We start from the raw sequence: 72,089 nt of genomic DNA on the forward strand, positions 1-72,089 counted from the left end.
AGTGTACAGAATTTTGCTAATCTTGCTTATCTGAAGTCATAGTCAATACTCACACAGTTTTCATAGTGATAATAATGGCTGTCATTTATTGGTTACTTAAATGGTTGCCAATCTTTTTACAGACATTATCTCGTCTGACCTTTAATACATTCAATAAGATAGATGTTATTAGTTCTGATGAACAAATGAGGAAACTGAGAATTTTAAGGCTAAATTTGTGTATCCAGTAAGTGGTGGTGGTTCTGTTAGAAGTCACCTAGGAGTATCTAACTCTAAAGCAAGACTTCTTAACCACCACACTGAACAGACCCATGGTGATAGTGTTCTTTCAGCATTTAGATAGCTTCTGTAGTACATCTACAGACAGACTACACTTAGAGCCATATTTTAATGCAATAAAAAGGTTAAAAATGGGCATGAGTGTATGTCTATATATGGAATATCAATATACACTAATAATACAAAGAGCTTCACAAAAACTCCTTTATTTTGGCAAATGCAAGGTATATTAATTTCTCCTCCTTGTTCTCATTCTCCTCCTTCTTCCTATTCCAATTACCACAACTACAATTCTCCTCTTCCTCCTTCTCCTTTTATATTTTATTTTTATTTTTGACATATATTCTTGCTCTGTCACCCAGGCTGGAGTGCAGTGGCACAATCACAGCTCACTGCAGTCTTAGCCTCCTGGGCTCAAGCTGTTCTCCCATCTCAGCCTCCCAAGTGGCTGAGACTACAGGTGTGCACCACCATATTTGGCTAATTTTTTTTTAAGAGATAGGGTCTTGCTATGTTGCCCAGGCTCATCTCAAACTTCTGGGCTCAAGCGATCCTCCTGCCTTGGTCTCCCAAAATGTTGGGATTACAGGTGTAAGCCACCATGCCTAGCTCCTTCTTCTTCTTCTTCTTCTTCTTTTTAACCACTCCACAAAAAGATTAGAGGGACATGAAGAGAGAATATCACTCTGGTTTCAGAGGTTGACCAGATGATATGGAAAGAAATAACTTGCGAAAGCAGAAACGCTTTCAACTGCCCTGACGTTCACATGCTTTGCCTTGCCAGCATTCGTAGTTACCTGCATCTTTCTTCTAAAAAATCTCATAGGCTTGTCATAAAGCTGTGACTCAAATATACCCAGATATATTGAAGGGAGAGTGATTAATTTAGGCCTTGCTTATTTGGTGCTTACTTGCTTCTTTTTCCTGTGATGAGCATGAGTTTTCTGAGTCAGTGACCATGTCCCTCTGTAGTAGGTGGGTGACCTGGCACTTCTCTTTGCTGAATCAGAGGATGCTGCATGCTCACGTTTCCTGTGGGCTGAGTGAATACATGAAGCTCTGTCATGCATACTTCTTATTCATGCAACACATCAGGTAACAAGCAGCAGCAAACGTTAATTCCCAGGGAATGCCAGCAGGGCGATTCACGCAGAGGAAATAGTTTGTGATAAAGATTCATCTACTGCTAAAGCCTCTTATTCCCCTTCCAAGCTTGTTTCATGTTTAAATATTGCTTATGTGGAAAAATGCCAGTGATATTTTGAGTTTTTTTTTTTTAAGTAGAGGTGATTCTAATAGGATCAGCAGAAATGGTGATTCTAATATGATCAGCAGAAATTGTGAAAGACTAATTTGGGTTCTGCTTGTTACAAAAACATCTGTGTGATTTCTTTTTCTGATAAGCACATTTGATTGTGGGTATTCCAGAAAATTCTGATTTTTACATTTTAATGCTCTTGGTAGATATTTATTTAGTGCTTATTGCAGGCAAAACTTTGTACTAGACGCCGGGGAGGAAGATTATTGGAAGAAAAGAGGAAAGAGATGCAAAGATGACTCAAACAGAGACTCAGACCTCAGAAAGGAGGCATCTCATACACACGTTATCAGAAGGGGAAGGTGTTTAGTCTCCGATATGGGCTAAATGTGGTAGGAACTGCTCTACCGTTTCCCAACAGGAATCCTATGGTTAGAACTGTGCCTGCTAGTACATCTGGTGTTAGCAACATCCTTTTAGATCTTTTGATTCCAAATGCCCATGCAAACCTTACATTTCACTCATCAGCCCATACTTGGTTAACATTACCTAAGTTAACTGGAACTAATAGAACATCTTATGAAGAAGAGGAGGAAATTATTGCCAAGCAACTTGAAGTTTTTTTTTTGTTCTTTAATACTACTGCTACGCTAGTGTGCTTTCCATTCTGAACAGTCTCTCCTTAGCTCTCTTCCCTGTTCACCCATAACCCAAGGATAAATCTACTAAGTAGCTCAATAAAAATATTCCTTAATTGGAGAACATATAATGAAAGAGTGATGTTAAAGTCCTTTCATCACAAAGAAGAAGGGAGGAGGAAATAACTTGTCTAGGAGAATGTTAAGTACATTTTCATAGACTCAGAATCGAGACGAAGCTTAAAGGTTGAGTTGAATATTCCCCCAGTGGAATTCCCTCTTTCAAGTCCCTGCCAGTTGCTCTATTTGTTCCAAAAGCTGCAAGGGCTTCAAGTGACTTCTGGCTGACTACTTTTGGGATTCCCAGCCCATCAAGGCTTAGTAGTTTTTTTTTTTTTTTTGGTTTAGTTTTTTTTGTTGTTTGTTTGTTTGTTTTGTTTTGTTTTGTTTTCAGTTGCAAGTGACAGAATGTTGATTCAGTGTAGCTTAAACAAAAATAGGAATCTATTGCTTTATGTAAGTGGGTAGACATAGCTGAACCCAGGAATTTAGATTATCATTAAGCATCTTGTCTTTATTTTTCTCTGAGTGGGTTCAATCTTAGGCATCCTCTTCTCATGTTGTGGTAATGTTAGCTACCAGGAGATATAGGTTTGTATCATCTCTTCAAATGGGATTGTAGTGAAAAGTCTAAGCCTCTTTCTTAAAAGAACTTGGGGAAAAAAATCCCAGGGAAAGCTCTGATTGACTCAGCTTGGGGCACATGTTCACTCCTTTACCAGGAGGATGGGTAACTCTGGCTGGCCTGATGGGTTTGGTCAGTGCCACTTGAACTGCATGAACTTATAACGGGGCAGAGCAGCTTTCCAAGGGTTTTTTTTTGGTATCTAAACATGTATACATTTACTGTGTATTTCTTATTTATTAATTTATTTTTTTGAGACCGTGTCTCATTCTGTTGCTCAAGCTGGAGTGCAATGATGTGATCTCAGCTCACTGCAGCCTCTGTGTCCTGGGTTCAAGCAATTCTCCTGCCTCAGCCTCCCAAGTAGTGGGGACTACAGGTGCCTGCCACCATGCCTGGCTAATTTTTTTGTATTTTTAGTAGAGACAGGGTTTCATCATGTTGACTAGGCTGCTCTCAAACTCCTGGAGTCAAGTGATCCGCCTGCCTTGGCCTCCCAAAGTGCTGGGATTTATAGGCATGAGCCACTGTGCCTGGCTGTTTACCATCTATTTCTAACTATCATCCCCAAAATGGAACTCTTCATCTCTCCTTCTTAAATCAGTTTTATTCCCTTCTCAGGGAATGGTTATGCCATCTATCTACCTGACTTACCAAACCAGCACACTTGAAAACGTGCTGGATTCTCATTTTCTTAACTTCCATAATCAATCACCAAATTTTTTCAATTTGATTTTAATATTTCTCAAATCCATCTACTTCCAACCAATCTGGTTGTACAATCTTCTTTTTATTTTTAATTAAAAAAATAGAGACCGGGTCTTGCTATGTTGCCCAAAGCTCATCTCAAACTCCTGGGCTCAAGTGATCTTCCTGCCTCAGACCCCCCAAAGTGCTGGGATTACAGGTGTGTGCCACCATGCCCAGCCTGGCTGTACAATCTTTATTCAGGTTCATCATCATCTCTGGATTTGGTAAGCCTCCTAACTGGTCTCCCTGACTTTGGTCTAAAGGGGTGCTCTGCAAACCAAACACCTTCCTTACTGGCAATCAGATTGATCTTTTCAAAGTAAAATTCTGACTGTTTACAATCCATTTTAAATTACTTCAATAGCTATTTATTACCCTCAAGATCAAGTGCAAAACTGTTTGCATATCTAAAAAGGTCCTTCATGATTTTACCACTGTATGTACCTAGTGACATAGAGTAAAAATTTATTTTAGTTGTCAGTTTTGCTTGGTGATAATTTAAAACTTTATTTTTATAATAATGGATTTATATGAAGTAGAGTGAAAAATCTGAATAATTTTAAAATAAAATAATTAGAGTAGATATGTGGCACCTACGGAAATGTAGCACTCTTCTCTTTCTGGGCACATGGATAGATTACACTTCTTGGCCCCTAAACTTGCATGCCTATTTCTGGCTAATGATTTGTGAGCAGATTATTTAATTGCTGGTGTGACGCTTTCCAGAGCTCACTTCTTTTTGCCAAAGTGACTTGCAATATTTCAGATAGTGCATTCTCCATCAGTTTGGACATTAGAGTGTGGGTGACATAAAGCATATTCCCCAGTCATCTTGTAATGAACATGAAGTGGGAGTGAGCAGAGTTTTTCTGTTTTGTGCAAATATTGGGGATGTTTCTTATTGCAGCATAACCTACCCTATCCTGACTATGGAAAGGAGATCTATCCCCTCCAATTCCATGGAGATAATCTCCTCCAATTCAATGGAGGTAATTCCCTCTATTCTGTTGTTAGGAGTTGAAGTGCAGTTTGGGAAGCACTGCTTTATAGCATCTAGCTTTGTGCAATATGTATATTAGTTGCTCAAGTACTGTTTCTGAAAGAAAATTCATTCTATGTTGAATGATTTAAATGTGGTTGTTTTTGAAGCTAGGAAGATTTTTTTGTCTTTTCTGTAAAATGATCATAGAGAATTAATTATTAAAGTGTTCTATAACCCATTTCATCTCTATTTTTTCCTTCACAAAACTAAAAAACTATTTTTTGGAAACATATCATAATGCTAACATATTCTAATACTATTTAGAAGTAATATACCACATCCTTTTTCCAAATTTATATTATAAATACCTGAGGAATTTTTATCACATTTAAATGTGTTTCCTTTCCTATGATAGAAATGGGATGTTGCCAACTCTATGAGAAGCACAAAGATGGCTGCCAGCAGATGTGTGTATTACACATATATTACAGTGTCTGTGTTTAAGGTTAATCTTTTCCTGAACAGGTTTAAGAGATCTAAGTGAATGCTTGTAAATTTGAGTCAGTGTTGGAGAGCAGTAAAAAAATAAGCAAGGAATGAGCAGATTTCAACAAGTAGTTTTATTGCTATAAAACTACTCTATGCCCACCCTACCCTAAATGTTATTGCAATAGGCAACTGTGGGACTCATAAAGAACTGAAAACACTTAGATCGTACTACAGCAAACTTTGTGACAGACAATGCTGCAACAGGCTATAAAATTCCCCAGTGCTGGTCAAATTCTCTTTCTATTTTAGTAAAGTTTCTCTGCTTAGGTTTGCATATATTTATCCTGAGAGTTGAAGCTCCTTTACTGATTTTGGTTGCTACTTATTGTTTCATCCATTCGTGGAACACAAGTTCAATTTTTTTCAAGGCAAATCTTTCTGTATCTCAAAGTATGACAAGAATTCTACTCTGGGAAGCATAAATTCTGTTAAGATATTAGTATATTTATTTTCTATATTGTTTAAATAGTCACATTTTTATAAATGCTTCTTGAAAGAGTGGTGCAGTGATAAAGATAAGTTCGTACTGAGAAATGTCATGTTTAACTTTCAAATTTGACCTTTATGTACAACTTCAATTACAGGTATCTTTATTTTTGAATACTAATATTTGATTCATTTTATGACTAGACATTTGATTCAGGAGCAAAACACTCTTTTTTATTTATTTGTAGTATAATTCAGTGGATTCAACTGCTTCTTTCTCCAAAAAGTTTTCTCTACTTCATTATATCCATATACTGATTAATCAGGTCGATTTTTATGCATGTGGTCTCCATTTCTAGTTCTCTCTGTTACCCACCACATATATACACACCTAGTCCAAGTAATGGAAATGGAAATGATTTAAACCTAATTGTATTGGTGGTAAATTATGTATGTATTATTAAGAGATTTTTATACTGGTGTTTCTTGAGGAAGCTTCCAGATTTTCTCAAATGCTTAAAGGCTCTATCTTTTTGTGGTATAGTAAGGCCTCTTTCATAATAAGCATAATCTCTTTCATCAAAATGGCCTCATACAATTCCCTCAAGACCAGCACTGTATGGTTTTCATCTCCTCCATTTCATAGACCCTAATACAGAAATTTCAAACATTTAAATAATTAAAAAAATTAAATCGATCAGAATATTTTACCTCTTTCTCATGAAGCTTGTTTAGGTGACAATAGTTTTAATATTTTAATGAATTAAACTTTAATTTGCTGGTTTTAAAACTGAATTTCTATGATCATAAGTTCCATAAGAGCCATATTTTCACTGGTACTTGTTATCATTATTAAGAAATCAAGATGCTGCTCATAGTGCCTAGAATTTAGTCAAAGTATAGTTCTTCTTTTGCAGCAGAATGTGAGGGGATGGTTCACCCTGGGTGCAGGCAATAAAGGGTTGCAATGTCTGTAGAGAACTTAAACCAACTGAAAGCCAGTCTACTTTTCATTATGGACATGTACCAGCACTTCTAAACAATATCAGTAATAAATGACTCCTCTCCACTGGGGTACACTACTCCAAAGCCTTCCCCTCATCCAGTGTGCTACACTGATGCTTCAGACCATAACTTTTCAAACAAAATTGCTTATTAGTTTGCAGAGGTTATGTCTTTCAAAGCACATTTTTTTAAAAAAGCATTTTACAGATTCTTGAGTGGGCCTGAATTTCAGAATTAAGTCATCTCAACAAAGGGAGCAGTTTTGACTTCATTTAGTGATAATAAAGAACAGCCATGTACTGTGATCCTGGGCTCTGAACACTGAAGTCTTTGTAGGTGGCCTTTCTAGAGGTAACTTAGCCCTCAGAATGTCAAAAGACTTTTCAGTGTCTTCTCTGACACCTTCCCCGACCTCCTCTTCTCTATCCGCTTTACTGTGAATGTAGGCAACTACACTTGTTACTTAAAGATAAGTGAAGCTACTGGCTAAAATTGGGAATCTGTTCACAAAGAACACATGCTTGAGTAATTAAGATATGAATACATCATTATTGTAGTTCCCATAATGTGTTTGCCTAGGACACTGCCACAAGCTATTCACAGTATGTGATTTGACTTCATTGAAAACATTAAGTGAACAATCATAATAACGCTCTTTTTCTCTCACAATCACTCTATCATTTATTATGCCTTTTAATATTCCAAAAACAATGTATAAAAACTTAAAGCAACTGACAACAAGATGAGTGGAATACATTTACTCTGCATCTATTTAGAAAGGCAGTATTTTGGGCCGGGCATAGTGGCTCATGCCTATAATCCCAGCACTTTGGGAGGCTGAGGCAAGCGGATCACCTGAGGTCAGGAGTTCGAGACCAGCCTAGTCAATATGGCAAAACCCCATTTTTACTAAAAATAACAAAAATTAACCGGGCATAGTGGCAGGCACCTATAATCCCAGCTTCTCAGGAGGCTGAGACAGGAGAATTGCTTGAACCTGGGAGGCGGAGGTTGCAGTGAGCCAAGATCATACCATTGCACTCCAGCCTGGGCAAGAAGAGCGAAACTCCGTCTCAAAAAAAAAAAAAAAAAAAAAAAAAAAGGCAGTATTTTATAGTAAAAAGATACTGACTCTACACCTGCCATTTACTAGTTGTATGGTAACTTTCAGCAAACCAATTAACCCCTTAGAGCCCACATTTTCTGATCTGAACAGGGAGAGTGATAGTAGGTAATATAGCCCTGTGTTGGGGCTGTTGTGAAGAGCAAAGGAAATCACAAATATAAAACGACTTTGAGAATTCTAAAGCAGAGTTGGCAAACTCAAAAGTCTACAAGGAACGACAGACAACACAAATGTCTGAATCAGGCTCAGTGTAACAGTAAGAGCAGGGGAGCTTATGTTTGGGCTAGAGAGTGTGGACCATGACCAAAGCCATTCAAATGTGCTTATTTATTTTGTAAAATGTTCCAGTTCAATAAGGCAGTCTGAGTATCACTGGTTGTGACACCAATTCAAAAGGTTATACAGATATAAAAGTTATATTTATGGGATGTATACTATGCCCATTTCCTGAAATAAAAGAAAAAAAATTAGCATCAAATGTGCTTATGCAGCAACAGGATGGATTTAGATTAATATTATGGAAAACCTCACAAATGATTCAAAATTATATTATCCATATTATCCAATATAGTCATAGAGTCCCCACATGTCTGTGTTGGCAAAAAGCCATCTATTTTGCTCCTGAGCCCTCCCCTCCCACACAATCAACAATCTAAAAAGAGTAATTAATACCAATTCTACTCAAACTATTCCAAAAAATAAAGAGGAGAGAATACTTCCAAACTCATTCTATGGTGCAAGCATTACTGTGATACCAAAGCCAAACAAGGACACACACACACAAAAGAAAACTACAGATCGATATCCCTGATGAATATAGACACAAAAATCTTCAACAAGATACTAGCAAACTGAATTTAAAATCATGACCCATTGGAATTAATCCTAGGAATGCACGGATGGTTCAACGTATGCAAATTAATACATTTGTTACATTAAATTAATAGAATTAAGGATGAAAGCCATGGTCATTTCAACAGATATAGAAAAAACATTTGATAAAATTCAACATCTATCGTGATAAAAACCCTCAACAAACTAAATATAGAAGGAATATACCTCAAAACAACAAAAGTCATCATGACAAACCTATAGCTGGCATCATACTGAATGGGGATAAACTGAAAGCCTCTCCTCTAAGATCTGGAGCAATACAAGGATGCCCACTTTCTCCACTTGTATTCAGCATAGTACTAGAAGTCCTCACCAGAGCAATTACGCAAGAGAAAGACATAAAGAACATCCAAATTGGAAAGGAAGAAGGCAAATTGTCCTTGTTTGCAGATGATATGATCTTACATTTAATAAAGCCTAAAGCTTCCACGAAAAAACTTTTAGAACTGATACATGAATTCAGTAAAGTTGGTACTGAAGCAGGACACAAAAGTAGAATACAAATCCAGTAATATTTCTATATGCCAACAGCGAACAATCTGAAAAGAAACCAAGAAAGCAATCCCATTTACAATAGCTACAAAAAATAAATCCTAGGAATAAACTTAATCAAATGAGCGAAACATCTTTACAATGAAAACTATAATGCACTGATGAAAGAATTGACAAGGACACAAAAAATGGAAAGATGTCCCATGTTCATGGATTGGAAGAATTAATATCGTTAAAATGTCCATAGTACCCAAAATAATTTATAGCTTTAGTGCAATCCCTATCAAAATACCAATCACATTCTTCACAGAAATAGAAAAAATGCTGTCCACAAAAAGAGCCCAGATAGCCAAAGCAATCTTGAGCAAAAGGACCAAAGCTGGAGGTATCACATTACCTGGTTTCAAAATACACTACAAAACACAAAACTGTACTAATTAAAACAACACAGTACTGGCATAAAAATAGATACAAAGACCAGTGGAATGGAGTAGAGAACCTAGAAATAAATCAATACAGTTATAGCCAAATCCTTTTTGACAAAAGCTACAAGAACATTTATTGAGGAAAGGAGAGTCTCTTCAATAAATAGTGCTGAGAAAACTGGATATCCACATGCTGAAGAATAAAACTAGACTCCTGTCTCTCACCACATGAAAAAGTTAACTCAAAATGAATTGAAGACTTAAATCTAAGACCTAAGACTATGAAAGTACTACCAAAAAAATTGGGGAAGCACTTTAGGGCATTGGTCTGGGCAAAATTTCTTGAGCAAGGCTACAAAAACACAGACAACCAAAGCAAAAATTGACAAATGGGATCACGTCAAGCTACAAAGCTTCTGCACAACAAAGGAAACAATCAACAAGTGGAGAGTTAGTCCACAAAATGGGAGAAAGTATGTGCAAACTACCCATCTGACAAAGGATTAATATCCAGAATATGTAAGGAACTGAAACAACTCAATAGCAAAAAACAAATAATCTGACTAAAAAATGGGCAAAAGATCTGAATAGACATTTCTTTTTTTTTTTTTTCTTTTTTTTTTGAGACGGAGTCTCGCTCTGTCGCCCAGGCTGGAGTGCAGTGGCGCGATCTCGGCTCACTGCAAGCTTCGCCTTCTGGGTTCACGCCATTCTCCTGCCTCAGCCTCCGGAGTAGCTGGGACTACAGGCACCTGCCACCACGCCCGACTAATTTTTTGTATTTTTTAGTAGAGACGGGGTTTCACCGTGTTAGCCAGGAAGGTCTCGATCTCATGACCTCGTGATTCGCCCACCTTGGCCTCCAAAAGTGCTGGGATTACAGGCGTGAGCCACAGCGCCCAGCCTGAATAGACATTTCTTAGAAGAAGTCATATAAATAGCCAACAGGTATGAAAAAATGTTCAACAGCACCAATTATCAGGGAAATGCAAATCAAAATTACAATGAGATATTGTCTCACCCCAGCTAAAATAGCTATTATCAAAAAGACAGAAAATAACAAATGCTGATGAAAATGTGAAGAAAGGAAAATGCTCTTACGCTGTTGGTGGGAATGTAAATTAGTACAACCATTATGAAAACCAGTATGGAGGTTCTTCAAAATCTAAAAATAGAACTACCATGTGATCCAGCAATCCCACTGCGGGGTATATATTCCCCAAAAAGGAAGCTGGTATACCAAAGAGATATGCGCACTCCTATGTTTATTGCAGCGCTATTCACTGTAACCAAGATATGAAATCAACCTAAGTGTCCACTAATATATGAATTTAAAAAAGTTACGTGTATACACACACACAAGAGAATATTTTTCAACTATGAAAAAAGAATGAAATTCTGTCATTTGCAGCAAGGTGGATGGAATTGGAGGGCATTTCTGTTAAGTGAAATAAGCCAGGCATAGATAAACAAATAGCACGTGTTCTCACTCATATGTGGGAACTAAAAGAATTGATCTCATGAAGATAGTGAATAGAATGATGGTTACCACAGGGAAAGGTATGGGATAGAGGGGATGAAAAGGGATTAGTAATGGACACAAAAGTACAGCTAGAGAGAAGAAATATATTCTAGTGTTCAATAGCACAATAGGGCAACTGTAATTAATAATTTATTGCCTATTTCAAAATAGCTAGACTATTTGGAATGTTCTCAGTACAAAAAATGATAAATATTTGAAGTGATGAATATACAAATTACACATTGTATGCTTGTAAATGTACTCCATAAACATGTACAGCTACTATGTATCCATTAAAATTTAAAATTTAAAAAAGAATGCCTACAAGTGGATGAAAATGTATCCATAACAAGGTAAGCATTGCAGTATTTCAGAACACTTGGGAAAAAAGAGAAGGTCCTATAAGCTTCAAGGGAGAAAAGAATAATATAAAGGGTCAGAAGTGAGAATGGCTTCAGATTTCTTAATAGCCATACATGAAGCTTAAAGATAACAGAGAATTGCTCTCAAAATTATGAAGGAAAAATAATTTCCATATTTGAATTATTTTATTCACCAAACTATCAATCAAAGTTGAAGGCTGAATAAGAATTTCAAACATTGTATTTTATACATCCGTTCTCAAGAAGCTTCCGGAAAATGTACTCTATCAAAAACAAGGGAGTAAATGAAGACCATGAAGACATGGGCTCAGGTATGAGGAGACCCAGCACAGGACAGAGGTTGAAAAGTGATGGGAGAGTCCCAGGATGACAGTTATGCAGGAGGCCTGACTAGCAAACAGTCTAACCTAACCAGAAGGACAATATAAGTCTCCAAGAGGGATGTTTACAAGGTGATTAACCTCCTGGAAAACTGCACTAATATGCTTGGCACATTAAACGTACTTAGCTAAGGTAAAAAGGAAACTTAAGAAAAAGGAAAAACTATAAACAAAGCAGTTACTAACTCCATGGAAGAAAAAAGAAAGCACAATAGTATATTAGAATGTTCAACTGTGAATAATGTTTGCATGGTTTTAATTATATAATGTATAATTATACAAACACTAAATATGGATTTACCACAAAATTAACTTGGAGAGATGCAGAGAGGATTGTAGAGGCCTAAACATACTTCAAAGATGCAACACCCACAATATGAAGACAGCATATATTTGAATAATTATCCTCTGTAATGATGAAATTTCCAGAGAGAAATGAGAAGGTCCAAGATTGTATTCCTTGGTAGTTTAAGCCCATAAATAAAACAAAACAAAAAGCTCCCAACGAATTTGCCTTATCTTTCTCACCCCATGAATTAAAAATCTAAGGATATTAAAGTCTTTCTTAGTTTATACATTGCTCAGTCCTAGCCAGAGGGGGCCCTGTTCACTTGATTAGAGGTACAGTTCCATCCACAGCCACAGCTGGGGCTCTGTGGGACTTTTTCAGGACACTAGAAATTAAATCCGTTTCAGTTCAAGTCTCTAATATGTGCCTCACTTTTAAGAGCCTAAATAGTTAACAATCCATGAGGTTATCACAGTTCTAGCCTCACACTTACAAAGGTGCAAAAATAAGTGGGATACAGATCCAAAATCAGCAATGCCAGGCAAAGCAATGTTTCTAGTACTCCTCTTTTTAGGATTGGCAAACACCGGAGCAGAAGCTCAAGGAATCAGAATGAAGAAGAAAATCTTGGTTTTATCTTCACCTTTTCAGGGTGTCAATCGATGTATGTTAGTTTTCTGGAATAATAACCTAAAACTTCAAATCGGTTTGAGAAGAATTTCCCAGAAGGATGTTAACATTGGCCTATGTATTTAGTGGCTGTTTGGTAAAGGCCACACTGCATCCTGGCTCCTCTAGCAGAAGGGACATCTGAGACACTCTTTCAGCAAAACATAGATGTGTCTCCTTAGCCTCTGTGTTTATTTCAGGTTGACAGTCTCCTTAGTAGACTCCTGAACTGTGGCTTCTGCTGATGCTTCTGAAGCTTCTGTCCCTGAGACCTATTGAGGAGAAACACTCTTTCCATGTGCTTCACGGTGCTATCTTTCGTTTGCTTTGGGATATGGCAGGCCACGTGTGTAGCATTTCTCTGGCTGTATTGTTTTCTGCAGTCGTAGGATCAACTTCTAGTGTTTTCTTTCTTTCTGCTCTTCTTTTGCTCTGTCTAGGAAGACTCAGCTGAATTTGGGGACCAGCCTGCTAAGCACCTTTCCTATTCTTTTTTCAAAATTCCCAGCCATTGTGCCAACATGTTGAGATTTTTTAGGGGCTCTGGCTAAGTTCGCAACCAATGGAGAAATAAGACAATGGAGAGCAGAGGCAGCACCCAAATCATCTTTATTACTGACAAAGACTAAGCTGGAGACATAACTGCATGCATTCACTAAGGCTGCCATAACAAAGTACCACCAGCTAGGTGGCATAAAACAATGGAAATTTGTCTCATATTTCTGGAGACCAGAAGTCCAAAATCAAGTTGTTATCAGAGCCATGCTTTCTCTGAGACATGTATGGGAGATCATTCCTTGCCCCTTCTAGCTTCTGGTGTTTGCTGGCAATCTTTGGCATTCCTTGGGTTGTAGATGCATCACTCCAATCTCTGCCCCTGGTGTCACATGGCTGTTTTCTCTCTTTATGTCTCTTCTTCTTATGAAGACACCGGGAATAATGGCTTAGAGACCATCCACTAAAAGACCCTTTCAAATGAGGTCATATTCATAGGTACTGGGGTTAGGACACCAAAATGAATTTTTGGGATACACAATTCAACCCTTAATAATAACTCAGGGTGAGAGACTAATGGACTTGCTACTGAACCTCAAAATTAGGCAAATTTACCTGCCCACTCATAGCGTTCTATTTTGGGGAAGTCTCCCTATGACAAGTAAAACTTACAGCACAGACAGCAGAGAGGAGCCCTTACTCCCTGGGGTAAGTCAACTCCCAGCCAGGAAAAATATGGAGCATAGCTGAGCATGCCTGTTCTTTCAAAACAGACTAGTTTAAGCCACTTTTGTACTCCTCAGAGATGTGAGTAAAAAGTGGAAGAAGACAAGGAGAGACGTACATCTACATGAGAGGAAACATCGGGGGTAAAGAGGAAGCCTTCTCTCAACACAAATGTCAAAAAGAAATTTTGAAAGAAAAGCCACAAAATGTAAAATAGTAATTCCATAACAATAACTTGACTTTAAAACTCCTAATTATATTAACAAGATTAGGAAATCATGAGTGAATTTCTTATCTTGTATAGGTAAGACTCAAAACTTAACATGTTATTCTTGACTTTGATAATAAGATTGTAAAATATATGTATTATATCTATATATATGGTAAAACATGTTATTTTTTAAACTGAAATATTATCACTATAAGAATTAAAACATTGGGTATATACCTCTTAACAGGGTCCTAGAGAAGGTAAAAATAAACGAAACACAGTTCTTATTTTATATGAATAAAAACAAAGATGTAACAAGGAATAAAGAATAAAGACAAAAAGTCCAAGATGTAACAAGGACGCATAAAAAGCATACATTACAAACAAGATGATTAAACACATTTGTCATATTATTAAATTTAAAATATTTTAAAATGTCATTAGGTATCCAAGATTCTCAGTTAATTAAAGATCAAAATAATGATGACCAAAGGTTTATCAACCAATACAACAAAAAAGAAAACGGGGTAACAATATTTTGTAAGACAAAATCGTTAATGGAAAGAGTAAATATATAGATTAATAAAAGGTAGATTCAACAAAAATATATTCATTTCAACTTTCACTGGATAACAATGGGGAAAAATATATAGAGAGAAACTTTACAAATAAGAGAGAAATTAACAAAAATAATAATCTTTCAATTTCCCCAGAACTTTCTTATTATCTCTTACTCTAAAATAAAAGCATGCAGAATCTGAACAATACAATTAATGAAGTTGAACTTATCATTATATATGAAATAAAATAAACTACACATCCTTTTCATATGTTCGTGAAATACTTCCAAAAGTTGATCATATGTTCATTTACATGCGTGCACACACAGTCCTCAAAAACGAACCACATTTTCTGAATGCAAGGAATCTGTTTCATTGCTGAAAGTATGCTTTAAATATTGAAATATAATACATTGGAATTCTAAAATTAAAAGGATTGAGAACATTTGAAGTCTAGTTACTATTAACTGGAAATGAATAATAAAACGGAAAACAAAACTAAACTTTTCCCAAATATTTAAAAAGAAATACTTTTCACAACACTACGTGCTCGAATTATTACAGTCTGGGTTAAAAATAATGAATATGAACCTGTTTGGAAAAAAACTGAATGGCATCAAACTCATATCAGAAGCAAATCCATAGTTCTACAAGAATAGAAGGAAACCGAATATTGAACTCAAGGTGGGAGAAAAAGAACAATGAGCTAAAACTAAACAAACAAAATCAAAATACTCCAGAGAAGATTATTATTCTAAGGCTGAAAATAATGGAGCCATGACAGTAATTCCAGGTAATCACGTCTAGTTACTAAAAGCGATTATGGATCTAAAATGGGGACAGTGGGACTGACAAGTGATTTTATTTACTGTTCCTCTTTATTACCATTTTATAAGATTCTGATGTGTGAACTCTGAGGGTATATTCGTTTAGTCAGAAAATGGCTTCTGGAGCAATTGAAAGAATGACTCATTTGGGTAAGGGCAAATATGAAACATGTAAATTAGTAAATGTAAGAAGGCCAGTGCAAATTCTGCATAGGAGAATAGTTTAGGTCTCACTGATGTTGAAAAGAAAAAGCACCTGCAAATGAAAAGCCTTGCATGTTAAAAAAATAAAAAATAAAAAAGGTAGTACATTTCCAAGGTAGATGTAGTGGTTTCTGGGATAGATACAAACATTTCTGGTGGTTCATCTAGCCATCATCTACAGCAGGATACCTGATCCAGGAATCTGTTGCATTGCTGAAGGTATACTTTATTTTTAAAAATTACTTATTTATTTTTATTTTTTGAGATGGAGCTTCACTCTGTTGCCCAGGCTAGAGTGTAATGGTGCAATCTTGGCTCACTGCAACCTCCACCTCCTGAGTTCAAGCGATTCTCCTGCCTTAGCCTCCCAAGTAGCTGGGATTACAGGCATGTGCTACCACGCCTAGCTAATTTTTTGTATTTAGTAGAGATGGGTTTCACCATGTTGGTCAGGCTGGTCTCAGACTCCTGACCGCAAGTGATCCACCTGCCTCGGCCTCCCAAAGTGCTGGTATTACAGGCATGAGCCACCGTGCCGGCCTGAAGGTATACTTGAAAATATAATACATTAGAATTCTAAAATTAAAAAGACTGGGAACAGTTTGAAGGCAAGAGGAATTACCATTGTTTTATGTTTAGATTCCTAGTGATCAGCACTCTAAATGTGTGCCACTTCAGCATGTGTTTACTTATTTCTCAAGCAAAGGAATCAGTGAAAATATAGAGAAAAGCCAGTTACATTACAGAACTTCCTTGATGAGGAAGGGGCCCTAGTGATCTTTCTGAGGTAATGAAAATAGTCTATTTCTTGGTTACTGGGTATGTTCCTAGCTAAAAATTATTCTAGCTGCATACTAAAAATTTGTACATTTTACTGTTGTAAATTATACATCAAAAACTAAGACCAAAACCACACAAGAAAAGCTGAGTGTTCCAGAAGCACCTTATTCTTTGGAATATTTGATCAACTTTTACTTTTTGTTTCTTTTCTCCTATTAAGCAAACCAACTTAAATTTGATTCAGTTTGGGTGTAGAATATAGTACCTATAGTGAAATTTCTTAGTATAGTTGTCTATTTCCAAATAGTATATAATTGTTACCACTGGCAATTTTGATAGAAAGTGAAGGGTAAATATCCAAAGTTATACTTACTTTGTCAACTTTCAAATTATTCCCTGCACAAGAACCAAACTATATGATGAAAAAAAGATTAAAAATTAATCTAATCAATTTTCTAATTTTAGTTATACTTCTATAATTCCCACAATACTAGCTGTATTCTTGGGTCATATTTGTGAGCAGGGTCTAAAGAGCACAATTAAGGCTGTTCAATGACTTGAACAGGGTGACAATTTTCTTCTTTGGAGATAGCTACTTAATCTCTCTCTCAAGTGTTAGTACACCTCAACTCAAATTCATTTTCTGAAAAAGATGAAAACAGTGCCACTGTTTATTTGCAGACAGCTCAGATTTTTCACCCATTTCTAGTATTTTAGGTCCAGTTATCATTTCGTGGCATTAATGTCATCTCAGAAGCATTTTTCTCACGGTCAAGTTGGGTTTCAAAGATCATACATTTATCATGTCTTGGAAATTGACAAATGTGTTTAGTTATGGATGTATTTAAATGTCTATGCCCTTGGCTCAGCCCTTTCATATGGTGTTTTCATTGGAACATAGGACTCAACTGAGTTGTGCACCAGCACAGGGTATCTGTTGAGGTCATTTTTTAACCACAGACCTGACGCTGCTGAAAGGCAAATTTTATAATTTTTGAGTGGCTATGTTGGGGAAAGCAGGAGGACAGGCATGGTACAAAATAATTTCTTAAAAATCAAATAACAAAGACAATCTTTGACTATTTAATATAATCTTTTCATTTTAGACATCATTTATTCAGTAAGTATAGAAAGACAACTTTGAAGTTTATCACCTCAAACTGTGAACAAAAAAATTTGCCAGGACAGTTAAACACATGTGAATATAATTGTGGCATTAACATGCTACTTTATGAAGGTGAAAGCATTTTTTTTCCCAAGAAATGTAATGTGCTCCATGCCCTAGGTGTTTGCTCCTTAACACTTTACTAACTCATTTATTCTACCTTGCTCAAACTCAAAACTCATCTGTTTTCAGATGGCAACTTCTTGCCATCTGAATCTGTTTGAATAACCTTATGGGAGAGTTTTCTAATTCTCCAAAGAGCTGAACATTAACCAGTTAATTCATCATTTTCTTTAAAGATCAAATAATGGGCCCAGACTGTCTCTCAAAGAAGGAAGTATTCAAACTGTTTTCATCAAGGATATTAGAGAAGATCTATCTACCTTGGGAAAGCTGTTAGAATCAACGTTCAAGACCTGGGTACTATTTAGGGCTAAAATAACCATCCCATGATGGCAGGGTTCATGCCTGAGGATCTTCTGGGTGTTTCGACTTCCATTATCTCTAATCCCTGAAACGATGTGGTAAGGTTGGTATTACTATCCCTGTTCTACAAATGAGGTCACAGAGACTCAGAGAGGTTCATGGAACTGGTGAATTGTTTATCAATGATACAAAACTAGGTCAGTCTCATTGGAGGGGTTATACTGTTTTTATTACACTTATACTAGATGCTGGAAGGATTCTGAGAAATGACAATGGTGTGAAAGGACTTAGCTTTCCATTTTTTTAATGCTCTTTTATGATGTGGTTAAAGCAAAAAGCAAGAATGGCTTGCGTCTAAAGATTTCCTCTCTTTAGCAGAGCAGAGCCTGCTCTCCTGTGTCCTCCCGTAGCCTCTGATTCCATGAGGCTCCTGTATGTTAGGATGGGAGATATCCTAGTTTCTAGCATCATCAGCTTTTTGAGCTGCAACAAGGGTCAGGAATTACCCAACATACAACCTAGTGTCTGCATGTGAGCAGGTTTCTAAGGATACAAAGGGCCCATGGTACCTTTCTAGAGGAATCCATGCAGCACATCACTCTGCACCTTCTCTCATAAGCTCAACCCACACCCTCTTTGTGGACTGTCTCACTGGCCCTTCATGTGTCTTAGTAGGGATGGTTTAGTTTTCTCCCTCACAGATGGGAGTAATTGGGCTCAGTTGATAATAAATCATCATAACCCACATTTTAGGTGCACATGGAAGAGATGTTAGTGGGGCTTTTGGGCACCACAGTTCCAAGGTTCTAATTATCTCTCTCCTGATGGTAGATCAGATAACATATAATTTAATCAAACAAACCAAACCAAACAACAACAGTACAAATTCCCATAGACAATGGAAACAACTTATGATATCTTTGCAAAGAAAAAAGGATTCATCTTCAAACAGTATGGAAAGAACCCACCACCTCTTGAGTCAGTCAAGCCAGTCTACATTTGAATCCATCCTCTCCATTTACTGTTTTATAATATCAGTAAGTCGTTTAACAGTTCTGAGTCTTTGTTCTCTGTTAAGTGGGATAATAACTTTGACCTTAGAAGGTTGTTGCGAGAAAAAATGAGATCTATCCTTCAAGCAGCTAACACGATACCTGGCAGTAAGCCCTTGGTGATAGTGGTTCTTCCTTTCCTCCCTCTCTTGTTGAGCCCATTGATTTTTCTAGGATAATATTTTTTAGAATGTGAAAGAATCTTTTTTTTCCCATTCATTTAGGGGCATCAAATAGCCCTTGACTTTTAAGAATCTTGAAATTGTTTATTTTATATGAGTTTTTAAAAATAGCTTACTTAGCAATTCAGGAAACACAATTACAAAAAGTGAATCTAGGCTCTACTGTGACTGTAGTGGAGAAAAAGAATAGAATGAAAAAACAAAACAGAAAGAGACAAGGAGAATGCTGTGTACATAATTTATAAACAGGAACACTTCAAACGCGCAAACTCCAGGCACCTCATTACTTTGTGAACTGTATATTCTTCCCAAGCATGGGGGAGTTTTTAAGTTAATGATGTGATCCATTCACCCCGTTATATTTTATTTATGTTTTCTTCTACAGTGAAATGAATAGTCAAAAACAATGACCTTCTTATTCTGTGAAGAAGAGGAAAAGGAAGAGGTGTGTGTGTGTGTGTGTGTGTGTGTGTGTGTGTGTGTGAATTTTCCCCACGCTTTAGGAGTTAAGGTGATTTTTAACCAGTTCCACCACAGGTTTATTTTTAAAACCTCTTAATGATGTTTAGAAAACAAAGGCTAACACTAAGGACAGCAAATGGCAAAAACACTGTGAACCTCTCTGTGGAGGACCAATCCTGTTCCCCTCCTGCTCCAGTCTGATTACCTCTGGGGAATGTGCTGTTCCTTGGAACGAATCCCCCTCAGTGCAAAAGAAGAGAGGTTGAAAAGTTTAGGACGTGGAAAATATGTGGAATTTGCTCTTGAATAATGATTTGTAGTTTTCTTTTGCGATAAATATGACCAATGACCCAGATAGGAGGATGGCAATTATTTAATGATTCAAGCTTCAGAAACGTAAAAACACTTCATAATAAAAATGAGAGCAATAATAGCAGGAAGCCAGGTTAAGTAAACAAGTAGAATGCTTCATGTATCTGTAGATGTACATTTGTGAATTCCAAAGCTATGACTGTAAAAGGGATTATTCTAACGATACGGTGTTCTCAGTTTCCATTGCTCATTGAATTGATTCTTCTGAATTTGCAGATAATGTTCCATGCTGACTTTCTGCACCCATCGGGGAGTCAGTTAGCTGGGACGATGTATCACCTGTGTAGGACTGTGACTTAGCAGGCCCCTGGCTCTGACAATCATTTACCTTTATGCAAGGCGCTTTTGCCCTACAGTCTCATGTGTCTCAAAGTAAATCATTTCCAAATCTGTTATAGCCAGCATATAACCCTCTTTTTGTGTTCAGTTATATATTTAAAATCTGCCCTCTTGTGTGAAGTTTTCATTGACTAGAGACTGTTCCTCTAATTTGTGAAGTGGGATATGTTTTTAAATTTCAGAGAACAGGAAGATGAATTGTTTTGAATGGGTTTCTTTTTTAATAGGCAAAGCTGTGTATGCACAAATGCTGGCCAGTGTAGGGCTATGATCTTCATGGAGCCACCAGTGCAAACATCTTTATCTTTTAAAAGAAGAGTAGATAGCTATTAACCCTGCGATATATGGTGCCACCAGGTTGGTAACTTTGGGAAAGTTGCACCCTTTCTTTCTCATAAAACAAAGGATTGAATTAGATGATATTTAACAGCCCTTCCAGCCCTAAGACATTGTGAGAGCAAAAAGTTTTCAAGGTCAAGAAAACATTTTAGAAAGCAGAGAGCTATTTAGATGTTAAAAGAAACAAAAAAGAAAAGAACCACCCCCTGACCCCGCCCCAGCTTCAACAGTTTTACCTTCCTCTCTGGTCTCTGAGTAAATCGCAGTAGGTAGGAAATTAACCTGAGTAATTTGATGGCTGGATCTATAGTTATCCCTTTCCTCCATGCCAGTGTTCCCCCAAATATTAGCGTGCAGGAGGATCAACTGAGAAGCTTGTTAAAAAGGTAATTGCAAGGGTCACAATTCTAGAGTCTAATTAGGTAGCTTGAGGATGGGGCCCAGGAATCTGCCTTTTAAAGACATCCCAGGAGATTCTGATGAAGGAATGATGCATCATAAATCAATAAAAGTTATAGGCCGGGCACAGTGGCTCATGCCTGTAATCCCAGCACTTTGGGAGGCCGAGTGGGTGTATCACGAGGTCAGGAGTTCAAGACCAGCCTGACCAACATGGTGAAACCCCGTCTCTACTAAAAATACAAAAATTAGCTGGGCGTGGTGGCACATGCCTGTAATCCCAGCTACTCAGGAGGCTGAGGCAGGAGAATCGGTTGAACCCAGGAGGTGGAGTTTGCAGTGAGCCAAGATTGCGCCACTGCACTCCAGCCTGGGCGACAGAGAGAGACTCAGTCTCAAAAAAAAAAAAAAAAAAAGTTATAATATTCTTAAGAGGGAGGAGAAGTCTTTCTGGGGGTTATCCAGCTAGTGGGGAGGGAGGGGAGTCTTTTAATAGCCTATCCCTGCTTAGGGAGGCTCCCCAACTGACGCTGCAGGTGGGAAATATATAATATTCCTCACGTGGGTTGTGGTTGATTCACTGCCAAATGCTACTGGTCAGTTTAAACTGAAAACACCAAACCAACCAACCTATTGAAAAAAAAAATACTATTTGAGAGGAAAACAGCTCTAGTATCCAACCAATTAGAAAGTAGGGGAATTCATTGGAGGAGCCTCAGGATGGGAAGGAATTCTTATTTAATTTCTCAAATATGTCAGGTGCTTATATAACACATTGTCTTCTTTAATCCTTACAACAATCCATGAACAAAGAATTAGTCTTATTTTGTAAGCAAAGAACCTGAGCCTGGTGGACCCAGCAGTTCTCAGCCTGAATGCACAATAGAATCACCTGGGAGAGGCTGGTGGAACTTTGAAAAATTATCTATGCCTGCCCCTGACCCCAGATATTGCAATATTACTGGTTCGGCATCGGTACCTTTGAAAGTGTCCCGGAAATGCTAATATGCAGCCAGGGGTGAGTGCCACTGGTATTAGCCAAAGCTCACAGGATTAAAATGATTCCCAAATCACAATGTACCTCTTTTGACTTATTCTAGGAGAAACTCATGATCTAGCCGAACCTCTGAGGAGAGATTGTCTTGTTTTATGAAGATCTGACTTTATTAAAAATGTGCTCAGGTCATAGAAATAAAATCTTAGAGGAAAATTTTGCATACTATAACATATTATTTGGTCATTCCTATAATCTGAGAGGTCTGTGATCCTCCTTATAGTGAGGAAATTGAGGTCTCATGAGTTTGTATCTTTCTCACACTCTCAGGGACAAAAGTTGGAATTAAACACAGGATAGCAGCGTCCTTGGAGGGTAGCAAACCCTTTGGACTATACCACTATTCTTACCTTAGGAGTTATCTCAGTTGATCTTAACGTTTAAGTCACTACTTTCATTACGCCAGGTAGTAAAGAACGATCTAGTTTCAAAGACCTTCTGAAAAACTGAAATCTTTAATATATCTTTTGAGCCTGTGGTAAAGTCATTGAACCTCCTGAAAGTCTTAGTTTCATGATTGTTAAACAGAAGCAATAACATCAAACATATTTATGGATGTCATGGTGATAAATATATTTCAAATGCTTTTGGAAAAAAATTCTGCTTTACAAAAGAAAAAAAAGACCTTTCACTTAGAACACATTACTATTATAGAAATACTTTAATATTGATATTAAAATATATAATTAACTTACCAGTTCCTCAGTACTTTATTTAAAAATTCATACTTTTTTTTAAAAGTTTATACTTTATTTTAAAATTAGCAGCAGCTTTCATTTTTGTAACATGATACAATTTTTTTTTGGTAAGTGTCTAGTGTCATTTTAATGCATTTAATCCTATTGTAATTGCATCTATTTAGGGAAAGGGTTAGTAAAGTTTTCAGGTAGGCGACAGGTGAGATGAGGCATTCCAAGTAGAAGGAACGACATACTAAGAAGTGGAATTAGTACAGTGTGACGAGAGTGTCAAGAGTGTTTGGGTGAGATGTAGGATGTGAAGCTGGAAAGGTGAGCCCGGACAGATCACTAAGGACAACGTATGCCAAAGACTTTTTCTTCTAGATCTGCAATGTCCATTACAGTAGCCACCAGCAACTGGTAGCTATTGAGCACTGGAAATGTGGTTAGTCCAAATTAAAATATGCTGGAAGGGGCAAATACACATTGTTTTTCAAAGACTCATGTGAAAAAAGTAAAATATCTAATTAATAATTTTATATTGATTATGTGTTGAAAAATAATATTTTGACTATGTTAGACTAAATAAAATATATTATTAATAATAATTGTATCTGTTCCTTAAATATTTTTTAAATGTAGCTACTTGCAAATTTAAAGTTACACATGTGACTTGCATGGTATTTCTATTGGCCAGGGCTGTTGTGAATCAGGTGTCAGCAAAGCACAATCTACAGGTCAGTATTCTGTTTTGTTAAGGCCAATGGGCAAAGAAAGGTTTTTCACATATGGCTGAAGAAGAAGGAAGAGAAGGAGAAGCAGCAGCAGCATCAGAGACTGCATATGGTGCTTTACTATTTACTATTTGGCTCTTTATAATGAAAGTTTGCTGGCCTCTGCTCTAAGGTCTCACTACTCTCACTGCAGTCCACAGAACAGCAGCCTTGGCATCACCTAGGAACTTGCTGGAGATGCAGAACCTCAAGCTCTAACCTAGACCTACTGAATCAGAATCTGCATTTCAATGGGATCCCCAGGAGGTTCATACACATATTAAAATGTAAGAGGCGCTAGTCTAGACGATAGAGAATCATTGAAAGATATTACAAGCAGGAGAGTGATGGGTTTAGTCTCCTATATGAAAACTCTTTCTTTACACTTAGAATAAGTCAAATTATCTAAGCAGCTTATAATATTTTTAGTGAAAGAATGGATAATATTAGGTTGAAAAGATATTAATCTTGAAAAACCATCTTCTGAATTGACAGTATCTGAGGTGAATTCAACTCTATATTTAAAAATTCAAGGCATGTGTTTTGATCTGGTTCAATGACTTTTAAACTTTTTTTGACTCTGAAGCACAGAAAATATATTCATATATTTTACTTTGATATCCAGTACACATACAGGCATATTCAACTGAAATAAAGGTTTTACAAAAGAGTATTTACCTTTACTAGAGACATGCTGCTATATATCCCATCTTATCCTAGCCCCTTCCATTCTGTTACATTCAATGCTATTTCTAGCCATGATGGAGTGTCTGGTACTGACTTAGCCTTTCCACTATAAGTAATCATGGAATTCAATGAAATATATGAGGTAATTGTTTTTAGGTAGCTAGATCTTAGAGAAGGAGATCTTATGAGATACACCCCACATGGAACGCTTATACATTGTGGGTGTGAGTGTAAATTAGTTCAGCCATTGTGAAAAGCAGGGTGACGATTCCTCAAAGAACTTAAAACAGAACTACCATTTGACCCAATATTCCCATTTTTGAGAATATACCCAAACAAATAGAAATTGTTTTACCGTAAAGACACATGCATATGTATGTGTATGTTCATTGCAGCACTATTCACAATAGCAAAGACGTAGACTCAACCTAAATGCCCATCAACAGTAGACTAGATAAAGAAAATGTGGTACATATACACCATGGAATACTACACAGCCATAAAAATGAACAAGACTATGTCCTTTGCAGCAACATGGATAGACTGGAGGCCATGATCCTAAGCAAACTAACACAGGAACAGAAAACCAAATACCAGGAACAGAAAACCGAATACCACATGTTCTCACTTATAACTGGGAGCTAAATAAGAACACATGGATATGAGGAGGGGAACAAAAGACACTGGTGCCTACTTGATGGTGGAGGCTGGGAGGAGGGAGACGATCAGAAAAAAAACGTATCAAGTCCTATGCTTATTACCTGGGTAATGAAATTATCTGTACACCAAACCCCCATGACATGCAGTTTACCTATCTAATAAACCCGCGGATGTACCCCTGAGCCTAAAATAAAAGTTAAAAAAAAATGAAGACAAAAATTAAATCTATGGTATTGCTAGTTCATAACAGGTTTAAATATAATATTCCTTTAAGTATTATAATTGTTATTTTGCATATGGTTTGTCTGTTTAAGGTATCTAAAGTAGTCCAAAGAATCAGTCCTCTTAAACCATGATTGCAGCTTAAATTGTTTAAGGGAATTTAATGAAATAAGTTTCATAAACAATGTTTAAAAGTTTAAGAAAATTTGACTTTCCAAGTTGTGTTTAGTAAAAATAATTAATAAATTCAGCATGAAATACAGTGCAAAAAACAGAGAGAGAGAGAGAGAGAGATACCCTAACATTTTGCTTGGGGATAATTTCTTCACTGTGGTACAGAGAACTGGAGTCTGAGCTGAGCATGGGGATTCCATTGAGCCAACGCAGTAGAGATCAGAGTTTGGGGTAGTTGAGATGGCTGGAAACTGTGAGTCACGGCATCAGAAATGAAACAGCTTTCCAGCAAGAAGGCCCACAAGTCCATATTGAGGTCATTCATGAGTTTATGGCTGAGGACTGGGCTATTGGTGCGCAGGATGAGACTACCTGAAACTTACTAGAGAGTAGCTATTATAGGATTGCGAGCAGAATAGACAAAGGCTAAGCATGTTGTGAGAAGGGTCTACAGAAAGATATGGTGGTTCCAGTCCCGCTAGATACAAGAGGTCACAACAACACTTTGGTAACATCCCTGGAACCCACAGAAGAAAACACCTAGAGTGAAATCAACTCTAGACTTGCCCTAACAAAGCCTAAAGCCAAACCCTCAAAAGCTTCAGAAAAGACAGCATGTAGGACACTGGTCTAGTTAGCTTTGACCACAAATTGCATCCAACTCCTGTCTGGTCAATTTGACAAGCGTAGCCTTGATAGAAGAGTGTAGATGACTAAATCAGCTGACTAAATCAGCTCTCATACCTGAGGTTGAAAGAGAACGTCAAAGTACATGTTCTATGGTGCTGCGGTATTTTCATACATGATATTATTTTGGTTTACCTCCAAATCATTCATTCATTTATTACTTTGTTCATTGAATAATTTTTGAAGAGATATCTGTAGTATGTGTCTGAAATTGAGCTGGCACTAAGGATATAAAGATTTTAAAAAGAAAATTCTAACTCTCATGGTGCATACAGTTAATGGGAGAGATCATGTTTATTCTATTATGAAGTTATTCCAACTGATAAGTACCTTAATAGTTTGTAATTCATTATATTTTCAAAATATATTTCCAGTCATATTCTTTTCTTGGTGTTATAAATAGATAAATGTGATTTTTCCCCTCATAGTTTTAAATTTCACAGAAACAATGAATTTTTTATTTATAGTTTTATTGAGGTATGATTGATGTACAATATACTGTACATATTTAAAGTGTGCAATTTGATGAGTTTTGACATATGTATACAGCCATCAAACCATTACCACAATCAAGATGATGAACATATTCATTACCCTAGAAGTTTTCTTGTGCCCTTTTATAAACCATCCCTCTTGCCCCCTCCCATCTCTAGACAACCATTCATCTGTTTTCCATCACTATAGATTAGCGTGCATTTTCTAGAACTCTATATAAATGATATACAGTACATGCTGTTTTAGATCTGGCAGCTTATACTCAACATAGTTATTTTGAGATTCATCCATGTAACAAAAATTCATACTTTGGAATACTATGCAGCCATGAAAAGAATGAAATGACGTCCTTTGCAGCAACATGGATGCAGCTGGAGGTCATTATCTTAAGAGAATTAATGCAGGAACAGAAAATCAATTAGTGCATATTCTCACTTATAAATAGGAGATAGGCCAGGCACTGTGGCCCACTCCTGTAATCCTAGCAATTTGGGAAGCTGAGGCGGGTGGATTGCCTGAGGTCAGGAGTTTGAGACCAGCCTGGTCAACATAGTGAAACCCATCTCTACTAAAAATACAAAAAACTATATGGGCATGGTGGCGGGCACCTGTAATCCCAGCTACTCAGGAGGCTGAGGCAGGAGAATTGCTTGAACCCGGGGGCCAGAGGTTGCAGTGAGCCAGATCGTGCCAGTGCACTCCAGCCTGGGCAACAAGAGCAAAACTCCATCTCAAAAAAAAAAAACAAAAAACAGTGGGAGCTAAACATTGAGTACACTGGACTTAACGATGGGAACAATAGACACTGGAGGACATTAGAAAGGGAAAGTAGGGAGCGGGGGCTGCGAGCTGAAAAACTACTTATTGGGCACTATAGTCACCACCTGGGTGATGGGATCATCTGAACCCCAAACCTCAGCAACACACAATATACCCACAAAACAAACCTGTATGTGTATCCTCTGAATCCAAAATAAAAGTTGAAAAAAATTTTCATGACTTATTCACAGGAATAATAATTTATGAAATAGCAGAAAATCTGTTCTACTGTTCAAAATGTATTGATTTATCATTTCAGTAATATTCTAAGACAATTATTCAAGCTAGTTTCCAAAATGTCTTTGTTTAATTTTTAGTTCTGTATTACTATATCTTTTTTACATTTGAGATTTCACTGGAATAGAAATCTAATACTTTATTAGAGTATAGCAGTGAAGATAGTTTATGCTATTGTCATTTTGTGATGCTGGAAATTTCTCATTAAGATTGTGTAAATGGCGATTCAGTATGAGATGGATTCATCTTTTATTCCATACAAGGATGATAATTTCCTCAAATACAAAAATAACTTGAAATAAGAAAGCTTCATTGACATCTTGCTCAGGTGGCATGTACTTGCAGACTGCACGGTAGGAAAGCTCAAGTTTGTTATGATTAATTATTAAAGCTCTGCTGTATGCACACTTTATTGAAAGTTATGGTCAATGTAAAAATGGTAGACACAGGCTCTGCTGTCTCCGATCTCTCACTATAGGGTGTACACAGAACAGATAAGCATTTAAGCTGGAAGAAGTATTGGGAAACAACTCTTTAACGATATCATCAGCCTTATTCTTTTTGTATTTTTTAGACAGACTCAATTTAATCTTACAAACGTGTGTCTTAATGTGCCTGAACTGTGTGAAAGTCTATAAGCCACCTATTGTAAGGAGGCAGAGCATAAAAGGAGAAAGAATATGGTCTGTTGAAAAACAATCTCAAATGAGGACCTCTTCTGTGGCCTCCTTCCACATTCTTCCACTTTCTGAATTTTTTCTCTCCACCATGATCTTAATTTTGGTTGGAAGGATAGCTTAGAATAAAATGCTAAGAAGAAAGATGATTATCGTTATCTTAAAAATTCAGTGAGATTGGTTTCTGCCTACTTCTGCCTCCATCTGCAGAGAGACTGCTTGCCACAAATGGTCATCATGGCAATGGAAATAGTATGATGTCCTCAGGTCCCACTGCTTTGGTGCTAAGAGCTCAAAGGGAATATAAATTATCTAGATGTTGAATCCCAGGTTTTTTTTTTTTTTTTTTTTTTTTTTTTTTTTTTTTTTTTTTTGCAGCTTTCATACTCATGAAAAGGCTGTGGATTTGTAGCATGTAAGAGAGACGATGATTTTACTTTGTTGGAATAATTCAAACATCTGCTCCTTACTTTGAATAGATTCTGATTTATGTGCCTGTACCAACTTGATATCTATAAAACCAACTAGCAGTGTCATATTTTGAAATTTTATTCTCTCTTTGCTTTAGGGAGCTCCAGAACCTAGGAAGTGACTAATGATATTGCACGAGATAGATTAACTTAATTCTTTCATCATCAATTTTTGTTTGTGACTACATGGTAACAACCATAAAAATAGAGACTAAGTGCTCGTTGCCTGGAGCAGTTCTACTTTCCTGCTGTACAGCAGCAAGATGTAGCTCTGTTCCATAATTTAAAGAATGTCTATGTTCTCCATGAGCATCACAATGATTCAGCATTTTAACTTTATGCAGCAGAAGCAAAAAAGAAGAAAACTAGAATGTTCGGATTCTGACTTAGTATGGTGTGAGTGGGGGGACTCCCCAAACCAGCAAATTAAAGCTTTAAGTTTAATAGAGCACCTTTATAAAGAGCTATATGACATTTGAAGAATGAATTTTGGCATGGTCAGTACTGTTAAGTCTTGACAGTTGTAAGTCTTAAAAGAGAAATTCTTTACCCTTTCTTCTTGCTGAATAACCCTACACCCTTTCCCCTAGGAAAAGAATATTATTTATTTTTCCTCATGTTGGTGACTCCAATGACCTCCATGGAAGATTTGCAGAATTTCATTCCAATTTTAGATCTATTTCTCTTATTTTTTTAAAAAATCTAGTTGTTTCATAAGGTCTAAAAGAAAGTGTTTGCAAGTCATTGTGGTTTTTTTTTCATCAAAGTATCCCTTGTTTCTCTCACTCTCTCTCGCATTTATTGCTCTTTCTCCTATTCTTTGCTTTCTCATTCTATGGAGCCCCATATGAACTTGCTTTAGTTAGGCTATAACTTAAGTGTAATTTCATAAGCCGATTACTGTGGGACCAGATGACAGAAGAAACTCCCAAAAGGGCACACTTAATACAGGAAATGGGGTTAATGATTCAGTAGGCGAAACTCTTACTTCTGACTCACTGTACCACTAATAAAATGCTATGCTCACAATGGAGATTTAGTAAATGTTTGTTGACTGATTACTGTACACTGATAAATCCTGAGTATAAGGAAAATGTCATGTAGAAATCATCTATTTCAAGTCTAATGATTAGGAAATAGAAGCACGAATAAACCAAATGACATGTCTGATATAGTATGGGAAGAATTTTGTAGTAGAAACATTCCTATTAATGGCCCCATTTTATGTCTCTACATGTTTTCTTTTTACCCCCTTTTAAAAATTCACATCATCTCACTATGCCTACTTATCTTTGCAAGCCTTCTTAGACGGTTTTCATACAAGGCAATACAAAGAATAAATACTAAGCATGTACCAAAACTTTAGACTCAGAAATGCGCCTTTGCTATATGACCAAATTGAGTATAACATGAATTGGAAGCCAGGTTGTTGATTAGAAACAATGTGGTAATTTGTGACTAGTTGAATCTGTCAAAGACTGACATGCCCCACCTGCTGGGCATGGTGTCTCTTGCCTGTAATTCCAGCACTTTGGGAGGCCGAGATGGGCGGATCGCCTGAGCCCAGGAGTTTGAGGCCTGCCCAGGCAGCAAAGTGAGGCCCTGTCTCTACAAAAAACACAAAAATTAGCCAGGTGTGGTGGCATGTGCCTGTAGTCCCAGCTACTCTGGAGGCTGAGGTGAGAGGATTGCGTGAACCTGGGAGGTTGAGGCTTCAGTGAGCTGTGATTGCACCACTGCATTTCAGACAGGGTGACACAACGAGACTTTGTCTGAAAAAAACAACAACAATGACAACAATGACAACAAAATCCAGACATAGAACCAAATTTGCTATCATGTAGTACTTTTTTAATTATGCTGGCAGCCTTGGAGAAGTGGTTCATTCCTGAAACATACTCTCTAAATTACCTTGTATGATTTAGCAGTGAAAAATTTTTAGAAGATCAAGAATATCATATATATGAGCATGCACGTGCACACACACACCATTTTCCGTTCAGTTTCAGCAAGTTTATAAACCCCTTGAATCTATTTGTCAACTCTCTATGGCACCATGAGCTAGAAAATAGGCATCTCTGGTTTAGAAAACTAGTGTGTTTTTATGTACCCTGGTTTGTTCATTTGTCTGTTTTCTGTTTTTTGTTTGTTTGTTTTGTTTTTGTTTTTTTGACCAGCTTGTCAATCTTTAAATCTGTTTTGCAAAATCTTAGTTAAAAAAGTATTTCTTTTCAAACAAGAGAGTAACTTTTAAAAAATTCGTGTCATTCTACAGTTTCCATTTTCCTGCTGCAAACTAGAGATCCTGTCTCATCTTGGATGTAATTCCTACAGTTAGACTTCTATCAAAGAGTCTTTGTGCCAACTGGAATTCTTTCCAATTCGAGAAATAAGAATTTGAGGAATCTTTAAGGGTAGAAATGACTTCTATCGGGAGACAGCGCACTAATGCAAGAGGGCCAATGGGGTCCTGCCACCTGTATTTGTAAATAAAATTTCATTGGTACACAGCCATGCATGTCCACTATTGTCTATGGCTACTTTTTGTTACTAAGGCCAAGTTGAGTAATTGCAGCAGAGGTTATGTGGCAGCAAACCCTAAGAGATTTGTTATCTGGCCTTTTACAGAAAAAGTTTACCTACCCTTGTTGTGTATCATTCTGATTCACAATTTATCACCCTCAGCACTATTGACATGCAGGGCTGGGTGATCTTTCCTGTGTGTGTTGGGGGAGTGTATTGTGCTTTATAGGATGTTTAGTGGCATCCTTGGCCTCCTCTATGCACTACATACCAGAAGACCCCCTATCCTCACCCCAGTGGTGACCATCAAAAAGGCCTCCAGATGTTCCCAAATGTCCTGGTTAAGAACCACTATTCCAGCTTGACAGATTCTGTCTTTTCAACTGGAGAGGAGAGGAGTCCATACCTACTTCATACCTGAAGAATCTCTTCCATCAGAAAACTTTGCACTAGAACATTCTTTCAAGGAATAAAATGTATTCTGCTATTATGTCAATTCTTGTCTGTTCTTTCAGTTTTTAAAAGAGGCAGAACCCTACTGATCTCCGTTGCTTGAATAAAAGTTTCTCTAGAATCTTTGACTTACTAAGAAGTCATTCCTCCCCTCATTATTATTCAGTGCTACCGTCACTTCAAGCCCAAATAAATGGAATAATTTGGATTTTCTACTACAGAAAAAGTAGCAGTTGTGTACATGCAAGCTATTATCACTGTTACAGTTCCTCCTCTGACTTAACCTGAGACTGGTATGTGGAACTATCTCCATTAAGATATCCATTAAGAAATTTAGTGAATGAGAAAGATTTATGGCATGTATCCTAATCAGAGAAGCATCACTGTCTGAGAATGTGAATGATTCCCTTTCTAAACTCTACAATTACCTGGTTCTGTTTCACTATAAGTATTGCCTTAACAATATAATTATACTGCAAGTATTTTTCTTTTCACATTTTATCTTCATTTAATTAATGACAAACCTGTATATATACACACATACACATATATATGTGTATGTGTGTATATATATACACACATACACATATATGTATGTGTATATATATACACACATACATATATACATACATATATATGTATGTGTATATATATATACACATACATATATATATATATATACACACACATATATATATATATGAAGTCCTGAGTGTCTCTTCCATCTTCTTTTAAAACAAAGGGGTGGCTTAAACTAACTGACTTTAAGGAAAAAGTTTTTCTCTTAAAAGCTGAAATCTAAAAAATAGATCTGTATTTCTTTTTAAATAGGTTAACAGAATTACAATTTTAGCAATCTAAATAATATTGCTTTTTTGTTTGTTTGTTTGTTTCTTTGTTTTTGAGACGGAGTCTCGCTCTGTAGCCCAGGCTGCAGTGCAGTGGCGCGATCTTGGCTCACTGTAACCTCCGCCTCCTGGGTCCCGGTTCAAGCAATGCTCCTGCCTCAGCCTCCCGAGTAGCTGGGATTACAGGAACGTGCCACCATGCCCAGCTCATTTTTGTATTTTTAGTAGAGACAGGGTTTCACCATGTTGGCCAGGCTGGTCTTGAACTTCTGACCTCATGATCCACCTGCCTTGGCCTCCCAAAGTGCTAGGATTACAAGCATGAGCCACTGCGCCCAGCCAATAATATTGTTGAACCTGATGGTATTTGTACTTTCTGAACTAAGCAGATATTATCTTTTAATATTTATCTTAAGCAAATATGGGTGAATTGATTTTTATGAAGAAGTCTTGTAGAAATTAACCAAGAAACATTTAGTTCCTCCAGAGTCATCAAGGTAGATGACGATTACACAGAGAAAATGAAGCTATTTCATCATTTCAGAATAACTGACATGATTCATCACGGCAAATATATTAAAATTAAAGAAAACACGTACAGATTCTTGAGAAAATGTAATTTAGAGCTCAGGACTACATTTATTATTTAGAAGGGTGAGAAGTGAGTTTAAAATAAACTCATTAACTCCTAGACTACAACGATCTGCAGTTATTCTTCCTGAATTTTACCTGATGAGGTAAACATGACCTAATGTTCTAGAGGCTTGTTCCATACGTGTGACGACTGTGACATTGCCATGGATCCAAGCAAAATATTGTTTCTTTGGCACTGCTCATGTTATCATTACCATTATGCAATCTTAATTTTCATGTAGTTTGAATTAGAGAACCAGCAGAGTTTAGTCAAGTTCCTGTTAAACAATCCAACGATCATTTAACTTTCTATTTAAAATTTTTTTCTGGGGAGGTATGTTCCTTTCTTATTTGGAAATAAGAAATAACTTTTAAAGTGTCAGGAAAACAAACATTCACATAATGTTTTCTCCAGCACTAATTCCAAAGTGATCAAAATTCTTTATAACATGCAAATTGGAAACATGTACTGTTTTCTTTATTTTGTCTTCAGTGATTCAAGGTGGTCTTTTTTTTTTCTTTTGTTTAAAAATCAAATTTCCCATGCCGGAAACTATTATTGTTTTATACTTGGGTTAATAGTCATTCTGACCTTTTTACAAAGAGCAAAAAAAAAAAAAAATCAATTCAAACCTATAAACCAGTGTTTTTATTTTGAAGAAAAACAAGCTTTCTTTTTTTCCATGAAAGGGACCAAAAAAAAAAAAAAAACCATAGCAAACAAGTGTTTTATGATTCACAATTGCATGCTCTTCACAGTCATGGCAGTTAATATCCAATTATATATGGTTTCTCCTGTATCATCTTGTCTGTGTATCTTACATGTGTCATTTTGTTTATTTTTGCTTTGATTATTTTAGAATTAGTACAACATACAGGATGTCTGAGCACATCAGTTATTTTCAGGCTCAATCTTGTAAACCTCCACACCTCTTTTGTATAAAAGCTTCCACAGATCATATGAAATCCTGTGTTGATGACATGTTGAATATAGTTGCCTGAAGAAAGTTCTGACAGTCATCTTTCCCTATTTTCTCTTAGTTGCTTTATTATATTCACTCCTTCATGTAATAATAAAATTCTGGGGTCCTCCTAATGTGCCAGAGGTGGTATTTTCCCATTACTTCCTTCTTAGGTTGATTCTGTTGTATCAGCATATGTATCCCCATTTTACAGATTTGGAAACTGAGGCTCTAGGGAGGTGCTATAGCTAGTAACTATGGATCTATGGTCTGATGATTTTCTGCAAAATATATTTGTATATTGACTTAGGAGGTTGTATTTGTACCTATAAGTGATGAAAATAAAATAGTTTAATAAATCAGTTACAGTGATCGCTAACTGAGTCACTGTGAGGGAAAACCATAAAGGTGGAGTAATTGGCTGTGTCTCAGAGTAAGAGCACAAATTTCTCAATTCTTCTTCATTTTTTTTTGAGATGAGGTCTCCCTCTGTTGTCCAGACGGGAATGCAGTGGTGCAATTTTGGCTCATTGCAACCTCTGCCTCCTGGGCTAAGTGATCTTCCTGCCTCAGCCTTCCAAGTAGCTAGGACTACAGGCATGCACTACCATGCCCAGATAATTTTTGTATTTTGGTAGAGATGGAGTTTCACCATGGCACCCAGGCTGGTCTTGAACTTCTGGACTCAAGTGACCCACCAGCCTCAGCCTCCCAAAGTGCTTGTATTACGGGCATGAGCCACTGCACCTGGCCAAATTTCTCAGTTCTTAAGCTGTACATTTAAGACAATTGCCTGAAGAGTAAAATATTTACTCAATCAAATTATTACTTTTTTTTAATGTGCCATTGTTGTGGTTTTGACTGATCTTCTGAAGCGGTGATTTGGCCTTACAAAGTCCACAGCCTCAGGCTAGAATATCTGTAGACTGAGCTTCTCCAGCTTGCTTCCCAGGTCCTTTCTCTATGCAACAAATGAAGAAATTAGTTATGTACGGGGCATTTTACTTTATTTTGAATAAATTGCATTGCACTTCTTTATATATTTAATTTTTAAAATTGTTGTAAGATATACATAATATTAAATCCAGCAATGTATAACTATTTTTAAGTGTGCAATTCAGCAACATCAAGTACATTCACAATGTTGTGTGCAATCATTACCGTGATCCAGTTCTGGAACTTTTTCATCATCTCAAATAGAAACTCTGTCCCCACTAAATGATAGCTTCCCATTCCCCTTTACCCCCAGCACCTGATAACCTCTCTCTTTTTTTTTTTTATCTCTATTAATTTTACTGTTCTGAGTGCCTGCTATAAGTGTAATCATGCAACATTTGCCCTTTTGTGTCTCGTTATTTCATTTCATGTAATGTTTTCAAAGTTCATCCATATTATAGCATGTTCCAGAATTCCATTCCCTTTGAAGATTGTATGTAGATAATCACATTTTTCTTATCCATTCATCTGTTGATGGACATTTGGGTTGTGTCTCCCTTTTGGCTGTAGTGAAAAATGCTGCTATGAACATTGATGTACAAGAATCTGTTTGAGTCCCTGCTTTCAGCTCTTCAGGGTATATATCTAGAAGTGGAATAGCTGGATCATATGGTAATTCTAGGTTTAACTTTTGGAGACATCACCAAACTTTTTCACTGTGGCTACACAATTTTATATTCTCATGAACATGGACGAGGGTTCTAATTTCTCCATGTCCTTGACAAAACTTATTTTCTCTTTTTATTTTAAAATAATAGCCATTCTAATGGGTGTGTCTTTAAATTCTTAATAAAACATTTCCACGAATTATAATTAAAGTATAATCATTTATTTCTAAACCCATTTATTTTAAATAATGCAATCTCTCAATTTATTTCTCTTTTGTTTCTGAGTGGGGGGTAAAGGCTTATCATTGACAGAATTTTCTGGATGGGTACATGGTTTGAAACATTGAGCCTATTAGTACTTTTTTTTTTTTTTCTGAGCCAGAGTCTCACTCTGTTACCCAGGTTGGAGTGCGGTGGCACAATCATGGCTCACTACAGCCTCGACCTCTCCAGGCTCAGGTGATCCTTCCACCTCAGCCTGCCGAGTATCTGGGACCACAGGCAGGCCCCACCATGCCCAGCGATTTTTTGTATTTTTTTTTGCAGAGATGGGGTTTCACTATGTTATCTAGTTTGGTCTGGAACTTCTGAGATCGAGCGATCTGCCAGCCTTGGCCTCCCAAAGTGCTTGGCTTACAGGCATTAGCCACCACATCTTGCCAATTAATACTTCTTATAGTCAAACACAACCATAAGCCTTCCTGAAATTAATTTATATAGTTTATGACAACCTAATCTTTGTCTGGGTCTAAACTATGTTTACTGTTAGAACACATTCTGGGAAACAAAAATAGCAATAGCATTTGGAGGGTAAAATTCTGGGGTGAATCAGAGACACACAGACTGCTGATTTTTTTCAGGTGAGTCACATCTTCCATTCTGCTTAAAATACAAACCAGATATGAAGATGCGAAAAACAATTAGCAACAGCCATTATAATTATGCGCAAATGGTAGGCAAAGAATGTCATCCATCCTCACCCTGCTGGCAGGGGCAGGCAATGAATCAGACAAATGCTGGAGATGCCAAGAGGAAGCAGCTACTGGACCCCTCCCTCGTCCTTTCCCACCCATGTAATTTGCTGGGAAAAAAGACAAAAAGGCTTTTGGTAAAATGTCCAAAGAAAACCAAACCTGGCTGGATGCTGTGGCTCACACCTGTAATCCCAGCAGTTTGGGAGGCTGAGGCAAGAGGATCGCTTGAGCCCAGGAATTCCCAGTCTGGGCAGCATAGTGAAACCCCTTCTCTACTAAAAATACAAAAGCTAGCTGGGTCTGGTGGTGCAGTATTTGGGGGAAGGTTCTGGGATCACGAGTGATTCCTAAAGGCTAGCTAGAAGGGAGGGCATTCAAAGGAACTCTTTGTGGGGTCAAGGTTGGAGTTGATAGATTCAGCAAGGCTTTTTTTCCCTCTTCAACTTCGTCAGCCCAATCCTCAGTAGGTAAAGTTGTCTTCTTGTCTGATGCATGTGCTGCCCTTGCTGCACCTCTATCACACCTATGCCTTCTCTATCATGACACTTAACCTACTGTCCTGTAGATGGAGGTCCTGGCAGGTCACAGATAACCTCTTGGAGTAGTACTCTCATTCCTCTATGGCAGGGGTTCCCAATCCCAGGGTAGTGGACTGGACTGGTCTGTGACCTGTTAGGAACCAGGCCACACACCAGGAGGTGAGTGGCAGGCGAGCCAGCATTACTACCTGAGTTCCGCCTCCTGTCAGATCAGTGAGGCATTAGATTCTCATAGGAGTACACACCCTATTGTGAACTGTGAGCAAAGGGATCTAGGTTGTGCTCTCCTTATGAGAATCTAATTCATGCCTGATGATTTAAGGTGGAACAGTTTCATCCTGAAACCATCCCCCCACACACTGTCTGTGGAAAAATTGTCTTCCGGAAAACCAGTCCCTGGTGCCAAAAAGGTTGGGGAACAGTGCTCTAGAGGCTTCTACCACACTGCTTTTCAGCCACCACTGCTCAGTGGCAAAAGTGATTGTTTTTGGGGTGGGCGAAGGGTGAATATGTGAAATATATCTAAGAATAGATCAATCACGCACCTGAGATATCAAAGACTGTGACCACCTGTAGGCATTTCAGCACAGATATTGAACTCAAAGTGCTTACTGATTTCCTTTGGTTGGTGTGGAATTTTTTTTTTTTTTTTTTTTTTGAGACAGAGTTTCACTCTTGTTGCCCAGGCTGGAGTGCAATGGCGCAATCTCGGCTCACCACAACCTCTGTCTCCTGGGTTCAAGTGATTCTCCTGCCTCAGCCTCCTGAATAGCTGGGATTACAGGCATGTGCCACCATGCCTGGCTGATTATGTATTTTTAGTAGAGATGGGGTTTCTCCATGTTGGTCAGGCTTGTCTCGAACTCTCGACCTCAGGTGATCCACCCACCTCAGCCTCCCAAAGTGCTGGGATTACAGGAGTGAGCTACCGCGCCCGGCCTGAATATTTTTAAAAACCCATGTTTAAAGTGATGGAAAATAGATGGAAATTTAGGAAGTCGTGTGTAAGAATGAATTTTTTTCAAATTGCAGTTTAGGGGTTTATTTCAGTAATATAATCTATTGGTGGATGGAAAGTCTGATTCTTGAGAATCTTTTAAAACTTTCAAGGCATTTTGAAATGCCTTTGGAATTTGCATGACGCTGTCTCCCAAGGCATACCTGTGTTGTGGCCTCCTGTCCCTCTATCCCACTTGCCTCCATGCTGTGTTTACTGTAATCGATGAACTGAGCTACTTTAGATATTGTTTATATCAGAGATCCCAAGAAACCCACCTGCCCATGAAGCTCCCGTGGCCTCATGGTAGACTTGCATCTAAAAGGAAGAAGGTTGCTTGCCACTTCAAGATACATGTGTATAAACTTCTAAAATATGTTCATTAAGTGAAAGCCTCTGTGTAAATCCATTTGTCTCTTTTCTTCAGCTTTCAATATTTAAAGCTTGTCAGTTTTTAACAGAAGATTTACCCATATATTTTTTTAAATAGATAATGTGTTTTTAACCTAATAAAAATTTAACCAAGCAACTTTACAATACTTTGTTTGGAAGAAAATAAATACAGTTCAAACAACGATCTATTTTCCAGTAAAAGTAATATAAACTGGGCTGTAATTTTAACTATTTCCATTAGAATGGAATCATATTAATTTATAAATTACTTTTTGGCTCAACAGTATATTTGTCAAACCAAAAAAAAAAAAAAAACAAAAGAGGAGAGAGAGAAGGAAAAAAAACTGGCAGAAAGAACAAACATTAATCTCACTAATTATCTCCAACTCCATCTCTAGCTCTATGTCTATAAGTAGGATAATGATCATTATTGTAAAGTTGCTGCCTCATTACTATGCTTGATCATTTTTAAGAGAAGGCAATGTTTTTCTTTGGTTTTTCTTTTTGGCAGTTACGACATTGATAAAATAGTGAAGACTTGAGTATGCTCTTGAGAACAAAGTTACTACTGTGGGTAGGTGCCATGGTCTGTAGGAATTCCACTGAACATTGTTCGTGGGGAAAGACTGGATGATCTGATCACTGGTTCTCTGGTTGGGTAAACATAAGCCATGCCATCTTCTCAAAGGGCATTTGAAAGGGGAGGAATTATCTCAAACCCCTCTGCTCTCTGATAAAATTTGGGATCCTTTAGGATCAAATTGATGATAATGTTTTCCTCTTAGTCTATTTTTAAAATTTCTATTTCATATTTAGTAATCTCCCTGTTCCATTTCTCATGTTAACTACTTTACACTGTCTGTATTTTTCAAGATCCATCTCTGAGATTGCCAATTTTTAATATTTTTTTAAAGAACCAGGTTTGGATTTATTGATCCTTTCTATTAATTTTTATTATTTTAAATTTATTATTTAATTTACTACCTACTATTTTCATTAATTTTAAGTTATTTTCTATTTTTGGTTTATTTTATTGCTATTTTTACAATTTCTTATATTGAATACTTGGCCCTTTAACTTTTACCTCTTCTTTTGTAATGTAAGCTCTTAAACTTATAGATTTTTTTCTAGTATTACTTTAGCTGTATTTCATGTGTCTTTCTGTCCAGTATTTTTTAACCATTCAGTTTTAAATGCTTTCTAATTTCTATCATATTTTCTTCTTTGACCCATGCCTTATTTTAAAAACTGTTTTAAAATTCCCAACTGTATGGGTTTTGTTTTGTTTTGTTTTACTGATTCTTTGAAATGCAATGAGATTTGCTTTATAAAACTCAAGTTACATGGTCAGTTTTTGAAAATATTCCTTATGTATTTGAAGATAACATATTGTCCAGTTGATGGACATGAAGTTCTTTATGTTCATTAAATCAAAGTTAATTCTGTTCAAATCTATATGTCTATGAATTATTTTGTCAATTTCTCCTCATATATTTAAAAAATGTGATTAAATGTTTACAAGTTTAAAATTATTTCAGGTGAATTAAATCTTCCTTCATTTCTATTTCTAGCAATGCTTTTTGCCATAAAGTCATCTTTCTCTGATACTATCATCAGTTTTCTTTTGGTTAATATTTGAGGTAACATTATTCATTCCTTTGCCTTCAAAATTTGTCTTATATTTTAGATGTCTCTCTTGTAAATAGCATAGAGCTGAGTTTTTAAAGAACCAAGTCTTTTAATAATTGTTTTTTTAACTGATTTTAATCCACTTTAATTCTGATGACTGTTATGCTCAAAGACAGCTGTACCATCTTGTACCATGCTTTCTATTAAAAACTCTAATCAGCTTTAAATATTAAAAGCTGAAGAAAAGAGATAAATGGATTTACACAGAGCCTTTCACTTAATGAACATACTTTAGAAGTGGAGAAAAATACTTAAGTATGAAAAAAAAATACTCCTGCAGCTAGCTCGATGTCTGTCCAAACAGCTGCTCAGTTTTGTGCTTGAAACCCAGGGCCCTGGTGATGTGGGCACTGGTGGGAATCTCCTGGACTGCAGGTTGTGAAGACCATGGGAAAAGCACAGTATCTGGGCTGGAGTGCACCATTCCTTACGACACAGTCCCTCACAGCTTCCCTTGGATAGGGGTGGGAATTCCTCGACCCCTTGGGCTTCGTGGGTGAGGCAACGCCCCACCCTGCTTTGACTTGCACTTCCGTGGGCTGCACCCATTGTCCAGCCAGTCCCAATGAGATGAACCAGGTACCTCAGTTGGAAATGCAGAAATCACCCGCCTTCTGCATCAATCTCGCTGGGAGGTGCAGACTGGAGCTGTTCCTATTTGGCCATCTTATTAAAAATTGTTTTTAACGTTCTGCTCACTTGTTGACATACTTTGGTTTGTTTGAAGGCTTTTTTAAAAAAATTATTCTCTTACTATTTCCAAATCTATTCCTGTTATTTTAGTGGTTAACTATACATTTCAACAAAATTTAGAGTTAATCGATACTTATACCATCCTCAAAAGAAGGCAATGATCTTGGGAGGATGAACTCTAATCATCCCTTTTCTGGGATCAATATTTTTCCCTCCTCCTAACCTAAATTAGACACTGTTATTCTACTTTCTGTAGTGAATGTTTGTTCAAATTTATTCACATATTTGACAATATTTGTTTACCATTTCTTCTTTTATCTCACACCTTCCTTTTGTGATCATTGTTTCTGTTCCTAAAAAACATCCTTATAATTTCTACTATAGTAGTTTTATCATAGATATATTTTCTTATTTATCCTGTGTCTAAAAAATCTTGCGTGTTTCACTGGGAATTCTAGGTTAACTGTCATTCTCCTATTTTCTTGCTTCTATTATTGCATTGATAAGTCAGCAGTTAATATAATTGCTATTCTTTTGTAGGCAATACATGTTTCACTCTTTTTACAATTTTTACTTTTGCCTTTTTGTTCATTTTAAGATGTGTCCATTGTCCTTGGTATTTTGTAGTTTCATTCTGATGAGTGTGGATTCTTTTTTATTTATCATGAAGGGGATTAGTAGACTTCTGAACCTGAGGAATGGTGTCTTTGATCGACTCTAAATTGCAGCCACTCTAAATATTGCTATACCCTCATTTTATTCCATTGTATGTGTATAAGGCTGTCTCTCTGTTCTTAAAGGCATCACATCTACTTAAGTATTTTTCTCCATTCTGTCTAAAAAGGAAAGGCCATCATATCATTTTACTATGTAAAAATATTTGTCGACTTATTATTGTTTATTCATTTACTTAATATTATTATTGAGTACCAACTAAATACTAATGTGCTAGATCTACTGCATGCTGAACATACATTGAAGAAGAAAAATACAGTTCCTATCCTCATGGAGCTTAGCATCTAGAATACTAAAAATAGAATAACATTAAAAGAAAAGAGTATCTATCATCAGGGATTTTAAGGAATAAGATAGCTACCACTTATTCATATTTAGTAGGTGCCAGCCACCATTCTAACCACTTAAATACATTGTTATCTGGTATATTATTACATGGTAAAACTCCACATGCCTTAATTAGACATACAAATGTTCAACATTCTAGACTTAGTCTTCTTTTCCAGAATAATCGTCTACCATTTATAATCCACACCTTCACTTGATCTCCTTGATCTACTCAATATTTCCAGAATCAATAGCATCCTTCCATGATTCCATCTTTCATACCTCAGAAATTTCCCCTCATACATAAATAATCCAATTTTATTTCCTTTGCCAAGTGTTATAAAAAATTTCCAGATTGTAAGTTTTTCCCATCTTTGCATCCCTATAACAGTTTATTCAAATGTATATAATAGAAATTTCTGCTTCTAGTCTAGAAGGAGTAATATCTATGTAGACTTTCTAATATTCATACCAGGTTTACCCTCCTGCATGACACAACCAAAATATGGACAAAATACATGAAACAACACTTTTCAGGGAATTAGGCAACAAAGGATAGTGATTCCTGAGAGGCATGAAATAAATGAGGTAAGCCCTCTGACTGTCCTACCATACAGCCTTGAGAGTATTTCCAGGCTGTTGTACAGGGAGGGAGAACCAAGGTGAAGCCCAGGGGACTCCCTGGGATGAGAATACACAGCTGAGAGTCAAGAACACCAAGGTGGCTAGAGTTCTCAGGACCAGAGACAAGGGAGCTGCTCGGAGGGAGAATTCCAGAAATCAGCAAAGCACCTCTCTTGAGTATCCAACCGAGGACTGATCAGGAAAGTACTGGAGGTTAGGGAAAGAATCACTCAAAAGGTTTAGAGGTAAGAGTGCCTGGCACTCACACAGGACTGAGAATGTTTCCACCAGCCAGACTGGACAACCTCATGATTCACAGATTAGGTAGAGTACACAGAAAGGCTTCCCATCTGTAGTGGGAAATAATTAGCTCTAGAGTGAGCACTACCGAAAAAATCTTAAAAGACAATCTAAAAGGAGCAAACTGTGTCCCAGAACAAAGCTTGAGAATATTTACAGGAAAGCAAACATATCAAACAAAGTAAAATCCATAATGTCTACCAGCATCAACAATAGAAAGATCTATGGAAAACACCTAAATATTTAGAAACCAAATAACACATTTGTGAATATGAGCTAATCATATTTACAGATAAATCAAAAAGGGAAATTAGAAAATGTTTTGAATTGAATGAAAATACCAACATGGCACATCAAAATTCACGGATGACACTAAAGCAGTATTTGGAAGGAAATTATAGCACTAAATTCCTATATTAGAAAAGAATAAAGATCTCAACTCGATGACCCCTGCTTGCCCTTTAATTAGAAAAACAAAAGAAAATTATACCCAAAGTAAGTAAAAGAAAGGAAATAGTAAAGATCAGAATGAAAATGAATTATCTAGAAAACAGAAAAACAACAGAGAAAATCATTGGAACCAAAAGCTGGCTTTTTGACATAAAAATATTGATAAATCTCTAGTCAGATTGATAGAAAAAAAGGAGAGAAGGCACAATTATCACCATCAGGAAAGAGAGAGGTAACATCAGAAGAGATTTAAAAGACATTATTATGATAATCAGGGAATATAATAGACAACTTTATGCCAATAAACTTGACAATTTAGATGAAACATACAAACTTTTTGAAAGACACCAATTACCAAAGCTCGTTTAAGAAGAAATAGTTAACCTGAATAACTATATCACTAAAAAAAGAATTTGTAATTAAACATCTTCCTACAAAGAAAATGCCATGCTAGGTTGTTCCACTAGTGTGTTTTTATCAAATATTAAGAAAGAATTAATAATAATTTTACACACTCTTTCAGGAAATTGAAAAGGGGTGAATATATAATCTTATGAGGTCAGTTTATCTTGATATCAAAATCAGACAAAGACATTATAAGAAAAAAAACCCCTACAAACCATTATCTTTCATGAACATAGATGCAAAAATTCTGAACAAAATTTCAGCAACACAATGTAACAACGTATAAAAAAACATAGTCTGTCATGACCAAGTGAGGTTTACCCTAGGAATGCAGAGTTGGCTTAACATTCCAAAAATCAATCAATGTAATTCACCATATTAACAAGCTGAAAATGAAAAGTATATAATTGTCGTAAGAAAAAACGTTTGATAAAATCCAACACCTATTCATGACAAACTGTCTACAAACTAAAAATAGAAGGGAACATCCTTAAGCTAATACAGGGCAACAAAAAACCCTACAGGTAACATCACAATTAATGTGAAAGACTGAATGATTTCCTCCTAAGATAGGGAAAAACATACAAGGATGTCTTCTCATGGCTTCTATTCAACATTGTAGTGGAGCTTCTAGGCAGTGCAGTAAGACAAGGAAAAAAGAATAAATGGCATTTTCATTGGAAAGGCAAAAGTAAAACAGTTTTTATTTACAGATGACATGAGTGTCTATGAAGAAAATCCAATGGATCCTATGAATAAGTTACTAGAACTAATGATTGAGTTTAGCAAGGTTGAATGAGATAAGATGGACATATAAACATCAATTTTACTTCTACACAATAGCAATGAACAATTAGAAATTGAAGTGAAAATTATACTAGTGCCAAGAGTATCCAAAAATATGAAATACTTAAGGACAAAAAAGTGCATTTTATGTGACTCAATTTATATACATTTCTAGAAAATACAATCAAATTTATAATAACAAAGAGCAAATCAGAGGTTACTTGGGATCAAGAGATGGGAAGGTCAGGAGGGAGGAACTACAAAGGTACACAAGAAAACTTTATAATTTTTTAATTTACTTTTTAATTGACAAATAAAAATTATATATATTTATGGTATGCATGGTATTCATGGTGTACATGATATTTTGATATACATATACAATGTGGAATGGCTACATTAAGGTAATTAACATATGCATTACCTTACCTACTTATTTTTTTGCAGTGAGAACACTTAAAACCTATCTCTGAGCAATTTGTGAATATGTAACATATTATAGTCACCATGTTGTACATTAGACTCCTTTGAACTTCTCCTCTTGTCTAACTGAAATTTTGTATTCTTTAACCAACATCTCCCCAATTTCTCTCTTCTCCCAGCCCTTTGTAACCACTGTTCTACTCTCTGCTTCTATAAATTTGACTTTTTAAGTTTTTTTAGATTTGTTTTTCAGTGCCTGACTTATTTCACTTAGCATAATATCCTCTATGTTTGTCCATGTTGTTGCAAATGACAGGTTTTCCTCCACTGGGAAGTCAGAATAGTATTCTATTTTGTATATATACCACATTTTCCCTATTCATTCACCCATTATTAGATATTAAGGTTGATTCCATATATTGGCTATTGTGAATAATGCTACAATGAACATGGAACTAGGAAGCTTTTGAGGGTAATGCATATAACCATTATTTTCATTTTGGTGATAGTTTCATGGGTGTATACATATGTCAAAACTTAACAAATTGTGCAATTTAAATGTGTAATGTTCACTTCATGTTACTTATACCTTAATTCAGCCATTTAAGAAATCTATATTATAAGATTTTTGATAATACTTTGTCTATGCATATCCCTCTTTAGGATGTGATCTCCTTTGATATGAGGATATAACTAATTAATATTTGACTTCAGTGCTTGAAAGTAACAGCCATCCCATAAATATATGTTAAACAAATGAATGACAAAATACTGCCCTGGAGAAAATATTGACCAGGATTGGCAGTCTAAATTTTTGTTTCTCAATGTTCTTAAGAAAGATAATAGTACAAAAAAGAGAAAGGTGGTTTTGTATTTTCTTCTCAGGCAGCTGATTAATCCTTTACAATGTTTTGATAACTGCAAAGTATCTTTATGTATATTGTGTCATGTATCTAAGTCTGAGAACTGGATTGGCATTTTCATTCTCACGTTATAGAAAAGAAAGGTGAAGCAGTGAGAGCAAATGAATTGTCCCAGGTCATATTGCTAATGACGAAATTTTCCTTTTAAGAAAACATTTGATATTTAAACAGCTGTAATGTTCTATTCCTCAGGGGGATGGAATGAGTTTTCTAAAATTACATCTTTTCTTTGAGGCTTAAATAGTATCAAAGATGGCAGAGGATGGAGACTGCTAATTGTTCCTCAGTATCTTCTCTTTCACTCATCCTTTAGTAAGAAACTCTCCTAAGACTTAGCTGCCCGTCCTTCCTTGTAGCTAGTTATGGCCCTGTGGCTTAGTTTGAGCCAATATTGTGTGATGGAAATGAAATATGTGACTTTTAGGTTGTATCTTTAAGACAATCAGGAAGAAAAGAGTTCCTTATTATTTGTTGGATGGTCAGCCCTTTTGTTCCACTTAGGCCTTCAACTGAAGGGGTGTGGGTTGCTCACGTTAAGGAGGGCAATCTCCTTTACTCAGCCTATTGATTTCAATGTTAATCTCATTCTGAAACTCCCTCACAGACACACCCAGAGTAATGTTTGACCAGCTGTCTGGGCACCCTATGGTCCAGTCAAATTGATATGTAAAAATAACCAGTAAGAGTTCACTCCTTGTCAACTTGGCACCCATACGCATCTTCTAAAAGCAGACACAATCTCTGAATAAAGACAATAACAAAGTCATAATTCTGCCTAACATGATACAACTATCCTGCATACAACTGAAAATGCACCAACCCCTTTCCCAGAAAAGGAGGTGAAGTCCTTAAGTGATGTTGACTCTTTTCTTTGATATCCCATAACTTAAACACTGTGATATAAAATTAACAATACTTAAATACTATAAAAAGCCAATATATCATTTATATAAAGGAATAAGAAAGAAAACAAGAATGTTTGCTATACACACACACACATATATATGTATAGATACATTTATAACAACATAAAGGGAAATATTCATGACAATCACAGTCTTCATTTCTATAACTGGTCACATAGACCACTATTTTTAACTTCTTCCCTTGTGCCCAGTTGGTATTACCTTTGCCTTCAGCAAGCACCTCAGTGTGTCATGGTTCTTTGTCTGACGGGATGACCCAAATATTCATTCATGGAGGGTCTGGGTCATCAGTAGTGCCACCTGGATTGGGCTGTTGTAGTTTTCCATTGACCTAATAACAGGGCGTGGTAATTCCAAAAGATATCCTAAGGGATTGCCTACATTCCGGACAGGAAAGAGACTGCCCTTACCTCCATTGTGGAGAAATAGTCCAATTTCCCTTTGGTAGTCAGGATAAATCACCCCTACCAGCACAGTAACTCTCTTCTTTGCCTGTTAGTTCAGAGCCATAAGAAAGCCAAAATGGTTGGAAGGCAGTCTTCTAGTCCAGTGGAGTCATTGTTGTGTCTTCTGGTAGAAGCATTCCTTCCTTTGGGATCAAGACTTCTAGGCCAGCACAGCATACATTTGCAAGAACAGGAAGCAAAAGTTTTGCTAGTGGGTCACTAGAAGTAGTAGCGAATGGTGCCACTTCTGGTTCTACTCCTCAGTTGCTGGGCTCTTGAATTCTGGCTACTGGAGAAAGAGAACCATAGGTGGGACACAAATTCAGAGCATATATAGCCCTTTGGAGAACCTTGTGCCGGCCCTGTAAGGTATTGCTACCTAGCTGGCACTGTCACTGAGTCTTCAAAAGGTCATTCCATTGTTCTATCAAACCAGCTCTGCTTCAGGATAGTTGGGAACATGATAAGACCAGTGAATCTTATAAGTATGGACCCATTGCCACACTTTTGTTTTGTTTTTTTTTTTTTTTTTTTTTTTTGCTATGAAATGATTTCCTTAACCAGAAGCAATGCTGTCTGAAACATCATGACTGTAGATAAGATATTCTATAATTTCATACAAGTTCATGGACAGTAGCTTTGGCAGAAGCATTGTGTGCAGGGAAGGTAAATTGGTATAAATTGGTAGGCAGAGTAAGTGTCTTTTCCAGTAAGAACAAAAGGCTACCCTTTTCATGATGGAAGCAGTTCCATGTAATCAACTTGTCACCATGTAGCTGGCTACTCACCTGAGAAATGGTACTATACAGTATTTGGTCTGTGCTGCTGGCAGATTGAGTGCTCAGCAGTGGCTTTAGCTAGGTCAGCCTTGAGCGGAAGTCCTTGTTGCTAAGTTCATGCATAACCTCCAACCCTGCCACCGTGGCCACTTTGCTCATGAACCCACTGGGTGACGACAAGGATGTCTGGGCAAAGAGACTGATTGGTATTCACAGAACAGGCCATCCTATCTACTTGATTATTAAATCTTCCACTGCTGAGGTCACCCTTTGCTGAGTATTCACATGGAATGCATGTATCTTCACATTTTTTGACCATTCAGAGAGGTCTATCCACATACCAATTCCTCAAATTTCCTTGTCATCAGTTTTCCAATCATATTCATTCCAAGTCTCAGACTATGCAGCCAAACCATTCGCCACGGCCCATAAATTGATATATAGTCTCACATCTGACCATTTCTTCTTCTAAGCAAAGTGAACAGTTAAGTGCACTGCTTGAAGTTCTGCCCATTGGGAGGATTCTCCTTTACAACTGTCCTTCAGGGATGTCCCAGAAAGGGATATTAGTGCTGCAGCTGTCCACTTTCAGATGGTGCCTGCCTATTGTACATAACCATCTGAAAACTAGATGAGTCTTCTTTTCCTCTGTCAACTGGTTGTGGTGAATGCTCCATAAGGCCGTAGGTGCAGTCTGAGAAAGAGAAGGCAGTGCAGCAGGAGTGGGGACAGTGGGCATTTTGGCCACCTCTTCATGTAGCCTACTTGGCCTTCAGGGCCTGCTCAGGCTCAATCTGGAATATATCACTTTCAGACTGTCTTAAAGGCCATCCACACAGGCCTTTCCTCCCTCAAATCTTCTCTTTTTAAATCTGCATTCTTCAACCCAGATACTGTTGCACACATAAGAGGAAAATCTGTACTATTTCCAAATGAACTTAATTTTCTTCTTTACTTTTTTTCTTAATTTTAAATTCAGGGGTATATGTGCATGTTTGTTACCTGGGCATACTGTGTGATGCTGGGGTTTGGACTTCTGGTCACCCAAGTAGTAAACATAGGGTAGTTTTCAGCCCTTCCTCTCTCCTCCCTCCCTCCTTTTGGAGTCTCCAGTGTCTATTGTTTTTATCTTTGTGTTTGTGTGTACTCAGGGTTCAACTCCTACTTATAAGTGAGAACGTGCAGCGTTTGATTTTCTGTTTCTGTGTTAACTTGGTTAGAATAATGGCCTCCAGCTATATTCATGTTGCTGCAAAGAATATGACTTTGCTCTTTTTTTTACGACTGCATAGTACTATATGGTATATATGTACCACATTTTCTTTATCCAATCCACCACTGATGGGCACTTGGGTTGATTTTGTGTCTTTGCTATCGTGAATAGTGCTATAATAAACACAAGACTGCAGGTGTCTTTTCGGTGGAATGATTTGCTTTCCTTTGGGTTTATATCCAGTAGTGAAATTGCTGGGTTGAGTGGTAATTCTACTTTTAATTCTTTGAGAACTCTCCAAACTGCTCTTTATTTTGAATTCTTCCAAACCCAGTATATTCAAGAACAACAAAGAAAAATACAATTGTGATACCAGTTAAAAGGCTGTAACAAAAAACAAAATAAGGATATTTTGCCAAATATATCACACAGCGTGATGCAGGGGCATACACGTGAAATTCTGAGTCTGTCTGGAATTCCTAGACCTTCTCTTACTGTACTGGTGAAAATGCAGCTATAGCAGCATCACACTGTGGTTTTTGAGCCAACATAGGCTTTGCCTTGAAGATGAAATATTTGTCCTGGATAATCTTACCTTACAGTGTAAAGATTTACATGTGTGTTTACTTTTTATTAGGCATGTACTGATCTGACTTGTTTGAGTTTTATTGGCACTTAAAACCGTGAGAAGATAACTGATTCATGACAGCAGAATTTCAAGTGATTCATCGGATTCATTAATCAAAATGATTAGTTCAGCAATAATTTACATTGGATCAGTAAATAGCATATCTTCTTTTGTTTAAAGGTAACTGAATTACCTGGTATCAAGCCACTGAAATCTTCATATTTATTGAAGTAACTTTACATAAAATATAATGGATATATATCTTGGGAGTTTCAGTGCCATGGGTTTTGACAATTGTATAAATCCACATAAACACTCAAAACAACATTTACATCACCATAGAAAGCCTCTTCCTGCCCCTTTCTAGCCATCCTGCTCTCCCCCAGTGAGGCAACCACTTTCTGATTTTTATCACTATAGCTTTGTTTTGCCCATTTTTGGACTTCATATAAATGGAATCATCTGGACATTGATATTTAAATGTTTAATCTCTGTTTTATAGAATTTTTTTCATTTTTCACATTTGACCTCATCAAAATACTGTACAAAACAACCCCAAAGCGGCCAGGCACGGTGGCTCACGCCTGTAATCCCAGCACTTTGGGAGGCCGAGGTGGGCGGATCACAAGGTCAGGAGATTGAGACCATCCTGGCTAACACAGTGAAACCCCGTCTCTACTAAAAATACAAAAAAAAATTAGCCAGGCGAGGTGGCGGGTGCCTGTAGTCCCAGCTACTCGGGAGGCTGAGGCAGGAGAATGGCATGAACCCCGGGGGGCGGAGCCTGCAGTGAGCCGAGATCTCGCCACTGCACTCCAGCCTGGGCGACAGCAAGACTGTCTCCAAAAAAAAAAAAAAAAAACCAACAACTGCAAAGCACTTTGCTTTTGAGGTCACTGTTAGTATTGTTTAATGGCAGTATATAGATACAGTTTGAAATAAGAGGAGGCATGATTTTCATTGGTAAATCACATTAGGCTACATTTTGCTACCTTTGTTTTCTCTGAATTTTTATAACATATAGTTGGCCTGAGTCACTCATAAACTCATCAGCTTTAGAGCTGGAAGGGCTTTCAGGAATCACCTACCAAATCAGCAAATAGCTATTGAGCTTGTCTCTCAACCAGCCATTGTGCTAGCTAGACCTTGCAGATAGAGTGAGGAATCTGAAAGGCAAAGTCTCTGCCTTTATAGAATTTGTGTTGTAGCAGGAGAAAGAGAACACAAACAATCATGGCAATAATGTGTGATGAGTGTTATGGTAGGGGCTGCAATGGCAGCTTTGCTAACCTCCCTTTTCAGAGGGTCAAGGAAGGTACTCATGAAGAATTGAGGTTTAGGCTAGGACTGGGGGGATATGCAGGAGTAAGCCAGGCAAAGAGATACAGAAAAGGAAAAGAGAGAAGAGGAGAAGGGGCAGATTGATCCAGAGAAACCAGCATGGGCAATGGCAGGGAGTGGACAGACTGGCACCTATGAGGTACCTATGGGGAGCTGACAGAATCTCAGTAATGCCTGAAAGTGGTCAAGGAGAAAAATGGCAGTAGTACCAGGAAACTCCGAGCCAGGGTAAGGAGTTTGGATTCATTCTAAAATCAAACGGGGCCACTGAAGGGCTTTAAGTGGGTTATTGCATGATCAGATTTGCAAAAATCCTCTGTCTATGTCATGGAGAATGGGCTGGGAGGAAGCAAGACTGGAGACAAGGAGACGTGTTAGGGGCCATTGCTTAAACCAGGGTGGTAGGGTTTGGGAAAATGGAATTGAATTAAGGGATATTTCAGAGGCAATAATATCAGGTTTTGGTGAATAGTAAGGGTGGTAAAGACAAAAAAGGACTCAAATATTTCTCCCAGATTTCTTGTTTAAGCAACTGGCCTTTTAGTAGCACTATTTCCTGCTATAGGAAGTATTTGAGGGGAAGGTCATATCAGCATACGTGCTGGTGGTGGTAGTGTGCGTGTAGTGGAGGGACACATACATGGAAATGTTGAGTCCAAGTTTTGACATATAGATTCTTTTAGTTGCTTGCAGGACATTTAAATGGTGATGCCCAAAAGATATGTCTGGAGCTCAAGAAAGAAATAATTCAAATGGAGATATAAATTTGGTCATCAGCAGCTAATAGATAGTTAGTGAAACATGGTAGTGGGTGAAATTGCCTACAAACAGGTGTCTAACTCTGAGAGATAATATTGTTTCCTGAAGTGGATTCCATGGTGGGCTTAGTTCTATGAGATGCTTTGAATGAAATTACTTTGTGGCCAAGTCATTTAGAAAATGCATCACATAGGCCAGGCACGGTGGCTCACACCTGTAATTCTAGCACTTAGGGAGGCCAAGGTGGGTGGATCACTTGAGATCAGGAGTTCCAAACCAGTCTGGCCAACATGGTGAAGCCCCATCTCTACTAAAAATTCAAAATAATTAGCCGGGTGTGATGGTGGATGCCTGTAATCCCAGCTACTCGGGAGGCTGAGGCAGGAGAATTGCTTGAACCTGGGAGGCAGAGTTTGCAGTGAGCCAAGATCACGCCACTGCACTCCAGCCTGGGCGACAGAGCGAGACTTCATCTCAAAAAAAAAAAAAAAAATGCATCACATAGTGTATTTCTCTTAAAAATGTACAAGGCACACTATCGGATGAGACTCCAGCAAGTCCAGAAGTATCAAAACATGTTTCACTTTTCATAATGCTGTTTCCCAAACACCCCCAGTTGTCACGCTGTGGGAAAAGGAAACCAAATCCTGCTAGTCTTCTGCCACGCGGTTTCACCTTGTGAATGACCTATACCCAGCTAACTTCATTCTGGGCAACTGGAGTTCTGCTTCACTTTCCAACAATAGGAAGATGCAACACATTTTTGTGCATACAGTTGCAGTATAATCAAGTCCTTTTTTTGCTGGATGTTTATTTAAAGCAAATTTTAGGCACAATGCCCTACTCATTTTACGCTTGTTTTAATTTCTTAACTCAGTTTAAAATTTGATGGTGTTATCGTTGAATACTAAGATAATTGTAATTTTGCTTTATTGTAGTATTATATAGTGGAGGACACTAAATCATTTAATGATGCTTTAGAATATAGTCAATATCTTTCTTTCTGTCCCTCTTACCCAGTATATTTATGGCATCGGAAAGGCTGTAGCAGTGGATGGTTGCTAAATTTTTCAAATGGAACAATGGACCCAGGCTTGAAGATATGCAATGCCCAATCAATTAAACAGGATTATTTTATAGTTTAACATGAAAAAAGGCATCCAGGCATGGTATTTTTTTAAAAAAGGAATATTCTCGTTTACCCCACTGATTCATCTAGTGCCTCTATGTTGTTGACCTTCAATATCATTAGGGTCTCTTAGCTTAATATTGGGCCCCTATTTCAAAAGGTCTTATTGGGCAATTCTACCCAGATATCTGATGGTACCTCAGGCACGACTTATCCAAAATAAAGTTTGTTATCTTATGCCCCCTGAAAGGGGATATGGGAAAGTTCCAGTCCTTTCTATCAAATCTGTTTATCTTGGTTTCCTGTCTTGCTTCATGGCATTAATTGATGGATTCACCCAGCAAATATCTATTGAGTGTCTTCTAAGAGGCAGGCATTGTTTTACATCCTGGATAGAGCAATGAATGAAAGAGACAAGGAGCTTTTCTCCAAGGAACTCATATTCAGATGATATTTTCTCAGTCCAGAAATGTAGTGTAGTATCATGTCACCTTGATGCTTCTCTCTCTCTCTTTTCAAATCCAGTTGGTCACCATTTCAGTGAGTCTGAATTGCTTTTACACCCCTCAACTCCACCCCACTCCTTTGATGATTAATTGTCCTGAGTCAGATCATCATCTCCCACCTGAATTTTTGTAATACCCTTTATCTGGTTTCTCTGCCTTTATTCCTCTCCTTCTTTCAGCCCTTCTCCTGCCTCCACCCTCCTGCTAGAGTTATCTTTCTAAAACAGATCTGGTCAAGTACTTCCGCTTTAAAATCACCAATGACTAAAATGACTAATGTGCACAAGAGACACTTGATCTTTAGATAGATCCCAAATCTTCATCTGATTTTACGTGCGTTTTAAATCTCTTCTCCCACTTCTTTCTGCACTCCTTATAGAACTTCTCCCAGACATACGATGGGTTTGTCATCCTCTGTCCCTATGTTATACTTCCATTCACCGTATCCTGGCTTAGAATCCCTTTCATCAACCTTCACTGCCTTTCTTAAAAAGGTGAACTGAGGCACAACAAAATTTTAGAGTTTATTTGATCAAACAGTTATTCATGAACCAAGCAGCTTCAAATCAGAAGTTGTTCATGAGCTTCACTGAGGGAACACAAGCAGGAGGCTGTCATAGGCTGGACACAGAAGTAAAGTAAAGAAAATATTTTGCCGATTCGGTTGATCCTGCTGGAAAGTCCCTAGTTATATAATTATAAGTATATTGGGTACTTCTGATTGGTTGAGCTTAAGTTCTGTTTTCCATTAATATAGGCATTTGCCACACACACACACAAAAAGCTCAAGTTAAGTTTTGCTTATGTTTGCAAATCAAGCAAGGTTTAGGTCACTTATGAGGCCTAACTGGTTTTGTCTGCTCAGAGAGTCTTCAGCTTGGTTTCTGTTTTAATTTACTTTGATACCTTCATTGTCATTAAATATAGTCATTAAATTCAAACTTCTCAAAGTAGCAGGGATAACTTTTTCTGCTGTTACTATACCTCTATTACAGTACTAATGATATGTTATGAAAACTAAGTATATACATGGACATAAAGATGAAAACAAGAAACATTGTGGACTGCTAGAGTGGGGAGGGAGGGAGAGGTGACAGGGTTGAAAAACTACCTACCGGGGACTATGCTTACTACCTGGGTGACGGGATCAGTCCATATCCCAAACCTCAGCATTATGCAAATACCCATGTAGCAAACCTGCACATGTACTACCTGAATCTAAACGTTGAAATTAAAATAAATAAATAAATAAATAAAATATGATCATTGTATTAAAAAAAAAAGGAAACTAAGTTTATGTGTACTTCTGTCCCACTACAGATTGTCAGCTTTTAAAGCAAGGTTTAGCAAACATTTTATGTAGAGGTTTCACGTGCCAAATGGTCTCTGCCAGCCTCAACTCAGCCACTGCAGTGAAAGCATTCATAGATAAAATGTAAAGGAATACTCGCAAGGTTGGTTGTGTTTCCACAAAACTTTATTTATGGACACAGAAACTTGGATTTCATATAATTAATTTTCACGTGTTGCTTGTGTTGCTTTGTTGCTTTTTTTTTCTTCCCCCCAACAATTTAAAAATGTAAAAACTATTCCTAACTTGTAGACCATACCATACAGGCTCAGCCCATGTTCTATAGTTTGCTCATCCTGGTCTCAATGGTACAGTTATTTCATATTTATTTTCATATAACAACACACTAGGCACTGAAGGAATATTCGCTAAAATGAACTACATGGAGAAAAATGATTATCATTTGATGTTCTCTTCCATCCCAAACTGCAGTAGTGTGATACAGTAAAATTTTTTTCATTAACTGAAGATTAACTAGAAAACCATTTTTAAATTTCAGCGTTTGTTAAAAAAAAAATCTTCCTGAAGTATGTTATTCCAATTTTCTGCCCTAGTAAGTACACTTTAGTGAACACATTTAATGATTGTCTTGCAGTGCCTCCAGGTCATGATTAAAGATAAGAATTCTCATTGCGTAGCCAAGTAAATGTAGATATAGAAGGTATAGCTAATTGAGCCCTGAATGCATACAGACTGGGGTTTACTCTGGAAATTGCCTTTTTGATGCAGAGATTAAATCTCTCACATATACTTGTTTTCCAGTGATATCCTTTTTTCTCTACAAAATGGGGCATAGGAGCCAAAATCAAAAGAAACAGCTATTTAATGAAAGAAAGGTTCTTATTTGTTGGTCCAGTTCCACTGCTCCCTATATAGGGAAGTGTGAACACTGCTGTTGAGTTCTTCAGTCTTTCTTCCTACTCCTTCACACAAGGAAATTGAAGATGCAATGTTGGTTAAGGAGAAAATATCGAAAATAAGCAAATTGGTTGTAACATTGACCTACAGGGGAAAAATGATAGTTATCTATAGCGTGAATACCTGGCTTAAATGAATTGAACTTTTCCTTCAAATTAGAGCACCAAAATGGACATTCTAGAAAACACTAGACTCATCAAGGAGTCCCTCCATGTGGCAAAAGCACAGAGTCTTTTTTTCACTCAAAATTTTTTCCACTCAAAATTCACCTGAATGCTTTCTTCTTTCCTAATCATAGTAGATTCTCTATCTTAATTTCCAGCATGGTGCCATGGAAAAAGCACTCATTTGGATCAGAAGAACTTGGGTGCCTATGTTTGTTCTACAAATTCTGAAACATATGTGCTGTCTCTATCCAATGCCTTAGCTGTCTAATTATAGAACAATAAGCATAGTACTAATTTATATTTCTCATCATGTTGTTGCCTATTAAGAAAGGACCAAAAGAAGTGGTCTTGTTCAGCCATCGCATTGTACTAGAAGAGGCATCATTTCTATTTTTACAAATACAACCTCAAAGAGGTAAAAAAGATTAACATCTGCAAGGTCAACCGCATCCTTCTATTCCAGCTGTCAGTAATTAAATGCCATTCTTGTGATAGTTATCATTAATGGGAGAGACTGATTTGGCCCATGAATTTTGAAAAATAAATGCAGTGAAAGAAAGTTCCAGGAAAGGGTTGTTCTGGGCTCAGCAGTAGCTCTTCTCCACTCAAGACACAGAATGTGAATATCAACAGCCAGATGGTCATCCAGGTAGTAGGCTTTGAAAGGCATCAGGGAGGACCCTCTGGCAAAATCTGTCTTTTATCCCAACTGTCACTGTGTTTGGAATTTCATAAGCATTCAATCTTTTGAGTTAAGCAGTGTCAATTGTTTTTCTTCTCTTCTCTATTCATTCAAGAATTATTTATTAAGCATTAATGATGTATCAATGAATACAAGGTACTAGAATAAAAAAAAAACTGTCTTAGCTATTAAGATGTCCACAGTCTACTGAAGGAGACGGAAAACAAGCAATGACACAATAGCTAACATGTATCACATGCTGGACACTGAAAAACAGCTTACTGGTCTGCCCTAATTCTCATAACAAACTTATATATGAAAGGCCAATTTATTTTTTTTTCTTTTTTAAATAGAGACAGGGTCTTGCTGTGTTGCCCAGGCTAATCTCAAACTCCTGGACTCAAGCGATTCTTCTGCCTCAGCCTCCCAAAGTGTTGGGATTACAGGTGTGAGCTATTGCACCTAGCCTAGAAGCTAATTTAAAACTTCATTCTCCATACAGGAGATGAATCCCGAAGAAGTAGATAATATTTTAAGGAAACTGACCTACATTAGGCCATGGGAGGAAAGATGGAGAAGACAGGATAAAGAATCAATTAAGAGGGTTTCCTGCCATCTAACCGGTTACTCTTTCCTAATTGCAGTTTCTTCTCTTGTCACCAACTTTCTGATGTTGGAATATCCCAGTACCCAGTCCTTATTCTTTACTTTTCTGTTTTTACTGTGTCCTTTGGTGAACTCATTTAATCTGACAGTTATGAAGACATCTATACACACACACACACACACACACACACAAACACACACACACACACACTGATGATTACTAATTTAATTTCTCTAGCTGGTCCTCTCTTCCAAACCCCAAACGTATATCCAATTGCCCACTTGAAACCCCCATACAGATATCTTATAGACACCTCAAACTTAACATGTTTCACTAAACACTGATCTTCCTCTAAAGCTATTCCACCTATCTCAGTTGATAACACCATCATTCCAGTTGCTCACAACAAAAACTGGAGTCGTTCTTGGCTCCTCATATTGTCTGATTCCCCATATTTTAATCTGTCAAGAAATCTGACTGGAAGTTAATACCACCAGTTGGTAAGACACATTGATGATATGGATATCCTGATATGATGCATTGAGAAGGACACACATCATTTCTGTAATATTCTTGACAAAAAATGCAATCCAATCATGAGAAAACAGCAGACAAACCTAATCATGGGTCATTCTACAAAATAACTGACCATTACTCATCAAAAGTATCAAGAAGAAACCCAAGGAAATACTGAGGATCCGTCTGTCACAGACTGGAGAAACCCATGAAAACACAACTACTAAATTCAGTGTGGGATCTTGGAATGAATACTGGAACAAAAAAAGGACATTGGGGAAAAGCTAGAGAACATAACTTGAACTTGACATAATGGTATCATATCAGTGTTAATTTCCTGAATTTGAACTTTACAAAATGGCCACATAAGTTAACACTGGGAAAAGCTGAGTGAAGGATATAAGGGAATTTTCTTTATCTTCAATATTTCTACAAATTTCAAATTATTTCAAACAAAAAGGAAAAATAAATTTTGTTGGACCTTCCTTCAAAATTCATGTAGAATTTGGCCATTTCTTATAACTTCTGCTGAAACACGTGGAATTATGATATTATCCTTTACTGGGATTATTGTCATAACCTCCTAATTGGTCTTCCTGCTTCTGTTCTTGCTCTCCTAAAGTCTGTTTTCAATACAGTAGCCAGAATAATTATAAGTCAAATGTAAAATTCTACCACCCTCCTCACCCCCACCAGTAGACTTAGGGTAAAGGCCAAAGTTATTCCATTGCACACAGGTCTGACACTGCGTGGTCCTTGCTTTCCCTTCTGGTCTCCCCTTGTACCACTCTCCCACTCATTCCCTAGCTGTCACCTCACTGGCCTCTTTGCTGAGTATGTTAGAAATATTCCCACTGTAGAAACTGCATGCACTGGCTGTTCCTTATGCCAGGAACACTCTTCCCCCAGATACCACCTTGGCTGATGCCCTCATACTCGAATATCACATCTCAATAAAGCTTACCTGTCCTCTCTGTTTAGAATTTCATTCCCTTACTGGGCGTGGTGGCTCACACCTGTAATCCCAACGCTCTGGGAGGCTGAGGATAACTTGAAACCAGGAGTTCAAGACCAGCCTGGGCACATAGCAAGACTATGTCTTAAAAAAAAAGATTAGCCAGGCATGGTGATGCATGCCTGTAGTCCCAGCTACTCAAGAGGCTGAGGTGGGAGGATCACTTGAACCCAAAAGTTTGAATTGGATAAAAGGTAGACTAGACAGGACTGAAAACTACTGTGTTAGGTAAGGTATAGGGTGTAGTGCAACTCTATGGCTATTGACTGGGGTAATGGGAGGGAAGACTGCACCAATAGTCAATACAGAAGAACAGGTTTATAAGGAAAGATGTTTGCCGGATATTCCTGTGAAGATGTCCCATACAATAATTTGTAGCTCTGCAACTCAGGGTAAAGACCTGGGATGGAAAGAGAGATTTGGAAGTCTTCTCTTGTAATGGAGGCATGAGAAGAAAGACGAAAGGTGGGTGTCTTGTGATTTCGATATTCATATCCTCAATAGGAGGAAGCCTGTGTAGCATGAAGCTCGGGAAGGCTAGAGGTGGGTGGGAATGGAGAAGAGATCAGAACTGAAGTTGGCTGGGTGCCAGTGACGCATTTTGCCTGCTTCAGAATTCGCCATAAAGCAAATCCGTTTATGGTTGAGGGAGGGGGAGGTTTAGAGAAGGCAGACAAACAATTCCTTGTCATTTAAAATAAAGCAGAACCAAAGGATGGCAGGGCATAACTTCGAATGCCCTCCCCCAAAAAAATCAGTCTCAATCTATGTGCAATTTTGCTATTATAACTGGGCTGGAGCTGGGGCAGGGTGGGGAACAGTAATGAGGTGCAGAGGAAGGATCATGGCTGAGGTCTTCATTTTCTGAACTCTGACAGTTGAGGGAACACTCAGTGGTGTTTCTCTTCGCCTTTTAGACTATCACCTTGTCCCTTCTTTGGAGCATAAATTTGTCATTAAAGCTTTCACTTGGCACAGATCCGATTCATCAGGGAAGACAGAACTCTGTGTTTGCATGCTTCAAGGCAGAGCTTGAGTCTACTTTGGCAAGTGTTACAAGGAAAGGGAGAAAAGAAAATAAGAGCCATAAATCATCCGGAGGCCAGAATACAGGATTAAAGACACTCGATCCATTTCAGAAAGGACTTCTGCTAGCATGTGTTTACTCAGTGACCCTGTATTCTCCTTTCAGCATTTAGTCCCTCCCACTCCATTTGAGCTAGAGAAGTAACATCTTACATTAGAGCCTGCCCTGCTGTGGGGAAAGATCTGGTTCCATGCAGACTGGTGGAAGGCTTACTCCTGGTGGGGGCTTGTTTTTAGGCAGTATCCACTTTGAGAATTCCCCGTTCATGTTTATGTGATAGTACATCTTCAGAAATAATAAACACTTGTAATGCAACCCTTGTTGGTCTGCGGTAAACAAAGAAGAATGGTGTGATTCCCATCTTGTAACTAATCTGCTCCTCTTCACATGACTAATTTAGCTGTGCATTCACAGTCTTGGTGAGAATCCAATTGTAAGGGAACGTACACTTCATGAAATTGGGCAATTTCTAAAAACCTAAGCTTTCAGATTTGTGTTGTCTACAACTGAACTTTAATGAACTGTTCTTCCTTTTTAGATAGCCTGAGAACCGTTCTACACTTCATCATGAGTCACCTGGGTAATTATTACCTGGTGATTTAGTAATAAAATGCTACCTATCAAATGTATCATGCCACTCTTTGCATTATGAAGAAAAACAATTTCTATATGCCAAATTACACCTGAAAATCAAGGAGCAAAAAATGTTGTTGTAGTTTCTTTTTAAATGTAATAACACTCGCTGTCAAGAAATACTATAAGGAAACCATTCAGATCGTATTCTCAGGTACAGAAAGGCGTTTTACCTTAATTCTGGTTATCAGTATCCATTTGGAAATGAGATAACTTAAAAAAGAAATCGACACTTTGGAACCTCCTATAACCCTTTGTGTTAAAGCTGGAATTTAGTTGAAGGCAGTCCTCAAATGATGCCTTGTCAGTTCATTGTTTTCAATTAGAACGTATTTATTCAGAGAGAAGAAAGAAGGAAACTAGCGTTTATTTCACTAGGGTTTCCTGTTATAATGTTTCCAGTGTAATGATGCATGCGCGCAAGAACTTAGTATACTGTGAATAAATATTTGTTGAATGAATAAGCAATTAGCCAATGGCAAAGTGTTCTGTTTGATTTCAGGGACAAGGGGAGCCTTTCAAGCACATTCACCTATTGTTCCCTGGAGACGAGTGACATTGATAGGGAAAGTACTCATGGACCGACCCCTGGAGGCTCCTGTGCCTCAGCAGTAGGGCTGGAAAAGTGTTCTCGAGGCCGGCGAGGTGGCTCAGGCCTGTAATCTCAGTTCTTTGGGAGGCTGAGGAGGGTGGATCACCTGAGGTCAGGAGTTTGAGACCAGCCTGGCCAACATGGTGAAACCTCATCTCTACTAAAAATACAAAAATTAGTCAGGCGTGGTGGTGGGCACCTGTAATCCTAGCTACTTGCGAGGCTGAGGCACAAGAATCACTTGAACCTGGGAGGCGAAGGTTGCAGTGAGCCGAGATCACACTACTGCACTCCAGCCTGGGTGAAAGAGTAAGACTTTGTCTCAAAAAAAAAAAAAAAAAAGTGTGCTCGCATTTTCCCGCATGCTATTAGAGAACTAATCTCAGTTTCTCTGGGATTGGAAGGTTAAGGGTTGTAACTGGGTAATCTTTCTGAGATTCTCAACCTCCTGTCTTAGTCCATGGGTGACATCCAGGGAAACTCAACAATTCCACACTGGAAAGGAGTCTCCAGTTCCAACACTTTCCTCCCCCAAACACTCACTAATCACCTGGAAGTCTGATTTCAGAGTTAGAGCATTTGGCGTAGTTTTGAAATACTATATGTAGCAATAATGATTTCATATCAGTTTTTCATAGCCTATATGATCAGAATGACCTAAGTCAGAACCTTTCACCAGCCGGGTAGCCTTCACGTCACAGGAGTGGAGTGCTTAAGATTTTACTCACCTTCTTTATTTGTATAAGTCACAAAGACAAAGCTAATCCTGTTGCAAAGCCGTGGTTCAATTCATCCGTGATAGGCCCTGATAGGTTTGCCTGGATTTCAGCTGTATCTAATTAAGCCACGGCAATTTGCAGTCAGAGAGAACAACGTGTGATTGATGGCGTTTACTGTGGATCTGTGGAGTAAGCAGTAAACTCTTCTTTCTAGGTGCATTTGGTTATTTCGGGTCAAAGAGATTTGCATGAGAAAGTTTTGCACCTGGCAATATAAATTGCATGCTTAATAACTGCATGTGTGGTAAAGGAAATTTTATTAAGGCCTCGGGGCAGATTGGACTTACAGACCATACATGCTACCACCAGGAAGGGACAAGCACAGGGGCTAGTTGCAAAGGATTACAATCTGAGTCTAGGTCTGATGTAGACTCCAATTCTGAGCAACACTTTTTATGGTTTGTACCAGGAGTCAAGGCTGGGAAATGCCTCTGAGCTAAACGAGCAGAAGCAGAAATTTGGTACTTGTCTTTATATATATATGTACACACACATATATGTGTGTGTGCGTGTGTGTGTGTGTATATATATATGAAATTGTCAAGTTTTGTGGGAGAAGATTAAGAAGTCTAAGAACAGTTTGAATAAGTTACACTCTAGAAATCTGGGCAGATGAAAAGTGAGTGATTAAGGTGATTTCGATCTACACCATAGTGAGTGTTCAGCACTCTCTTTGGCACAGATCAGTTTGCCAGAATTGTTACACCCTTCCCAGAAGCTTGGGGCTGAAAGATTAAGGACGGTACAGGTCAAAGGTTAGTTATGTTAATATATTTATTTGGGAAAATATACAAAAGCCCTGATTAACCTTGGCTTTTGAAGTCTGAGCTGTCCTTCACGTTCATGATCAGTTTTCATCTGAAAATGTTTTCAAACAGTCTAGTATCAAAACAGAATCTATGTACCTCAGGTAGAAACATGTTGAACTGCATGGTACCTGTAATACTATGTACACTGGCAGCTTCGTTTGGTAGATACCTATCATGTAAGCTACTCTTTTGCTCCTACAAATTTAGTTACTATTTTAAGAGAGAAGGTAATTTATTAAAACAAAAAAAAGACGGGGTGAAGGGAACATTCTTTATTATTTTTAAAAAAATCCTTTTTAGAAATTAAGCTTTCAGCTCCTTAATCTGTTAGGGGAGTACTTACTCAAAAACAAAACAAAACAAAACAAAAACAAAAACGCTAGGTTCTTTCAGCCTTAGAGGGGTTTAGCAACAAGCCATTATTGTTTGCAGACTGATTTTTCTGTGAGAAGGCAAGCTGCCTTAATGACAGCTTATGCAATAACAATCCGTGATATAGTATTTACCTGGATGTAGCAACAACTGTGCTGTAAGCCAAGAAGAAGGAGGAAAAAAAGTCAGTATCTTGTGCGTGAGAAGCTTGTAGATACCCTGAGGTGACTTCATATAATTCTAAAATAGCAGGTAGCTTCTTGCATAGCTAATCAAGGTATCAGCGCCCGGAGCAAATGGAGGTGGCTGACAGCGTGCTTTGGTTTCAGATGCATTCAGCTCTTTTTGAGTGATATGAGCTTAATTCATGTTCTAGTTTCCATACGAAAAGTTTATGCATTCTGATTTGGCAAATATCCTCTCCTATAACCTGACAGCTCTGTGATTTGATAAAGCTGTTGACCTTAACGTCTTACTTGTATTTATTCATTATATGTGGTGAGAAAGTTAGTATAGTTTAAAAAAGGGAACAGCCTTTTTTTTAATAAAGCATTTGAATTATATATCCCAACCCTCCACTTTTATTCATTGCTTAGCAAAGGAGGATACAGGTGACTCACCTGAAAAACTTGAAATATACTCTGTAGGAAAGTGGAAAGAGCTTAAAAAGAAGGAAATCTAAAAAAAAAATTATCAAAAAAAAAAAAAAAAGACAGAGAGAAAGGAGTCATCCTGACTTTGTAAGGTGGGTGGGTCATTTCGGGAGGGAGCAGTTCCTGGGTCAGAGTGAAGGTCACAGAGTGAGAGCCTCTGATAATTTTAATTGCTAGTGTCTTGAGGTTTTCTAAAGAAAGCCTAACATTAGCAGGTAGCTTTCGTTTGTCATTGTGTCTATCCAATATCTGGGCTCTCCAACATGGTGAAACCCCATCTCTACAAAAAATAAAATAAAATAAAAACAAGTTAGCCAGGCATGGTGGTGCACGCCTGTAGTCCCAGCTACTCAGGAGGCTGATGTGGGAGGATTGCTTGAGCCTGGAAGGTTGAGGCTGCAGTGAACCACGATCATGCCACTGTACTCCAGCCTGGGTAACAGAGTGAGACCCAATCTCAAAAAAACAAACAAACAAACAAAAAAAGTCTAGTTTCCCTTTCTGAGTCCCTCTGGATTAGTGCGTAGAGGAAACAGTTTTTCTTAGGGACCATTGGCCACTAGTAAGGCAATAACTAGCCCCGAGATGGACCTGGACCTGCCTTACAAAAAGGAGGGCTCTGAATCACATTTATTGCTTTGGCACACAGGAAGCTACAAGTGAAAATGCTATGTGCAAAGAGCCCATAATTTTACTCTAATAGATATTTAGCAGCTTAAATGAAATAACAAGGAATACATTCACCCAGGCGCCATCCAGGAGGATTTGGTGGGTATTTTACATTCCACTCTTTGAAAAGAAAAACATAATTTTTGATACTTTCCCAAGATATATGAATTTTTCAGCATGCAAAGCAATAATACATAGCATACGTTTCAAGTTGAACCAAATTCTGTTTGGCCAAAAGGATTTATTGCTGTCACTATAATGCAAGCCAGTCAATCAAGTTGAATTTTTCTTCCCAATCAGTTGATTAGAGCTCAGTCAGGCAGCTACTTGCTTTCCTGTTTGTTCACATGCTGCTGATTTTCTTGTGCTTAGCTAAGAGGCATGGAATCAACAAATATGAATGCTATAACTTGCCACTCTGCGTGTGTTTCTCCTTAATCCCTGGACCCCAGCTCTCTCGTGGATGGTTTGCATTCCTATAGTTTTTCTTTCTAGCTACTCAAAATTCAATGGGTCTAAGGAGAGTTTATTATCCTTTTCCTTCATCCAATCTCATACTCCTTCAAGTTGCAGTCCTTAGAGCCTTCTTTGGATTTTTTTTTTTTTTTTTTTTTTGAGACAGAGTCTCACTCTGTCACCCAGGCTGAAGTGCAGTGGCATGATTTTGGCTCACTGCAACCTCCACCTGCTGGGTTTAAGCCGTTCTCCTGCCTCAGCAACCCCCGACCCCTGAGTAGCTGGGATTACAGGTGTGCACCACCATGACCAGCTAATTTTTGTATTTTTAGTAGAGATGGGGTTTCGCCATGTGGGCCAGGCTGGTCTCAAACTCCTGACCTCAGGTAATCCACCCCCCTTGGCCTCCCAAAGTGCTGGGATTACAAGAGTGACTTCTTCTGATCATTCACTGGCACCTTCATTAAATGCCCTCCCTCCATGGTGCTTGCCATCATGCAGTCCCTCTGTGTGTCTGTGCTGAACTGCTGCCATGTTGACAGGATTACTGTGCAGTGGTTACCCTAGTAAAGCACTCAGGCTCTCCAGTTAGAACAGAGCAGGGTCAAATCCTGCCTTTGTACTTGGTGTAAGACTTTGGTTTTCACCCATCTATGATACAGGAATAAATTATAGGACTTTCCTCTTAAATAAAAGCACGCAAATCAAGGACTTAGCATGTGTGTCTGGCTAGTCAGTGCTCAGTACATGGTAGTTAATATGAGTGTCTGTTGGTCTTCCTGCCTCTCTATCTCTTCTTCCCACAATTTTAGTAAAGTGGTCTTCCTCCTACAAGGAGTCAATCAGTCCCCTGCACTCTTCAGACGTCTCCAGTCATTGCTAGTCTTGATGGTCCAGGCTTTTCAATGCACTCAAAGACTTTCCTACAAAACAGAGGAACCCCAGTTCTTTATACTCAAGTCTCCATGTCTGTGTCCTGCATCCTTGTCCCACGGGACATTTTGTGCTGTCCAATCCATTCTTGTACTTCCAGGCCTTTGCTCACACTCTGTCTGGAATGCCTCTTTCTTTCTCTGTCACTTGTTAAAATTCTACTCATCCCTTGAGGTCTTGTTCAAATGCCACATCTTTCAGGAAATATTTTTTGTCTAAATGTGTTTTGAAATCTTCCTTGGCCATCCAGTTAGAACTGATTCCTCCATTGGCCAGTCTCACAGCACTTTGCTTGTACCTTGGGTTCAACTTGACCTATTGTATTTTGCAAAAGAGTTAGTTGCTCAAATCTGTATCCTTCATGGCCTTCTAAACAACTTCAGGGAAGGAATTGTGACTCGTAAAATCAGTATCCACACAGTGCTTTGATCCTAATATGTGATCTGTGTTTTACAATTGAATTAAAACTGGATATGAAATAGATGGTTTTTAAATATTTGTGAGTGAGCTGCGGCCATTGGTCTGGGCAGATCTGTTACAGAGCTTAGCAAGTAAGTGTGGCTCTGGCAACATAACAGTATAGTAAAGGGAAAGGCACAGGACTTTCCAGTCTCTTTGACAGCAGCCTAGTCCTCACTTATTCCAAACCCTTGATGAGATAGCAGATGGGATGTGAGCTAATGGATGGGAGTCATCTGTTACTTGAAGAGGTTAAGGGAGAGGGGTTTTCTCTTCTACTAAGAGGATGGAGAGAGGAAGAACTACTTCTAATTGGTGCATAGCTCCAAGTTGTGGTTCTTGGCCAGTCTGTGGTGAGATCTGGTCGGGGAGCTGGGATTCATTCCTGGATTCCAAATGGTTTCCAGGTTGTGCTGACATAGCAGAGGAATTCGACTTCCAGCGTAGAGCCGTGCTTTCTCAGTAGTTGAAAAAGTTCACTAGCTGTGCCAGTGGGAAAGGTGTTTGAAGTGTCTGTGGTGAGGATGCTACTTGTCTACTGAAACCTTCTTTCTCTTGTTCCTGAATAAGAGTTGCAGATGGGATATGGCTGCCTGCCTCAGCACCTCAGTTCCTAGCCTTGCTTGCAGCTAGGTCAGACACAGAAATATGCTCAAGAGGGTTGTGTGCAACTTCCCGCTCTCTTCCTAAAGGAGAGTCTCTGGTGCTGGAGCTCCACTTTTTCCTCTCTTCCTATTGGCTGGGATGGAAGTCCTTAACCTGGCCCTGGAAGCCACTTGTTGAAGATGGCAGAGCTCTGTCAGCCTGCCTCCCTGAACACTTGCGTGAATGGGAGCCTCCTGATGAGGCTGGGAGAGTTTCAGCCATTACTTTGCAGTTATTTTAGTAGCTGTCATTTCTGCAATACAATGTCTTTTCTTTTTCCATCTCTGTAAAGCTACCAACAAATATTTATTGAGCAATGACTATGTGTTAGGTCCTGAGGGAGATAAACAGAAAAGAATGTTTCATAGTCCCTGTCCTTAAGGAGTTTATAGTCAGGTTGACCAGAAAAACAAACAAACATGCAAAAAAAAAAAAAATCTAGATAAGAGTAAAATGAACTGTGTAGGCAGGCTATCACTCAGATCACAGAGAATACACACTAGGATAGAAATATTCCCTTAGGCTACAGAGAGCTAGGAATTCTTTTGAAGGAGGTAAGACTTGAGAAATTTCTTGAAGACTGATCAGATTTGGAAAGCTGAAGAGAAGCCAGTAAAGCACAGCAGATGGACAAGTGCAGTGTGTGTCTTGAGACTGGGCAAGGTGCGATAGTGAGTCCTCTAATTTGGATAGATGAAGCGATTACTTTGCTTCAAGGAGTAGTGGTAGTTACCTTTGGAGAGATTGTTGGGGTGTGATTAGGGGAAGTCTTAAATACCAGACTGCCCAGGAAACTGGTTTCTCCCTGCAGCCAATGGGGAGCTGCCTAGGGCAGCATCCTTGCATACCAGTGTGAATCTACCAGTGTGAATGTAGTCACCCAAGCAACTTTTTGTTTGTTCACAGATCTGTTGTCCAGGCATTTTGTAAGAGGCTGTGAAAAGTCTGGGTAGATCTCCAAAGTACAGTTTTCCTACAAATAGCTGGTCTGTGTACTGAGGGCCTAAGGCCATTCTTCAGAACAAACTGTAGAGGAAGAAATACATGGATGGTTGTCCCACAGGTTCAACTCTTTCCTGTTAACCCCACCTTTAAAATAAACTTCCTTTCAGCTTCCTGGTCTCCCATTTTCTACACCAGTGACTTCTCACTGTACCTGTCTTTGTATAATTACTTAAAAAAATGCAATGCAAGTAAACTTCGCATGTTTAATCTCATTCTTCTTACCTCATTCATTGGCGTTTTATTAATTTCCCTGTCCAAGAAGTCATGTTCAGACTCAGTTCCTCTGCAGTCAATCTGTCTTGTTTTTATTTATCAACCACCTAGCAACACAGTCTTTAAGAGAGCCCTCCCTAACGATTGGTATTCTAGATGCATTTCTATGGTATTGTGTAGATTTTTCCAGCTACATGTAAACTTCTCCTCCATTCAAACTGGTGGCAATTATCTCAAAAATTGAGAGGGTATCACCGGCTTGTCTTTCTCTTCTCCTCAGGGAAAAATAGGCTCATGGAACAGTTACTTCTAGGTGTTTTTCCTTGTCTTATCTCCAAAGAGTTGGACTTCCGTTGTCTTGAAAGGTGCAAAAGTTTAGTTGTTTGATTGCAGCTGGCAATATTTGAATCACAGCTGTCAACTTGGGCGGGCTATCATTAACTTCAACGTGTTTCCTAAATATGGGATGGTGGAGGGCCAAGATGCCAGAACAGTTTTCTGTGACCTTTTGTCCAAGAGCAGCCTTTCTTAAATTATTCAATCTGATGTGGGAGAAAATAGTATAAAAATAAAAAGTCTTCTCAGGTTAAAGTGTTTGAATTGTACAAACTATTACTCCTGACAATATGATGGAAAATGTTGTGTAATTGCTTTTACAACTTAGAAAGTTAGGAATAGGGGCTCCTTTTGGGCTATCAGAAAAGATTCTCAAGCTTTTATATCTCAATAATTTCTTAACTTGTAGAATATTGTATAGTTTGGGTGAACAGAATTATGGTCAACATTCTGGTAATTTAGCTTCATTTTTATCATATTCTGGCAAGTTGTGTTTAAACAGGTCATGATATTGTATTTTTTAAATACTGTCTTTGTGTTTTCTCTCCTTATAAAAGTGAGATTATCAGTTAGGAAAATGAGCCCATGTTGGTGTTAGCATCCCTAGGATACTTGCTGAAATATGGATTTGAAGTGAACAACATGATTATTTAGTTCCATCCACATGCAGCTTTGCTTATAGTTTCCTACCCCTACTTTTTGCTGTTTCTTCTTTTAGTTCCCCCATATTACTTTTCTTAGTCACTACATCCCATTGTTTGTAAAGTTTATGATTAGGGTTGGGGAAGAACCGGGATTGACTGTTGATGAGTACAGAGTTTCTTTTTGGAGTGATGAAAATGTTCTAAAATTGATTGTGGTGATGGCTGTACTCTGTAAATATACAAAAAACATTGAATTTATACTTTGTGTGAATTGTATGGTATATGAATTATGCCATACAATAGAGTTGTCATTTTTTAAAAAATGTTTATGGTTATTCAGATCTTTAAATTTAAGAAGTTTTCCAGAAGATATTATTCTTTCTTCTATTTCTAACTCAGCTTGTCCTTATTCCTATATTAAGAAGTTCATCATGAAATCAGGTTGACACTACCAATCTTCTCCAAGCTCTGCATATTTTATTCAGTCTTGGCTGAGACAATGCAATGTGTAATTGAAATCAATGATTTGTGAGATATTACCCACCAAGCAGTAAGGTCATGTTTTACCTTAACATTTTGTTACAATCTTACCTTACTTAGCCTTAATTTCACCTATTGATTTAATAATTTTTTTCACCTTAATCTGAAAAATTGACTTTAGAGATATAACATTAAAAATCTTGCGTGACTTTCTTCTTTACTCCAAACTTTGCAGATAGATAGATAGATAGATAGATAGATAGATAGATAGATAGACTCATAAAGCTTCTGCTAAAAAGTAATTGAACCTGACATGAATATTTATATTCCCATGAATCTGCTAAGGCAAATGCCCTTGGCTTTGTGACTTCATCAATGATTATTCAATAAAATCCCTTTTTCAATGTCTAGCTCAAACCTAACCACCTCATAGAACATTTGATGTGATCTCCGGCCTACTTCCTCCTAGGTTACAAAATATTTATAGCTTTCATCATCAGAACCGCAGCATGGCAAAATATTTAACTTCAATTTATTTGACTTTGACAATAGATGTTCAATACATCATGAGACTTATAGCTTTTATTTATTTATTTATTTATTTATTTATTTATTTTGAGATGGAGTCACCAGGCTGGAGTGCAGTGGCACGATCTCGGCTTGCTGCAACCTCCACCTCCCGAGTTCAAGCAATTCTCCTGCCTCAGCCTCTCAAGTAGGTGGGACTACTAGGCTCCCGCCACCATGCCCAGCTAATTTTTGTATTTTTAGTAGAGATGGGGTTTCACCATGTTGGCCAGGATGGTCTTGATCTCTTGACATCGTGATCCACCCACCTCGGCCTCCCAAAGTGCTGGGATTATAGCGACTTATGTCCTTTAAAATTTTAAATTTGTATGCAAGTAAGATAACTATCCTCCATTATCTAAACTGAATTGGTTCCTGAGTTAAGATGGTTAACTTTCAGATTCAATCAATATAACAGTATTTAGAATAAAACATCAAAGTTCTGTTTCACACCCTTTCCACTTCTATCATTTCATTCCCTCTCAAAAGTAACCACCATTAACAATTTGGCAAAGAATCTCCCAGATTTTTTGCTGCATACATGTGAGCCTATATACAAATGTATGGGTTTTTGTTTTTGTTTTTCAAGATAAACAGGAACATCCTATATGAACTACTGGGCCACCTGCTTTCTTGTTTTCATTCTTATTGTCACTTGTATTAGTCCATTTTCACACTGCTGATAAAGACATACCTGAGACTGGGTAATTTATAAAGGAAAAGAAGTTTAATGGACTCACAGTTCCACATGGCCTGTGGGGCCTCACAATCATGGCAGAAGGTGAAAGGCATGTCTTACATGGCAGCAGACAAGAGAGAAAAGAGAACCAAGTGAAAGGAGTTTCCCCTTTTAAAACCATTAGATCTCATGAGACTTACTCACTACCATGAGAACAGTATGGGGGAAACCACCCCCATGATTCAATTGTCTCCCATTGGGTCCCTCCCACAACACACGGGAATTATGGGAGCTACAATTCAAGACACAACCAAACCATATTTGGGAGGGCCCAAATATCATGTCCTCACATTTCAAAACCAATAGTGCCTTCCCAATCGTCTCCCAAAGTCTTAATTCATTTCAGCATTAACTCAAAAGTCCACAGTCCAAAGTCTCGTCTGAGACAAGGCAAGTCCCTTCTGCCTATAAGCTTGTAAAATCAAAAGCAAGTTAGTTACTTCCTAGATGCAATGGGGGTATAGGCATTTGATAAATACACCCATTCCAAATGGGAGAAATTGGCCAAAACGCAGGGGCTAAAGGCCCCATTCAAGTGCAAAGTCCAGTGGGGAGTCAAATCTTAAAGCTCCAAATTGATCTCCTTTGACTCCAGGTCTCACATCCAGGTCACACCAATGCAAGAGGTGGGTTCCCATGATATTGGGCAGCTCCACCCCTGTGGCTTTGCAGGGTACAGCCTCTCTCCCAGCTGCTTTCATGGGCTGGTGTTGAGTGTCTGTGGCTTTTCCAGGCGCATGGTGCAAGCTGTCAGTGGATCTATCATTCTGGGGTGTGGAGGATGGTGACCCTCTTCTCACAGTTCCACTAGGCAGTGACCCAGTGGGG

This window comes from Nomascus leucogenys, chromosome 5 (genome assembly GCF_006542625.1).
Source record: "Nomascus leucogenys isolate Asia chromosome 5, Asia_NLE_v1, whole genome shotgun sequence".
NCBI lineage: Eukaryota > Metazoa > Chordata > Mammalia > Primates > Hylobatidae > Nomascus > Nomascus leucogenys.